Source organism: Micromys minutus, assembly GCF_963924665.1.
Source record: "Micromys minutus genome assembly, chromosome: X".
NCBI lineage: Eukaryota > Metazoa > Chordata > Mammalia > Rodentia > Muridae > Micromys > Micromys minutus.
Genome location: NC_137970.1, coordinates 17,355,905 through 17,427,993, shown reverse-complemented (window position 1 = coordinate 17,427,993; position 72,089 = coordinate 17,355,905). Strand labels below are relative to the sequence as shown.

The following is a 72,089-nucleotide window of genomic DNA, read 5'->3' as shown; positions in this document are numbered from 1 at the left end:
CAATCACCATCAAAATTCCAACACAGCTCTTCACAGACCTTGGAAGAACAATCTTCAGGTTCATATGGTAACACAAAAAACTCAGGATAGCTAAGCCAGTCCTGAACAGTAATAGAATGCTGGAGGTTTCACCATCCTGGGTGTTACTTGTACAACTCTAATAAAAAAAAAACTGCAAAAAATACACACATCGATCAATGGAGTTGAATTGAAGATACACACACCCATGGACATTTGATTTTTGATTAAAAAAAAAAAAAGCCAGAAACACATACTGGAAAAAAGAGATAGCATCTTTAACAAATGGTTCTGGTAAACTGGGTACCTGTATTAGAAGAATCCAAATATATTAATACTTAGCACACTGTAAAAAACTCAACCCCAAATGGATCAAAGACCTCTATATAACCAGATACACTGAACCTGGTAGAAGAGAAAGTAGGGAATAGCCTTGAGCTCATTGTCACAGGAGACAATTTCATGAACAAAACACCATCAACATGGGCACTAAGATCAACAAGTAATGAATGGGACCTTGGAAAGACACCATCGTTCAGACAAAGCACAGACCTACAGAATGGGAACAAATTTTTATCAACTACACACTTGATAAAGGGCCAATATCTAAAGTATATAAAGAACTTTAATTTATGGTTGGAGAGATGGCTCAGCGGTTAAGAGCACTGACTGCTCTTCCAGAGGTCCTGAGTTCAATTCCCAGCAACCACAGGATGTCTGACAGCCATCTGTAATGGGATTTGATTCCTCTCTGGTATGTCTGAAGACAACGACAATGTACCACATTTTTCCAACAGATATAACTCAACAATTTTAAATATGACATCATAGCTCTTGCTCTCTTCCTCTTCCCTTCCCCCTTCCTCCCTCTCTCCCCATTCCTTTCACCTTCTCTCCCCATTCCTTTCACCTTCTTTCCCTATTCCCTTTACCCCATCCCCCATTCCTTTCCCCTTTCCCCTCCCCATTCCCTTTCACCTCTCTCCCCATTTCCTTCCCCCCACTCCATGTACTTATGGCCAGCCTTTACTCCTCTACTTCTCTGTTATTTCTCTCTCTGCCTTCCTCTGCCTCTATTACCCTCTCAATTCCCCTCTCCATGCCCTGAATAAACTCTATTTTCTATTTTTAAAAAAAATGACATTATAAAATTAACAGGTAAATGGGTGGAACTAGGGGAAAAATCCTGAGTGATGTATGCCATAAAAAGAAATACGGTATGTATTCACTTGTAGGCAGATATTAGCTATGAAGTCAATGATAACCATGCAACAATCTATGGAACCACAATGAGTTCAAGTAAGTTATCAAGGGACTATAGGGATAATATCTCTTTAGAAAGGGCAATAGGGTAGTAAAAATAGGTAAAAGGGAAATGGATGCGTAACGATAGGCTGCAGAGGTAGATGAGGGAGAAAATATGGGAAGAGACAACTGAAATTAAGGGGCAGTTGAGTAGTATGGAAACCTAGTGCAGTAGAAACTTCCTACAATATATATGTATATGAAGGTGATCTAAATGAAATTGCCAAATAATGAGGGAGATAGAATTCCAGCTGGGCATCTTGTGTCACTCAGTGAATCTTGCTAAGACTAGAGCTCACTTTCCATAAAATGACAGCAAGGCTCCATTGCTGAAAACAACCCCTGCGTGGAGAGACAGAGCTGGTGCCTACATAGAGCCTTCTTCCCTGTGTTCCAGCATCTTTGGAAGAGGAAGGTTCTCTTAAGGTACCTTGGAGTGAACACTAAGACCAGCTATAAACCCTTTGATCTACAATGGAGTCCTGCCCACAAGCTAGGGCAATAGGGGGGGAAGATAACACTGTCAACCTTGTGGGTCCCGGACACTGACATGGGTCATCAGACTCTGCAGCAGAAACCTTAGCCCTTTGTCATCTCACTGAGCCATTTCTCACTTTTTTTTTCATGTATCTATAGCAGGACAAAGCAAAATGAGTGGGCTTTCACATGCTACTAAAAACAGCACAGATAACTTTTTATTATTACTTTCTTGACTTTTCCCTGAAATATTTTTAATACCAAAGCTAACCACTGGCAGTGTTCTTATCACACTATATACCATTTCTCACATTTTGATGACTTCCTTCTCATTTGTTTATATGTTCCTTTCTTTGTATATACTTTTATATATCCAGTTATTTGAATATCCTAACTAGGAGGCTTTATAGTATGATTTGAGGAATGTATTCATTGTATAGTTATTAGGTTCTGTTATTAATAACTTTTGTGTATTTTAAGATTCAAGTTTTCAGCCTAATTTTCAGTAAAACTTGATTTTTCTATTCTTAACATACCTTTCCTCACTAATGTATGCTCCTTGTGTTGATTAAATAATGATTGTTAACTTCATTGGATTCAGAAGTGTCTAAGAGATTAGTGAAGTACACAACTGTGACCTGTCTATGACAGCATTTCCAGAAAGGATTGAATAAGGGAACAAAGATGTTCTCTGAATGTGGATGGTACCATGGGCTAGAAATGAGCCGGGGATAAGATGAGGAGTAAAGCAGTGGGCTCTAGGCTCAGGTCCTCACTCTCTGTTTCTGTCAGAGAGTTGAGGACCACTCTTCTCAACCACTCCTAACCCTGCTTCTCTTCTTCCTGACTTTTGGAATCAGTTTTTGAGAGAAACTTTTATAAGTTGATGATACTAGCTAGAGAAAGCCTAAAGCTGGGGCTGGAGAGATGGCTCAGTGGTTAAGAGCACTGACTGCTGTTCCAGAGGTCCTGAGTTCAAATCCCAGCTCACAACCATCATGGGATCCCATCACGGGATCAAAAGCTACAGTGTACTCACATAAAACAAATAAATAAATCTTTAAAAAAAAAGAAAGCCTAAAATCAGAGTATAATAGATAACAGAAGTGGGTTCCCAGAAGAGCAGGTGAAGATTGTTTATGAGGCTTCAGAGAGCAAAAAGCCCTGTGTTGGGAACCAGACTGGAGGGCATTGTGGAAGACTGGATTAAAGGCAATGGACTAACATGGTAGAGGAAATGTAAAGCATCCCAGTGTCTGGGCTTTAGAAAGGCTTGAAAAACTTATTGCCTAGAGAAGAGAAGCCTGTGTAGAGCTGGAGCCAAGTGAGTAGTGGTGGCTTTAAAGATTAGGGTCATTAAAATGAACTCAAGTTCTTTGCATTATGGCAATGGGACAGATGTCTTGAGGGGATCTGAGAAATTGGCCAAACCCCACCCTTTTCCCCATTGAGAATGCAAGAAAAAAAAGATTATTTTTCTAATCACTGAAAACACTGTTTTGAGAAGAGATTGCTAGGATAAGACATACCTCCAGAAGGGTTCCCAGAGTTCAGCTACTTCTGCACAAAGATTGGTTTTGGAGGTTGTTGGGGTCACAATAACTCTTTTCCCAAGTTTTTTCACACATGTGTTCTGTTAAAGAACTAAATCCTGCTAGTATTCAAAAGGTCAGCAAGTCAGTGACTTCAGTTTTACTCATCAGTATTGCAAAGTTTCTTGTATCAGGAAGTTGTTTCTTTTTTCAGTTTTTCTTACAGTGGGGTTTATTGTCTTGTATGATGTGTCTCTTTCTCTGTGGAGTTTGATCCACTATTCCTTATACATTTGAAGTAAATGGCTTTACCAAAATATGTGAAATCACCCTGCCAAATTGGATTGGCTGCTGTACGTGTACACATTTACTATATGTATGCTGCTGTGAATTGCTGTCCTCTTGAGAATGACAAGGCAGATGACATGGTGTGAATTGTGTGCTAGACCCCAAACCCGACACTTCCTTATGTACTCTATTTTTATAAGTCATTTAGTACCTAATGTTATATGCCCCTTTGCACTGGCTGTGTGAAATTTGCCCCTGTTGGTAGCCATCTAGACAAGTCTTTTATTTGACCTAATATTGGTTTTGTTTCATAGAGTCTCCGTTGCTTACCCAGGAAGGTGAGGTCATATCATATGTTAAACAAGCAGTAAAAGACAAAGGGATTATTAGCCCTCTGCATATCTTATAATTCAAAGCGATTGCAAATAAGTTAGTGAGTCTCTCCATCAATTCAAGGCTATTGAAGTGTTGGAATGAAAGAAGAGAACATTTTGTTTGAGGCTTTTGAACTCATATTGCAGCGTTCAAAGAGCCTTCAAAATTAAAGATTAAAGTAAGTTCTTAGGAATGTCAAGATTTCTTCGTATAGTTGTTAAAATCAGGTCTCTTTATCTTCCAATATGATTTGAAACATTCATTGTTCAAAATCTAGGTTTCAGGCTGTTTAGAGGTTCCAGTGGTTAAAAACACATGCTACTCTTTTGGAGAACAAAAGTTTGGTTCCCATTATCTATGTGGAGTGGCTCAGAACCATGCACAACTACACACACACACACACACACACACACAGAGAAATAAAATGAATTTTTAAAATATTTTTAAAGAACCCATATTTCTCTTCCAAAGAACATAATGATTTTATATTTATGGAACTTTATATGTCAAACATTAAAATTAGGTATTGATATAGCTAATTAATTAATTAACATTTTTAGATAATTTATATTATTTCCTTTGCTGTAAGTGACTAAATGGGGTAAGTTCCTTATTATTATGAATGAGGAAACAGTATGGCATTGCAAAAATAAGCTGGAGAGTAAAATGACAATAATTTATTCTCAGTGCCTACTATAGTTTGCTACATGCATAGCTTCAAACATACCTATAGTGTGTTAAGAATTTAATTCTGTTGTAGTTTTCTAGCATTTGTTTGTTTGTTTATCTATGTGGTTTTGGAGGTAGTGTTCATAGTGCCTCAGCACATGCATGTGTGGAAGTCTTAGAGCAACTTTGAGGAGTCAGTTCTCTCCTTCCATGATGGGAATATCAGGGGTTAGACTTAGGTCGTCAAACTTGTTGGCAAGTGCCACTGAGCCATCTCCTCAGCCCCAAACCCAGTCAGTTGTGCTGTATAGGCAAAGAGAAAGCATCCAGGGACTTGAACTTCAATCGGATTGCTAGAAAGAGAAACTAATGAAAAGAATAACTGTTTATACATGCTTTTTGGTATCCAATGGGTTTTGTACATTGAGGGCAACTCATTACTGTGTCCTGTTTACTGCTCAACTTCATTAAATTCAAATGGTTCATAAACCAGATATGTCTAAACTATCTGTAAACCACCTTTTTGGCCTTCTAAACATTGGTTATCAAATATGATGTATTGAATTCCCTAAAAGCTATAAACTATAATTACAAATTTAATGTGGCTTTTTGGGAAACAAGTCAAACCATTTGAATAACATATTAAGTGTACACAAATCCAACAATTAAAACTATTTCCTATTCTTACTTATAAGCCTATTATAAAGTACAAAAACAGTGAAATTGATTTACTTCTCTTTATTCTTGCCCTTAGACTTTTCCTCCTTCATTAAATGTGATATTTGTTTTATTTTTGTCTTTTCAGGATTTTACTCAACTACCTAGAAAACATACCTATGACGTACCAAGGTAAAAGAATAAGACAAATTTTCTTTTTTTTTTTAAGACTAATTTTCATGGCTTATTGATATTGAACTGAGTGTGATGGGTTGGGGCCTTTTAATAACAGCATTTCATTTGCTATCACTTACAGCTGCTTCTTTATAAGTTGGTTTTATAAAAACTCAAGCATTCTTTAATTTAGGAATACTTAGTGATCCCCATTCCTGACCTCTTACTATTCCTAGTCTTTTAGCATTATTCAGTTTTATATATTCATTATATACATTTCATTATAGTTTGCATACATGTGTAGATAAGAGATTAGATTTTTTTTGACTATTCTATTCTTTAAAAAGCCTAATGACCTGAGTTCCAGAGGGTAAGAACTAATTCCTGCAATTGTCCTCTGACCTTCATTTAGACACACACACACACACACATACTTGCACACACTCACCTGTGCATGCATACATGTGAATGCGCTGTAGTGAACTGGTTTTTATTAAAAACACAAGCATTCTGTAACAGTAGCACCAGACCTTAGGAAATAATGGACTGCCGAGAGCTCACATGTTGCCAGGGTGTCTGCAATTGGCACAATCTAAATATTTCAGGTTCCATCCCCTGCTTTCTCCAGGCTAGTACCCCACTGTGAAAGGGATCCATTTCTGTGGAGGTGAAAGCAGCATTTCTTCAGTCTTAAAAGATGATTGGGGTCCAGTAAGACAATACAGTGGATAAAGGTGTTTTCTGTTCAAACTTCATGACTTGAGATAGTTCTCTGAAGTGCATATAGAGATGGAAGGAGAGAATCAACAATCAACTCCACAAAGTTGTCCTCTGACCTCTGCAGACACACCATGGCATGCATACCCCAACATCTCTCTCTCTCTCTCTCTCTCTCTCTGTCACACACACACACACACACACATACACACACTAAAATTTAAATGTAAAAAGATGAGTAGATATTAGCTAAACCAAGGTACTTGGGTATACGCCATTATAAGCAAAGTTCTTGATCAAAGAAATATAGGAAGAAGATAGCCTATATATAGTGAAAATCCTAGCAGGTTTGTATTTCTGACATATGAATTTTAAAGCAATGGTGCTAAAAGGATATTTATGTTTTAGGATTCTGTATTGTGATATAGAAACAGTGCAAATTACAATGGTGAGTAAAGCACAGTCTCTGCATAGCTTTGAAAGTAGTTTCACCATTATCTAGCTCTGTGGTTTCCTTTTAGAAATTTTTACTATATAAGGTAAGAATGATCACTTATTTCATAGAGTAATTTTTGCATAGAATTAAATCATGTACCATACTTAGAGCATCAATAAATATGGACTGTTCATACTCTTCTTATTAATCATTATAGTGGTACAATAAAAAGTCATTCTAGAAGCATGTATTCAAAATTTTTAAAGAAAAATTGTATCAGAAAATGGGAATGCATAGGAATCCATGCCCTTTAGTAGCTCCTGTGGACATTTGATAGAACCTTTGAGATATGGCCCTATATAATGGTTTTAGTGACATATTCTTTATAGATGTTTTTTGAAACTGGCCGAATGGCAACACACTATTTGTACTTCTTGCACATGTTCTTAACATGAACCTACGTGAAAGGTAAGTTCTCACATGATCTAGCAAACCTTTGATGGTGTGGTCTTTAGAGTATGACTTAGAAGCCATAGTCTAAGAAGATAAGCTGGAGAAGTAGAGGCCAGATGATTCTTAGAGAAGGATGGAAAATAGCATGAGCAGGAATCCAACAAAGGGCTCCTTCTTGAAGGTACAGTTATTGTTGGGATTCTGTAAACCCCACCCCAGAGTTACTTGGCAGCAGCCAGGTATGCTCCATCCCACAGTTACCTGGCCTTATAAAAGGGGCTGTTTTCCCCCCTCTTCTCTTCTGTTTCTGTTCTTTGCTCTCCTGCTCTCTCACCCCCCTTCCCTTCCTCTCCCCATTCCCTCCCCCCACCTCTCCATGGGCTCATGGACAGCCACTGCTTTGCTACTCCTCTTCTCCTCTTCTCTCTCTGCCCCTACATATCCCTTAGCTCTCCTCCCCATGCCCTGAATAAACTGTTCTATACTATACCTTCATGTGGCTGGTCCCTCAGGGGAAAGGGATTCCCAACATGGGTTCCCCAGAGGTGTCCTCTTAGTCCCCATGCCTCACCACACCTCCATAAAGCATATCCCCCCCCCCCACTCTCTTCATCTTTTTGCTAACATTGGTGCCAAAACCCGGGACATATCTTTTCTTTTTTTTATATACACATCATTGTGCCATGACTCGGACATCTGCTTTCTTTCAGTTACAGTCTATGACTCGGGTTTGTGCCTTGAATACCCGAGTATATTGAATGAAATCACAGTGGTGGGGACTGTGAAAGGCTACGAAAGGGCAATAGATCCAGTTCCCCTGTACTCATTTAGGTATAGAGTTCCAATGGCTCTGTAAATGTCAATTCCTATATCCATGACTTTGGGTTAATGATTTGTACCATGTTCTCTTTCAGACCTGTCAAAATATCATTTGTGACCAACACTGAGAAAAAACTTGGAAAAATCTAAAAGACTTTTTTTTTTCTAATAAAATGAAATTCTTAGTTACTCTTTTGAGCTGTGTCCCAGAAAGCTGCAGCTTCTCTGACCAGTGAAGTACCGGTGTCCTCGTGTCAGCCCTTCCAGCAGGCCTGATAGATTGCTCTGGAGAGGGGACATTTTCATTAAATAACTTTGCAAAGTTCCAGAGAGACTTTATCTATTTGGAAGTTTACCTTCATCTAGCTCTTCAGTATGGATATAAAGGTAAAAAACCGGGACTTCTGGTATAGTCTCCATGGCCAAGTCCCAGGGATGCTGGATTGGGACATGGGGAATGAATTTTTCTTGCCTTGTACCATGGATCAGTGCTCCTTTGCTGAGCAGAGTCTCGCCAAATATAAAATCCAACTGATAAAACCACCTGCACTGCCTCAGGAGAGGAAATCCAGTTCTGATAATGATGGTCCTTCCACTGAACCCAGCTTGTGGATGTGGGTGAATCCCAATATTGTGTGCCCCATCAACAGCAAGGAGGCTCCAAATCTCATTCATAAAGTTCTGCCAAGTGCACCATTCCTACAGAGTGAGTTTGAGTGCCTCGGGACCCAGAGAATGGTACAATCCCTGTCTGTTCTCCACACTGAACATCATCAGCAACAAAGGCTGCCTATTTACTCCACTGAGCCTGACTTCATAGAAGAGGAGACTAAGGAACAGGAATGCACATCCTCTAAGAAATATTCCAAGAAGAACACAGTGTGCCATGGCCCCCACCGGGAGAGAGAGTCCTGGCCACGCCCTCCTCTTAACTACAGCCATCTAGTTGCTCTAGCATTAAAAAGCAGCCCTTCCTGTGGCCTCAATGTGCAACAGATCTACAATTTTACTCGACAACATTTCCCCTATTTCCGGACAGCACCAGAGGGCTGGAAAAACACCATTCGCCACAACCTCTGCTCCCTGACCTGCTTTGAAAAGGTGCCAGTCGACCTTGAAGATGAGCCAGATGGAAAACCTCGCTCTTTCCTCTGGAAGCTCACTGATGAGGGAAACCGATTCTTTCAGGAGGACACCCGTGTCTTGGCCTATGCTCGAAGGGAGAGCATCAAACAGAGCATGCGCCAACCAGAGCTTCTAGACCTCCTCTTTCATCTTTAATGTTTTTCTTATGTGTGTGTGTGTGGTATGTGTAAGTGTGTGTATGCATGCTTGTGTGTGTGTGTGTGTGTGTGTGTGTGTGTGTGTGTGTGTGTGTGTGTGGGCATATATGTGCACATGTGTGTAGAGGCCCAAAGCTGACATCAAAATTTTCCCTCCATTGCTCTTCCACCTCATTCTTTGAGGCAGGATCTTTCATTCAAACCCAGAGCTCATAGATACCGTGAGTCTCACTAACCAGCTTGCTCCCAGGATCCCCTGTCTGTGCATGCATTCCAAGGCTGAGATTGTAGGCAGGTCCTCATGCCCAACCAGTTTGGTTCTGGGGATCTGAATGCAGATCCTCTTGCTTGCATGGCAGGCACTTTAACTGCTGAGCCATCTCCCCAGCCGCCTCTTTCATTTTTGAAAGACAACTGCTTACTTTCTGGAGCATTGCCCTGCTCACCGGGCTGAACTAACCTTTACTCCTCTGCAATCCTCCCCTGTTCGGTTGGCACCAAGCCTGTCTTTAGCCACTGTTAAGTAGTCAGAGGTGACTACAGGGAAAGCAGAGAATAAAAGCAGATGTAGAATGATAGAAAATTACACAACAGCTGCAACTCTTCTACACTTAGAGCAGAGGCAGAAAGTGTTAGGAACTATGGCAAGCCATCTAAGAATAGAAGAGTATGTCTATTGGAGCAAACTGTGAAATATAAAGGATGAGTACAAACTAAACCCAGGATATGGTCAACCTCCACTGCCATGTGAAGGTATATGTATATAAAGAGAACTAGGCTTGGTGTTTAAAATATGGAGACTCAAATAATCCCCTCTACCATTTATTGTTTGCGTCTTCTGAAGTGATCCATTGTATCCACCAGAGCCTCACTTTCTTTCTAGTCCTAGACTTAACAGCTGTGTTCTATTGCTATCTGGTTCCAGCAGTGACAAATGCAGGCAGCTGTTATTTGTTTGAATATCTAAATTCCTTATATTGATTGTGTATTAATCCTAAGCATTTTTTTTTTAATTCTAAGCTTTTTGATGACAATGCATTGGTGCTCATTTGTGGTTTTCACCAAACGTCATTTGAGAAACTGTAAGGTCCATCTTCAGTATTAAAAGATAGAAAGCAAATACAGATTTGTGCAGCATAGATATTTATGTGTGATAAAACAGAGGTGCGAAGTTGCCATGGAAATGGGGAGACATCCTTCCTGGAAACAGGAAAGCATTAAAAATGAAGTGCCTTTTGAGCTAGATTTGAAGAACAAATAGGAATTTGCTGAGCATATAAACTGAGAAGAAACATTATAGGGGAGTCAGTGTGAATTACATTAACCAGGTGTTTGGTGCATTTTAGGAAGACAGCTACACTAGGGTCAAGAACCACTTGAAGAAAGGTAACCAAACTGCTTTTAAGTTATGCTTACGTGTTTAAGGCTATATAGAACTAAGAAACAATTTGTGCATTGCTAAAAAGCACAAACAAAATGCCAACATAATAAATGTTTCAGCCTTTCGCTTTCTTATTGTAAAATTTATTTTTTGTAGGCACTAAGTTCATGAAATGTAAACACAGTCTTTGCCTTTTGTCTTAATTCATTTTTAAATGTATACCAACCCTTAGAAAATAGCTTTTAAGTATGTGACTAGTTGCCAAGCAATTAATGAGAGTATAATATTTATACCATACAAAAGCAGCTAATTTAATATGACTACAAGGGAGACCTTACTTTTTAATGGCTTACTATAGCAGATACAAAACTGTTTAGGTTTAATTGCAAAGGCTACATAATCCAGCAAAATCATTTCCAAAAGTAATTGTAAATGTCACTTCTTTATCATAGTTACTTTGAAAATGTTGAGAAAACTGTCTGGAATTAATAAAATTTTCTACCTAATAGAGTTGATGTTTATTTCTTGGTTTTTACAAAATTAACTCTAAAACTCAGACAACTTTTTTTACATATAAACTTGATTCCTAATGTATCCATTCTGTAATTTTCACAATAGGCATTCTTTATATACACTCTGTACATTTCCTAACAAGGGAAACCTTCATTTTCAAAACACAACTATGCTGTGTGTGTACCGCCTGACCGTTTTGGGCTTTTCATCTCTGGAGTCGTTCTGTTCCTTCCTCCTGCTCTGGTTCCATGAACGAAGCAATACATATTCACAGTACTTTCTCACTCATCTCTGGGATTCAGGGATCACTCACTGAGTTTGTGTTATTAATCCAAGCTCTTTGAAGTTAAACAGAATGGAAAAAAAGATGCACAGTTCTCATTGGATTGTGTTCTAAACAAATGTAATCTATAGTCTTTCTTTCTCTCCAATTAAGAACTACTTGTGTGTGTGGGGGGGGGATTGCACACATGCACGCCCATGTACATGGATGCCCAAGGTTGATATCAGCAATTATCCTCAATCACTTCCTCACCTTATACACTAAGATACAGTCTCTCAGTCAGATCCAGAGATCACAAATTTGGCTAGCCTTGCATGCCTGCTTCCTCTGGGAATCCCCTTTTTCCAGCTTCTGAGGCTGGAGTTATAGGCAAGCTGCTACACCGATCTGACATTTTGGTATGTTTCTGGGGATTCAAACTCTGGGCTTAGCCCTGCCTGTATCAGCAATCGCTTTAACGAATCTGGCTCAGTAAGAGTGACTAAACCAAACCCACTTTATGCCATGCACTGTAGAGTATGTGTGATGTAGCCTAGCAGGGGTGGCACCTTCCTAAACTAGGAGATAGGTTTGCTCAGGGACATGGCAGCTGCATGTAGACCTATGTAATTAATTGCCAAGACTAAATGCAGGTTCCCATGAAATTTTCACCATCTCTCTCCACTATACTGTATTCAGGTGCCCCTTACTGGTAGGGTGACAGAGGATGTCATGGTTCCCACTGCTACCCTGCCCAGAGAAACATGCTAAGGGGGCCTTGAGCCTTGCCATGGCTCTAGCTATAAATGTAACAGCCAGGGGCACAAGGCCAAAGAGCAGCTCTCTTCCTGCTCTTGGGTGGACACCAAGTGGAGGGTTTGCAGCATCTTCCTAAAGGAAGAAGTCATACTGGAACATCTGCCTCCTAAGCAGCTGTGATAACAGCCAGCCTTGTCTTATCAGCTAGGATAACTTTTTCAAGTACATTATCTTACATTACGTCAGAAACTCTAGGAAAATAACGTTCTGAACCCTTTGTGGGAGTTACCAGTTTCTATGAGGTGTTTTTCTCACATGATGAGCATGAATGGGCTCTTTTCCACTCCTGTGGGGTATCTGCAACACCTGTGTTTTTCCCGGTGCAGTATCTTTTCTCCGAACACTTTACATAGATGAGGTGGGGTTTCATACTATGTATCAGCAGAATGTTTCTTCTTATGTATAATTTCCAATCCTTACAATTTTACGTCTCAGGGTCCTCAGACATTCCTGAGAGTACATTAAGTTATTAGGTCAAAAGCCATTCTGCCTTAGGTTATTTTTTCTTTAGAGGAGGTTAACAAAGCTTGTTTGGAATTTGTTCTTCATACAACTAGTGATCGGCATATAAGCAACTACATTCATTGTTCTCAACCTCAGATTACTGTCTGTAAAGTCCAAGTGTGGTCTGATGCTCTTTAGGAAAAAGGGTTCGTTTTGTTGTATTTGGCTCATTGTTCCATGTTACAGTCTGTCACAGTGGGAAGTGACAGTAGCAAGAACTTGATAGAGTAGGTCATATTACATCCATAACTGAAATTTACCTGAATCCAGGATAGTGATTATACCCAGGTAAGAACATGAAAAGGCTCCAGACATATTATAAGCTCTTATACTCAAGGGCCTTATGGGGTGGATGGGTATTTTTTGTTCTCTATGTTACACACATACAAACTTACACATATATTTCAATAAACAGAAATTTTATTAAATTCTTCCGTTCTTCCTTAAGAGAATTTAGAAGTATTGCTCTTTCTAATTTTCAGGAATAGCATGAAAAAGAAGATTATACTTTCTTTTCTTTAACGGTTCGGTAGAGTTTAGCCATGAAGCTGGTCCTGGTTTTCTCTTTTGTAGGTCGTATTCTCCTTTCTTTTTAAGAGATCAGTTCTCTCCCTCCCTCCCTCCCTCCCTCCCTCCCTCCCTCTCTCTCTCTCTCTCTCTGTCTCTCTCTCTCTCTCTCTCTCTCTCTCTCTCTCTCTCTCTCTCTCTCTCTCTCTGTGTGTGTGTGTGTATGTGTGTCTCTGTCTGTCTTTCTCTGTCTCTCTCTCTTTTGTTAGTCCTGTTTGGCTCTTTTCTAATGGGAAACAAAGGATCAGGCATGGGGGAAGGTTGGGGGAAGGGGAGCTGGAATGAGTGAAGGGATGGGGGCTGTGGTTGGAATGTATTGCATTAAAGAGGAATACATAAAAAGAAAAAAAGAAGGATTTACCCATTTTGCCCGTTATTCAGTTTATTGTCCTTAAATTGCTCATAGCAGTCTTGTCTAGGCTTTGAATTTTTGCAGGTGTCAGGTGTAATTATTCCTGTTTTCTTCACAATTTGAGGGTTTGGGGGAGGGGTTTTTAATTAGCCTAGCTTAAGGATCGCCACTTCTACTTATCTTTAAAAAACAATTCAGGGCTGTTGAGGTGGGGGTTTTTTTGGTTTAGCTTATTTCTATATTTCTGAACTTTATTTTGTATTTTTAGCTACTTGAGAAGGAGCACCGGGCTCTTCTGCTTTGTTAATTTGAACACTTTCTTTTTAATGTAGGCATTTTTGTATAAACATCATTTTACTTTTCTCTTGTAATTTCCTCTTTGTTCACTGGATATCCATGAGTACATTGCTTAATTTTCACATATTTATGGATTTTACAACTTTACTCTGTTACTTACCTCTAGTATTATAGCATAGTGTCGGAAAAGAAACAGTAATGATTATAATCTTTAAATTTCTTCTATTTTTGTGATTAATATAACAATATCCTGGAGGCATTTTCCAAGTTGAATAGAGAAAATGTCTATTGCACTCTTTTGTGGAATACTCTAGCTATGTCTATGAAGACCATTCAGTAGAAAGTGTATTTTAAATCTTACTGAGTTTGTCTAGATGCTTGTTTCATTTTGTAAAGTGAGGTATTGAAATTCCATGCTATAATGTACTAGAGTCTTTCACTTTACGGCCAGAATATTTGTTTTATATACCTGGGAAATAGTATATTGGATACATATGAACTTACAACTGTTATATATTCTGGATGAATATCTATATATCTATATATCTATTTATATATCTATATCTATCTATCTATATCTATATATATATGGTAGAATAGCTTTTTTGTCTCAAACTTCAAGTCTAGTTAATCAGATGCTAGTATAGCCATTATATGAAACTTCAAATTTTAAAATAACATTTATTAGGTAGCAGTTATAGGTAAGTCACTATATGGGACAATTTTCTTTCATGGTCTAGTCCAATCCTTAAACCATCTGAGAAAGTTGTTATTAAGAAGATTGTATACTAGAAGAAAATGAGGTTCAGAAAATTTCAATAATTTGTTTAAGACCTATTTTATGAAGATCTCAGTATCCAGAATAGGTTCTATTACATCTTAAACTTCAATATGAAATTGATTAGCCATATATTGTTCAAACATCTGTATTAGTCCTTTTCCTACTGCTCAGATATAATACAGTGACCAAGACACAGCAGGGAAGCATGACAGCAAGCAGCAGGCATGCCAGCTGGACCAGGATGCTAAGAGTTCACATCTTGAACCACAAGCATGAAGCAGAAAGAACAATTAGAAATGGTGCAGGGGTTTTTGTTCGTTTGTTTGTTTGTTTTGTTTTTTTAAATTATATATAAGCACACTGTAGTTGTTTTCAGACACACTAGAAGAGGGCATCAGATCTCATTATAGATGGTTGTGAGCCACCGTGTGGTTGCTGGGACTTAAACTCAGGACCTCTGGAAGAGCAGTCTTAAATTCTAAAAAGCTGCCTTCAGTGGCGTATTTCCTCCAATAAGACCACCACACCACTTAAACGCCAGCCACTTAAACGCCAAACAGCACCTTCAATAGGGAGAACAAAATACATGAGCTTCTGGGGGATATTATTGTTCAAAGCATCACACCATGTCACTAAAACCAATCTCCATTTAGTTCTTTTCTTACTTCTTCTGCTAGGAAGTATTTATATTGTTCCTTGTCCACACAAGCATCCACTGAACATATATGTATATGTTCATGAGGGTATATAGGTTCCTTGATTCCTTATTCTTATCCTTGTTTCCTACTCAACCTTCAAAAACCATGGAAGAAGATTCAGAAGCACCCCTAGTCTGTCCACTCCAAACATGTCATTTAGAGCAAAAACCATACCTCCAAACTAATCCATGTGTTCGTGCCATAATATCTTCCTATTTCCAATCTTAATTGTTCTTTCAATACTGAAAAGAAATCCTTGCGGCATGTTTCCTTATGATGTTCTTTTGCTTATCCATCACATGATTAAAATCTCGGCCAATTTTTTAAAGTCCCATCTGTATTCATTTTCCCAAAATGACCTTGCTTTTCCAATACTGATAGTAGAATACAATAGCTGGAATAGTCCTCATATACATGACTTATCACCAACTTCTAGAGACTGATTCTTGTCCATACCTACTCTTGTCTCCTATTCATGGCTCTATAGAATTTTTGTCTTCTATCTATAAAGAATTTTCCTAACTGTGCTCTGGCTTCCTTCTCCTTTTCTCCAGAAATTTCTCAGCAATCATTTCTTCTCTTTTCATTGACTTTACTCCTAAAAAAGTGTTTAGGCATGCTCATTCTCAAAATACACAGATGTGTCATGGATGAGAGAGAACTGACTAGCTATCATACATTTTCCTCCTTTCTGTTATTAATAAGAAATTCCTTTAAAAAAGAAATTCCTTAATGTGTTGGTTCCTATCTTTATAAAAACATTACTCAATGAATGCCAAGTATATACTCACATTCTGGTCTGGGAACCTAGTGTATAGTAGAACAGTTTTCAAAAGTGTTTGTCCTTACAGCATTAAAATAGAAATTCTGTACTCACAGATCAAATAAACAAGATTGATACTGTGTCAATAAATATTATACCAACTGCTCAGCCCTGAAAACATATAAATAAGTATTATACGGACTGAGCAGGCTATCTTTAGGAGTATATATGTATATACATGTATGTGCATATAACAGCAACCAATGACAAACGAAGCCATGACTTTGAAAGAGCAAAGAGGGTTGGTTATATGAGAGGGTTTGGTGAGAAGAGAGGGAAAGAAGTGTCTACAGTATAATCTCAACAACAAAAGAAAAGGTACAAAGGAACATTATGAAGTAAAAAGCACAGGACAGGAAATAACTACCAAGGATGCAAAAGACTATCATACTCTAATAGAATAGAATGTCGGTCGGTCGGGAAGACCTCTAGAGGATGTTACTTATAAGCTAAGACAATTGAAGCCATTGCAAAATGTCAATGGCAAATTCAGTCTTTTAATGGAGCATCAACCTATGTAGCTCCTTTTCTCAGCCTGTTTTCTTGGTGTCACATTTAAGAGAGTTCCAAGACTAAGAAGCTCTTAGGCCATTGAGGTTGGAACTTGCTGGGTTGAGATTTGAGAGCTGGTTGACAACTCACTTATTTTCCGCATAAAACTCTGTATGAGCAAGTATTACATGGTCATCAGAAAATTTTAAAAATATATTTGCAACTTTTAACAGTTAAGGTGTGAATGTGTTAAACCCCCTGTGTGCTTCCGGTTCTGGCAATACCAACTTATTGAGTTTTCTATGGGAAAGACCATTTAAAGCACTTTAGATGCATTGCTTTTCTAATTACTAGAATTGTCCGAAGGATTAACAGGAAGAAAAGTTACCATAAATGCAAAAATGCACAGGGCCCTAATCATAAGGAGACATGAAAACGGCTAGCTGGCAGGTGCTGAAATTGCAACCTTCTCCTTTAACTCTGTGTAGTGGGTGGGCGGGGCCGCGTCCATCAGTGTCTAGGTGCCCGCAGGCTGCCCTAAGGGCCAATGGCGCGGAAAAGAGAGCCCGGGCCACGTGATGGTGGGTGGCACTCTGGCTTTCCTAAAGCAGTCTCTATGGTATTCTTCCAAGCAAACCCAGGCGCCCCCCCCCCAAAAGGGTAGCAGCACGTGACAGGCCCGGGACTACGGCAGGTTCCCACGTGATCCTGGCCTGCAGTAGCGTGGTTGCGGTGAGGTTCTTGCGCTCCTGAAGGGCGGGCGCGGAAGTAAGAGCATCCTCAGGCGGACTCTGACTGGCAGCGAGGTCGGGAGGAGCCTCCAGGCAGTGACCTCTTTGCTTCTGCAGCTCGGCTCAGCTCATTCCGTTATCTCAGCCTTTGCAGTCTGCACAGAAGCTGATCAAGTTACCTTTGGGTCTTGAGACATTGGAGAGTGAGGCCCAAACTCGGGACCAACTCCTCATCCACCTTGCCCTCCCTCTCCTCCATCTCTTCCTTTGCATGCACCGAATCGCTTGCTCCTTTGGGCTGGCCTGCTCGGCTGTGCCTGGAGACTAAGTTCGGGTTGGTAAAGGTAACTGTGGGAAAAGCGGCCCCCCAGTGGACAAAGGCGGAGGCAGGGATAGAGCAGGCCCCTTGGGCCCCGGGCGCTGAGCATAGGCAGTAGAGGAGGTGAGCCAGAAGAACAGTACTGCGGATTTAGAAGGCACTGTGAAGGACTTGTTGCGCGATGGAAGAATCTGACTCGGAGAAAAAGACGGAGAAAGAGAATGTGGGCCCAAAAGTGGAGCCTCCTCTAGGGGAGCCGGAAGGATCGCTTGGGTGGGTGAAGGGGATTATGTTGCACCTGGGAGGGAGGGCGTGCTAATTGTAAAGAGTGTTGTGAGATGCAACAACCCTTAACCTACAGTACTGAATTGCTTTAATTTACCAATATGGTTGATTGATAACATGCCCTTGATGCGGAAAACAGAATAGAATCTCAGGCTGGAGCTGAGATTCTTGGTTTATGCGTAGTGTTCTAATTGAGACAGTTGTGAGTTGTTTTGTGTTTTCTATAAAGGTTATTTGATGTTATCACCTTGTTGATGATAGAAAAGGAGAGAACAGACGTTTGCTGACCAATGACGTATAATGCGATATGCCTATTTGAGAACTGCGTTATATGTACTTTGTGCCTTTAATGAAGGAAATACAGCTTGGAAGGACGATTGAAGGTCCAAAGATGCTTCTAGATTTGAAAAACACGGAGATGAATTTTAAAAATAGTATTCAAATTTTAAAACATTGTTTGATTTACAAAAGTACCCGGAGTGTTGCTTCAGCTTTATGACAAAATATTAAATCTTGAATTGAAATGGTTTATATTCCTAAATATGTCTTCCTAGGAAGCATCTCCTGAGCAGATGAACGAAACAGGGAACATAAACCCAGCTTTGTAGTTTAGGAAAATGACTTCTGAAACGAGGTCTCATCCATACTTAGCTGTTTTAAAGGATATTCTTCTGCGTCTCTGTTTACTTGTCCCCCCCCCCCCCCCGAGGCTCTTGGATCACGGAAACACTATCTTTTGGTTTATATCTACAGGTGGGCAATGCCAAACGCAGCAATGAAGAAAAAGGTAAGATGTGTTAGGTACATCAGTAACATGAAGGAAAAGGTAAGGAGCTGCAGTTCAGGAAATCTGGCTTTTTCTGGACTATGGCAAGAATCTATGTGGTTCGAGACACTCACCCCTTTATTTACTGTCAGATTTACTTTGTCTAAAATGAATCTCATGGAGTCAAGCCATCTACAAATATTACACAGCCCTCTGTGTGTGCACTGATTCTTTAATCCAAATCAAATGTTACATGCATTTTTTTTCTAGCTGGAATTGGATGCTCTTTGCTTTGCACTTTTATTGGGACTTAGACAGCATCCCTAGGAATGTAACTTGGAAGCATATTTCTTGACCTTTTGGGATTTTGTATCATTTGTGACGTGCTGGCAACAACCTCCATAGGGCAATTAGGAGTTCTCCATGAATAAACTCCCTGTACACCACAAACAAAATTTTTCTTGCCATGAAAGGATGAGAAAGATCCCCCCCCCTTTTTTTAGCCCGATTTTATTTCAAATTTAATTCTGGGCCTCAAGTTTCCTAGGAGGATGTTTTTGATGAATGCCTGAAGTTGCTGTCAACAAGGATGCCTAAAAAAAAAAATGCCAGAAATCTCTACATAATTAGGCGGAAAAAAAGCAGACACAAAGAAAAGCTTAAGGAACTGTGAAAAGAGAAAGGGGGCAAACTGCCATTTCTTAAATGATTCTGCAATGCAAGTGCATTGAAGGATCAGCTTTTATCCCCAGAAATAGATACAGTTATTGCTTAATTAATTTTAATTAATTTAATTAATTAGGGTTTTTTGTAATGGACAAGGAAAACGTCTATATTAATTTTAGACTAGTTAAGCAATTACATTTTCTTTGGTAAAGGTGGATATCTAAATTGTCGAACTGAACAAACCCATGTATGTTTTCATTAAAGCTCCTATTTGTAATCAGACACTTGGATACGATATTAGGATTGGAGGTAGAATAGGTATCTTTTTCATTCGAAAAGGAAAGTTAACAGAACGGTAGCTCATAAATGTTGTGCTTAAAAGGACTCTGAAAGTCATTTTACTCTGTTTCCTTGAAGTGCAAGATTATATGGCTTTGTTCACAGGTGTTTTTCTTGTGTTCAATCCTAAACCAAGACAGATGTCTGTAAGGTCTTGCTCTCCACCAGAGTCCTTGCATTTTTGTTTTGATGAGTGTATTTCAAGCTTTTGTTGCTTGTTGGGCCCTGGAGATAACAAAGGGCACAAAGGATACAAAGGCACTTCCTCTGTCCTCCAAATGTTTGCAGTCTTGTGAGTCTTCTGAGAGTAAGGGAAGGAGGGACTGCAGAGCTGTATGGTCTGCAATGATACAGCAGTACCACTGAGGGGCAGGCAAGATACCTGTCAGCCTAAGCCAGTGGTTTTCAACCTACCCAATGCTGTTACCCTTCAATTACTGTTCCTCATGTTGTGGTGACCCTCAACCACAGCATTATTTTCATTGCTACTTCATAACTGTGATTTTGTACTGTTACAAATCATAATGTAAATATCTGTGTTTTCCACTGGTCTTGCGTGACCCTTGTGAAAGGATTGTTTGACTCCCCAGAGGGGTTGAAATCCACAGGTTGAGGAAAGCTGGCCTAAGGCATTTCAGTCAGAGAGACTTTATAGGGAGGATACTGGGGATTGAACCCAGGTTTCACTTGTATAAGCTAAATACCCTAGTACTGAACTACATCCCCAGCTGCAGAGAAAATTCCCAAGATGATTGTTGAACCACGTTTTGAAGGATAAATAATTCAGTTAAATGTGAGTGGATGCTACAAGTTCCTGGCTAGGAGAATCAAAAGGTCAAGACAGAAGTAAATAAGCTAAGTCAAGAATGGTCTCATGTGTAATTTTAAGTGTCCCGGTTTTGTAGGGCATGGGGAACTTAAAAAGAAGAGGCAGAAATTAATGAAATAAAAATTATAGAAATATGGAGAAAGGTTGAAATCATGGGCTGAAGTGAAAAAAACCTGACCTTAAACAGAGAAGGAAGAACTTTTTAGTTACACTATATGAAATCTGCTTGTTGGATACACACACACACACACACACACACACACACACACACATATATATATACTTAGATTATAAGAGAATGGGGTGGGGTTAGTTTACTATTAAAGTTGTATTTTTCTAATGTAGTTCTAAATAAATAATATGATAATAACAAACTTACCACAGTTGTATTGCTAAAATGCTGTGTAACTCATAGCAGGTAAGTGCTTGGCTTTTGAAATGTTATCACCATTGGCTGGGGAATGGTTTAATTACTGGTCATTGGTACTTGCACATTTGTAAAATGCCAACTACAGAAGAGAAATGGCTCCCTTTACACTAGATTTGCTCTAGACTTGCTAACTTTTTTTCTTACTTTGTCCTTAGGTGCTGTTGATGGGTAAAAGTGGATCTGGTAAGACCAGTATGAGGTCTATTATCTTTGCAAATTATATTGCCAGAGACACACGTCGTCTTGGTGCAACAAGTAAGATGTTTCATCCTATTGTAAAGTGAGGTGACTTGGCTGTTAATAATCTGCATAACACACTTGATTGCAGCAGCTTGAGAATGCACAGGTTGATGAATTTGCTTTGGAGCATGCTTTCCCTTTTTGCGTTTCTCAGAATGTGTGGCCTAATCCCGATTATTATTGCTCACTGTCCTGGGGAACGGCTTTCCTTTCTAGGTTGCTTGCAAAGTGGAATGTTCTCAGCTAACTCCCCGTGCATTCTGCTGTTTCTTAGGCAAGGATAGGGACCCTTTGCCTGCTTATTTTGTGGGGAGAATGCTTGTTTATAACTTTTCACACAAAGTGGAAAATCATAGGTCTTAACTAGAGTACATTAAGATGTAAGATGGTTTTATATAGGAGTTAGTTGTCTTTATTCAAAGGTAAACCTGGGGATAGTAAGGAGAGAGGTATGTCTGTTCTTCACTCGGCTCTTTCTCTTTGTACACTTAGGTCTTCTCCTTGGAGCATGTACTCTGAGTTGGAAAATATCTTACTGACCTTTATGGCTAGAATGTTAATATAGACTTTCTTGGCTACAAGGGCTAAACAATGAATGGAGGATCCTGGGAGTGCCCTACTCTGATGCAGATTGTCATTTTGTTCTGAAGCATCGAAGCATTTCTGAATTCTGCCTTTGTTCTTGGCTTCTGCGTACAGGCGGGCATGGCTCTGCCTAGCCTTCAGATTACAATCTGGGTTGCTAGTATGTTCGGTACTTTTAGCAACAAGTTAGCACTGCTCAGGTGCCCCAATCTGGTTTCAAGAACATTTTATTCCAGACTCTGGGATACAAAAGAGGAGGAACTTTATTTCTATTTGGGGGCTTGGAGGATAGTGAAGACTTGCATAACTAGAACAGTTTTGGTGATCAGAAAACGATTTCCTGGATAAATATCTTTCTATATTTCTTTTTATTATGGTTCTCTTCTGTTCTCTACAAATATTTGAGAACACTCAGTATCTTAATTTATCTTACTCATTCTCTGCCTCCCAAATTTTGTTATCCTTACCTTAAACAGGTCTGGTCCCTCGTATGACATGCTTTTGAAATGTTTCTAAGGCTTTCTTCTTATAAGACTTGAGTGCAGATGTGGTCTCATCAGGGCAGTGTGGACCTACTACATCTCTGATTCTGGGCATTACTTTGCCATTAGCATAATGAAATCCTACCTCCTTGCTTTGGAGCAACCTTCATTTTCTGAATAATAATAAAAGCCACAACTCATCTTTGCATATGTTTTATTGAAGCATACACATCCTCTTGTTTTTGTATAGTTCATATTTTGAACTCATAATGAATCCTTAATTAATGGCTCATGTTTCTTTTTTGAAATCAAAGCCATTGGGTTGCAGTTTTCTTAGCTACTTATTCTCTCATTTGATATGTTAATGGTCCTTCATAACTTTATAAGTTCTATATTTGATGAGTATCTAAGATATTGTCAGAAATGTTGGTCAAGATAGTTTCCTATCTTGTCATACTTGTAGCTGACATGTAGACTCTAAAAGTGTGCTTGTCCAAATGTTTTTCTGTCTTGTGCCTTGATTTTATATATTCAATTTTTTCTCTTCTAGATTAAATATATAGGGCTAGTATCTGTGTGGTTTCAGTAAAGATGCTTATTAAACTACTATAACTTTTTTTGCCCTCTCTCATTTACTCTAGTTTTCAATTATCTTTATTATAATAGACGATGAAAGTATAACTTAAAAATTAATCACATTCAGCCAGTAAGTGTCAGTGTTGGAACAGCAGTTTGTGCTCTTCTTTTTATTATGACAAAGCCTGTCTACATTACATGACTCATCAATTCCTAGAAGACCTTTTCTTTATACTTTAAATTCCATTCACTTTGTTGAAACATCTTTTCTCCTGTTTCTAATTTATCAGCAGAGTTGGTTTATTACCCCGAATCCAGTGAATAATCTCCCAGCAAGAATTTCAGAATTACTGAAACTGCTGTAAATAACTTTTGACATAATCCAGCAGCAGCATTATGAGCATAATGGTGTAAATTATATAATTCTATTCACTAAAATAGGCCATTTATTCAACAAATATATATCTGGAAGTATTTCTTGCTAGATAATGTCAGCGGGCTGGGGTTCCTGCCCCTAAAGATATCTCATGTAGTAAGTTGACTGGTAATACTTGGTTAGTATTTCCTGAATTCCCTAAAATAGAGTAAAAAATATATAATGAAAAATATTGGTCTTAATGTTTTCACATATCACCATTAATGAGTTTGTCACTAATGAAGAAAGGTCTGTGTTTGTTGCTAAATGTAAGCACTAGTTCAGAATACATGTAGTGTATTACTTTGTATTCGTTATCCCTTTTAATGCAGTTACTGATTTGCTTTAAAGGTAGTAAAAAAGAATACTACTTTTAAAATATTTTTTGCCTGTAATGTGTTAATGTTTTCCTGGTTTGTCATTCCTGAAAAAAATGTTAAATTTAAAGCCTCCTGAACTTTGAAAATTTAAGTACAATAATGATATTATTAATTTATTAGTTAATATTAAAAATGTGTTTTTTTGGAAATGGTAAATTTGTCACTAAAATGATTATGAAATATTTTAGTCTCAAACACTGTTGACAGCTCCAAGATTTTCTATCTTCTCAAAATTCTGTTCTCTTGGCTTTTTATTTAATGCCTTATTACCCTGATTTTCTTCCTTTGCATTTAACCACCCCTCTTGGCTTTAAAAAGATGAGTTAATTTTTATAATGTTTTCTTCTTTCTGCCCCATAAGTGAATATTATTCCCCAAAGCTCTATTTTTCTTTATTCTTTTCAGTTGCTCTAATGATAACAGAGCAGGAAGGTTATAGGAGAACCAAAATGGGGACATACAGGAAACATAAAATTTAATAGGGAAGCAGGAAATGGGGCTTATATAAAAATGTCTTATAAGCCAAGAAAAGTTGTCAACCTATGAGAGATTTTTAAACAAAAAGAAATTAGCATGGTCAGAGTTACATTTGTAATTCACAATAATACTTGTGAAAAAGCTTTGAACATGATTTAAGAATAAAATGTTTATTTTTATTCTTCATTGTCAAGCCAAATTTCTAGAGACAACCACCATTAGTAATTCTGGGGTTACTATTCTGGCCTTCTTAGTGTATGCAATCACAGATATAGAAGTCTTTTTGAAGACTTGTATAAATCTCAGCAATCTGGAGGCATCACTGTGTCTGTAATGTGAATACAGGTTGAAGTAATGCAAGGGTAGAAACAGGTGCCACTTATACGCCACTGCTGATGGCTGAAACTCAGAATTTTCATGATTTTGGAAATTTACTGTGAGACGTAAATTTCTATAGTTTTCAAATACTTTCAGGGATGGAAAGGGCTTTATTTGGACTGGGGTAGTGGTAGTAGCTACTGAGCTGGGGGATATGCTTAAGCAAAGGAGTCAGCAGGACTTTCTGAGAAACTTGGAGAGAATTGTGAGGGGTGAGAAGAAGGAAAGGATGAGAGGCTTTATATTAGGCAATTGGCTAAATTCACCGAGATGGAGAACACTGAAGAAGGAGCAGATTTGTCGGGGTGAATCGGATATATTGAGCTGGGATATTTCCAGTACAGACATATAGTATATGAGTCAGAAAAATAGTAGAGAAATCTGCACTAGTGCTGCCTAGTTAGTATCTACATGATAAATGTAATATTATGACAGTTATCTTGCTTTGGGGAAGACTATTTTGAGTCCCTAAGAACCCTAACATTTATGGCACAGAAAGAAGAATAGAAACCCATGAGGGAGAATTTTCCAAAGATTTTGTAACTGTAATGCCAGAGACTAAGAGAAGAGAATTAATTTTTAGGAGAAGAGAGTAGTCAACAGTGCCGTGCTGCAGAAAATAAGACTAAAATGTCCACTGGCTTTGCCATTGGGGCCATTGGTCACTTGATGAGAACTGTTTCTGTAATATGGGAGTAGAAACCAGATTTCTATCCCATATGCCCCATATCAAAAGAGTCACCGAATCCTGTCGCTTCTTTTGTTATTGTCTTTCCCTTTCTCAGTAGCGCTTCTTTCCATTTTTTTTTTAGTACTAGACCGTATACATAGTCTTCAAATTAATAGCAGTTTGAGCACCTACTCTCTCGTAGACTCTGTTGGAAATACAAAGACATGTAAGATATTATTCCTTTTCCAAGGAGGGGGAAGTAAAGGGGACAAAGGAAGTAGTTTGAGCATCTACTATGTGCCAGGCACTTTATGTATGTAGCTCTTTGAATCCTCACAGCAATCCTGCGAGGTCAATTCTATGTTGTTTTTCACAGAAGTAGAAGCTAGTTCTAAAAGCTTTCTTGGCTTGCCTAAGGTCATTCAGAGATAGAACTGTTATATAAACTGAAGTCTGTATGGTTTTCTTTCTCATGATGGCTTATATCTAAACACTATGAGAAGATAAAATTGTAGAAAAGTAGATAGCAGTTAGTTTAGGTAACAACTTAGAGATAGACATAGGAAATATTACTATGTAATTGAGCTAATGACCACGTAAATTATGCAGAATAAAATTGCTAGATACTGAGAAATATTCCTGATAAAATCTTCCATTATTCTTTCTTGAGGTTTTTTAGTGCCTGGCAGAGAGTAGTTGCTTAATAAATGTTTAAATGAGTTCCGAGGGAGAGATAATGGTAGGCGGGATTTTTTTTGTCAGGGAAAGAGGGCTTTTGGAGTAGATGGGAATTAGTTTGGGTTTTAGGATTAACTCTGAAAGGAAGAAGGGGGCTTTGCAGCAAATGACAGAAAAGGCAACTAATAGTGGGAGGGAACAAAAAGCAGAGGTCGCAAACAGACAGCCTGTGTGCTGGATGAGGCCTATGAATACGTTTTCTTTTGCCTGTCCATTTTTTTTTAAAACAATATGGAAGTAATAATCTCCTGTAATAGTTTTCATAATAACCTAGAATTCAGGCTACTATTTAAAATGTTAAAGATTTAGTAAACCTGAGCCAATAATTTTGCATGGACAATAAACAATAGGTGAGTAACAGTCACCTCTGTGAGGTCATGGTAGATGTTTACCCTCATATTTAGCAAGCTTTCAATGGCGTAGGTTTGCTCACATGGCCTGATTTAGCAAGTTTGCGACCCCTGGAAGTAAACTGTATTGGAGACTGGGGAGGTAGGAGGGTTGGGGGACTATGAATAAAAACATACTGGGCTGAAGTGAGAGAATTTGCTAATGTGAATGACTGAGGATTGTAAAAGTAGATTGGAAGCCAACGTGTGAAGGACCTTAAGTACAACCTCCCATTAAATATGGAGGAACTGTTGAGAGTGCTTTGAACGGGGAGTGATATGTTCAAAGTAGTGTTAAGAAGATGAACCTTGTAGTAGTCTAATGGTTGATGTAAAGTCAGTAAGACTTTCTTACAGTATAGGCATGAGGAGATAAGGGCCTTCCTTGATGTTGAGTGATGGGTTATAAAATAAAGACTGGGAATCAGAGACACTACAAAGGACTCAAAGTGAATTAAATGTGTCAGAAGAGTCAGAAAGAAAAATCACTAGGCGCATTAACTGGAGAGTAAGTCAGTACAGGATTTAGTTTTGTTATGTTTTATGTTTGTTTTATGTTTGCTTTCTGTCTTTTAAGTTTTGTTTGGAAGTTGGTGAAAGAATGTGGGTTTGGGAATATCTGTTAAGTGGTGTATGTCACTGTCTTGCGTGTTAAATTTTAACATTAATATTATAATTGGAGATTGTTTCTGCTTTGGGTACTAAAACTACTTAAATTTAAATATTACTTACACAAGAGCCAATTCCCTAGCATAGGGTAGTATAGGCACCCACCTTGCCACTAAACCACATGACTAAGCTAAAATCACCTTCTTGTTATGGCTTTGAGCATTTCACTCCACTTTGGTCCTTCTAAACACCATGGGTTAGTGTTTTGCTTATCTTAAATGTCCTGTTCTTTACTACAAATACTAGACTTGTAACATTTATCTTCCAGTTGATGTAGAACATTCTCATGTTCGATTTCTGGGAAACCTGGTTTTGAACCTGTGGGATTGTGGTGGGTAAGTACTCTGTGCCTACATATTTGTGAAGCTGATGACAATAATGATGTCATCTAGTGTAATCAGCATGGCAAATACATCCAGAAAACTATCATTTGCATAGGTGCACTGGCTAAAACATTTCAGAAGGGTCAATTCATTAATAAAGATCTGTGTTTTGTACAACTTGGAAAATACCTTCTACATTAAACATATTTAAGTAGCTCCAATATAAGCTCCATCTAAATATGTATACTATGGGAAAGATGCCTCTTTTGCAGTGGCATAAATTAGATTTCTTTTTCAGGTTGACTGACACTAGTATTGCATTCTTAGCTATTATTTATTAGGCCAGTCTGTTCTTAGTCATTTTAGTAATTACTTCTAGGTAGTCTTGTCACTGTAGATTGGATTCTGAGCATGTATTTACCATTGTTGGTTTATGACCAGGGCAATCATAAAAATCTAAGCATAAATTTACACTCACTGTGCCTCTGTGTTGAAGCAACAGTGTGTGGTCCAGAGTGATTAAGAGTATAGGTTATTTGTCTGGGGTATATTATTCAAACCCTATGTGCTATGGCTTTGCCTATACAATAGAGCAAAATCACCAACCCATAGGTTGGTTACAATGATTAAGTTAACATACACACACACACACAGACACATATACACTAGAGCATTTTACAAAATAGATGTTGTTGTCTGGTGGGTATGTCCCAGCTCCAAGCATACAAAGAATGCTCAGTGAGTAGTTTTGAAAGAATAATAAGTAGTCTTAACATTTTGGATAAAAATCTTCCAATTCTCTAGTTGACAGATTTACACAAATTTCTTATTTTTAGGTACTAAAATATGAAATTCAGTTTTGTAGATCAAGTATCTATAATTTTGTAGATCAAGTATCTATAATTATAGATCAAGTATCTATCATTCTTCTGAGGTCACATAGCTTATAAGTAGCAAGGTGCAAGATTAGAAATTTGTAAACACCACCCCATATACACCACTAAATGGCACTACTATTTTATTGCTGTCCAGCTGTTGAAATCATTTTGGGAAGTGATAGCCAACCTAGGAGCAATGGGTAACATTCTGCTGAAAAGTCATCATTGGAATCATTTTCATAAATGTAGACTATTTAGTGTTATTCAGCAAATGTTCATTAAGCATGTGCCATCCTTCTTTTAAAAGCTGTGAGACAGTGAAAGCTGACATCAGGGGTGACTCTTGTCTGGTTGTACTACTTATTAATCAGGAACTCTTAAGTATAGCATCGTACCTATGGTTAGTGTTGCAAATGAGAGGAATGTGTTGATAGAGAGCTCCCAAGGTAAGGAGAGGTTTTTTCTTAATATTTATTTATTTTATTTATATGAGTACACTGTAGCTGTCTTTAGAGATGGTTGTGAGCCACCATGTGGTTGCTGGGATTTGAACTCAGGACCTCCAGAAGAGCAGTCAGTGCTCTTAACCGCTGAGCCATCTCTCCAGCCCGAGGGAGAGTTTTTATGAGGATGTATGGATTGGATTGAAATATAAGGGAATAATCTGTAGTTACAGGTGAAAAGTAGCATGGAAGAGTGATCAATACATGTAAAAGACTCATGAGTTAAACTGATAACCACTCAAAGAATCGACAAAAGGTTAAGTGTGTTTATAACCAAAGGAGAGACCAGGCATAGTAAGTATGCAGAGGTGGGTGGATCTTTGTGGGTTTTAGGCTAGCCAGGTGTATGTAGTCTCAACAACAATAACAACAACAAAACCTAAGAAGAAAGGCAGAGGATTTTACAGGATTGCAAGTTAAGACCCTGAAGCAGAGTAAGATAAAGCTCACCACGTTTGGCCGTTATTTGCTCTTTGAATTAAAGTTTAAGGGCTGGAGAGATGGCTCAGTGGTTAAGAGTACTGACTGCTCTTCTACAGGTCCTGAGTTCAATTCCCAGCAACCACATTCTGGCTCCCAACCATCTGTAATGGGATCTGATGCCCTCTTCTGGTGGGTCTGAGGACAGCTACAGTGCACTTATATATAATAAATTAATAAATCTTAAATAAATAAATAGATAAATAAATAAAGTTTAAGACCATATTTCACTCGATCAAGCAACAAAAATTCAAGCAAGAATGACTGAACAGAAGATTAATTTACTATCTGGATTATTTTCCTACCAGACAAGACACCTTCATGGAAAATTATTTCACTAGCCAGCGTGACAACATCTTCCGCAATGTGGAGGTTCTGATTTATGTCTTTGATGTGGAGAGCCGTGAGCTTGAGAAGGACATGCATTACTACCAGTCATGCCTTGAGGCTATTCTGCAGAATTCTCCAGAAGCCAAAATCTTTTGCTTGGTACACAAAATGGATTTGGTACAGGAGGATCAGCGAGACTTGGTAAGAAACTGAAAAAGTGCAGTACCAAATGGTTAGTGTGCTTCGAAGGCTTTCTTTATAAATAGTGAAGGTCAATTTGTGCCATTCTGTATTTCAGACCGAGGTAAGCCTCTGACCACATGCTTTCACTAAGTAACTGTTATCGTGGTAAAAAGAATAGTTAGCTGTCTCTGATGTATTGTCACAGCTAAAAGACCCACTAGGAATAAGATGAGGAGAGGTTGCTGCTGTCACTGGATTCATTTAGGAAACTGATATACACTAGTTCAGGTGCCTACAACATTGTGTTAAGCATTATTCACACGCCCTCACAATTGCACTGTCATAAATAGCTTAGTATGCATGAGTGGAACTCAAAGATGATTTAGGATAGTAGAGTAGGAAATATCAACCTTCATTTCCTCAACAAAAACACACAAATTAACTACCTATAACCCAAAATGTCCCAGGGGTTCCAAATAGAAGAGGTTTAGTAAAATAGGCAAATTCTTACCTATCTATGAGATTCTGGGTCTGGTAAGACATAGTCTACCTTTAGTTTGTTCAGTATAGAGTAAGAGCATTAGATATTAATGTTTAAGATAAAAAAGAAAAAACATGCTTTGTTATAGAGAACTAAGGAAAGGAGTTTTAGATTATACTGGTTGTATAGAATTTAGTTTCACCTTGGCTTGGAGTTTTGTTTGTTTGGGTTTTTGTTTTGTTTTATTTTAGAGACAGGGTTTCTCTAGGTATTGCTGACTGTCCTAAAACTCTCTTTGTAGACCAGGCTTGCCTCAAACTCATAGAGATCTGCCTGCTTCTGCCTCCCAAGTGCTAGGAATAGAGGCATGCACCACCACTGCCCAGCCCATGGCTTGGAGCCTTAAGGAAAGCCTCACAATAATATCACCTCATTTTGGTGATAGCTTTAGTAAGAAAAACATGTTGCACAACACATATACTGTGTCAGATCCCATGGAGCTGGAATTACCTGTGTGCTAATAATCAACAAATGAGCTCCTTTGGAATGTTTTTAGTCACTTCTAATTTCTTTTACTGTTTTTAAATGTTCATATGAATATTGTCAATTATATATTAATATGTACGGTTGAGTTTTCCGGACAAACAAACCTAGTCAAATGTGTTTGTGTATAGAAAGACAGACACATTTCATTTAAGAAATTAGCTGATTCTGGAAGCCACTTCTGGAAGTAGTCTAGGATCTGGAGAGCAGGGAAGATGGACTAGAGATGTGAAAAGAAGAATATGCATAAAGGAAAGGAAAAAAATAAAAGTATCCTAATTTTCAGATAGTGTGTTTCTTTACATAAAGATCCTAAAAACTCCACCAGAAAAGTCCTACAGCTATAAATCCATTCATCAAAGTAGCAGGATACAGAGTTAACAGAAATAAATCAGTAGCCTTCTCATACACAACAGGAAGCATTTATTCCTATATCAATAGATGAGTTGGCATGTTAACTACATTTGGTCTTGTAGTTGCCACTACAGTCAGAAACTTCTTAAGTATGTGATACCCCACTTTCCAATAGCCATGTCTTCTACAGAAACTAACTAGGCAACTTGAATGGAATTGTCTCAGCATCCTTCCTATGCTTGACCTGGCCTTCTCTTTCATTCCAGGGCTTCTCTGATTTTGCAAAGTGGCACAAATCTGGATAGATGCCAGTTAAGGAGCCATGACATTTTATGATTCATGCTAGGCTTTTGATCATTTGACTTAAATTATTTCATTTATGTAGATCAAATAAAAATGTAGTAGATATCCCATCTAGTTCAGTTATAGGAGCACTATGGTCAACTAGCCGACTAGATCAACTAGGTTTCTGTGAGTTGGTACTTTTGCTCTTTTATCCAATCAAATAAGTTTACTCTCCTTGTGTTTGATGATAAAATGTCTCCACATTGCCCGTTACTCTAGTACCCACTTCCCTTTTATTAGGTTTTCCAACTAAGTGGCAGCAATTACCACTATAATTTTGGCCTGTTAGAAGAAAGTGATCAAAGAACTGGGGAAGGGGGTTAGGGTTCCTCTTACAAATTTGTTTCTCATTGACTTTGTGTTCCCAGTATTGATGAATAGATTGTAGAAACAGGCCTTGAACACTGTCATTTCCCTAAGCATTTACACTCCTTTCTGTGTAGTAGTAGATCAATGCAGCTCTGATAGTTTTTAAAAAGACCATTTCTTTTATTTATGAGTGTTCTCCCTATCTGTATGTACATGTATGTATATGTGCATGCCAGAAGAGGGCATCGGATCTCATTACAGATGGTTGTGAGCCACCATGAGGTTGCTGGGATTTGAACTCAGGACCTCTGAAAGAGCAGCCAGTGCTCTTAACCATCTCTCCAGCCCCACAGTTCTGACAATTAGTATAGGTTATTCTTTGATTCATGTCTCAGGCAGGAACTAAGCAAACAGAATGCATCCTTAATCCTTCACCTACAAATCCTCTGCTTACTGTATCTATATCAATAAATTTGGGCTGAGTGAGCGTTAGGCTCCTTCTACCATATTCAACACCATTACTATCTCTTCTCATAGTTATCCCTGTATTTTGGTCTATATTAGAAAAATCATATAGTTCTTATAGAGGGTGTTTATTTCACCTTTAAAAATCATTTAATTCTTGAATCTGTACAGTGCTAGAAGCAGAGGGCTATGGTAGAAATGAATCGAAACTCCTGTAGCTACCTCCAAGGAGGCCATTTTAGAGTTTTTTTTTTTTTTTTTTTTTTTTTTTAAGGAAAAGTTGGATTATTCTTAGATAAGAATGTAGTGACTGCATCTATGGGCAAATAGTTTGAGCATCTAGGCATCCTCACCTTCGTTGAGCGTTTACTCTGAGACCAGTTCCAGTCTCCAGAATCAGGTTCCCACATGGTCAGCACCATGCTTTCCAAGCAGGCACCACATGGAGATGGGAATTCAGTTTGCACTGTAATTTACCTGCTCATGGTTTACTTGGCAGCAATCTCAGGCCTGTGGCTATAAGAAATAAAGGTATCTTTCAGGGCAAAGGAACTTCAGATCATCTATATTATGATTGATCTGGATATTCAAATCTGAGCTCATCCCTAGCATTGTCCATTTCACACAGCAAAATTGGAATCAGCTAACAAATCCGTTATACTCATTTTGACAAAAATATTCATATATGTGGTTGCTAGAACATTGTATGATTCAGGATCTGAATTCCACATCACCCCCAGGGTCTCTTGAATGTTCTCATTACTTCTTGAAACTACATCTTTAATTCTAATCAGATTAGACAACTAATCTCAGTCATATCAAAACCAATTCAGAAAACTCATCCTAAGATTCTACTCTAACTCTTAGACTCTTTCTGCTTCCCCTTCTGAGTACATTGCCTAAGCTTTTGGCATAGGCATATGGATTAATGACATCTCATTTGGGGCTGAGTGTGCCAAAGTATCTCTCACTTTGGGCACCATGTCCAGCAGTAGTGGGTCTCTGTGAACTATAATCTACTGCAGGAATCTTCTCCGATTTATGGGTATAGCAATATGTTTTCATTTTCGGTTTTTGTTTTTTAAAGAGAGGGGACACGTGGAGTCGGGTGGAGACTGGCAAAATGTATTCATATACTTTTATGCTAAAATTCTTGAAATTTATACATTTATCTTTGTTTTTTAAAATAAAATTGTTTAAAAAGAAAGAAAGAAAATTAGAGAATAGGCCAAAATACTAGAGAACTTCAGTGTTGTACATGAAATAAAAAGGCAGTCTAGACATGTCTAGGGAAGAGAGTTGTGCAGCAGATTTTCCAGTATTCTGACTCTCACAATCTTTCTGCCCCCTCTGCTGCAATGCTCCCTGAGCCATAGATCCAGGAGCAGTGTTATAGAACTATCCATTGGGACTGGGCTCCTCTAGATGTGCTGTGTCCAGTTGTGGTTTCTTGTGATAGTCTACATTTTCGGTAAAGAAGTCCTTCTTTGATGAGGGGTACCAATTACATTGTCTGTAGGTATAAAAAGAAGCTTCAAAAAATAGCAGGGTCTAGCAAAGTGGCAGTAGTAGATTTTCTTCTAAGATCCATGACTTCACTACTAGTCCTTGGAAGTTAACTAGGTTTCTAGTATCAGACATGATTTCCCTCTTTTTGGACCCTTAAGTCCAATTAGACAGTAGTTGGCTCTGTAGCACAATGTGGTCATCCCCTAAACCAAAAATGTACAAACATCAAAAATAAACACAGCAGGTTGCATTTATATATTTGTGCTTGTGTGTATAACAATAATAACTAAAGGAAAATACTATCAATTTAAAAAGGAAGGACTTGGAAGGAGGAGGCCTGGGAGGGGCTGGTGTGCGGAAACAGAAGGGGAAACTAATGTAATTACATTTTAATTGAAGATGTAATTTAAAAATTAAAAAAGAATTAGCCTTCATTGTATGTACACACACACTAGCCATCCTCCTACCCAGGGAAACATATCTGAGTACATATTTTATATAGATATTTTCTCTGTATATGTAGGGATGTATACATAGAAATGAATCCTAGCTAGCTAGAGCTCATGTGGATTTTAAATGTGTTGTAAATTAAGTACACTAAACATAAATATGTTCATATATATATATGAGTAATATATGTTATTAAAGAGTATGTCTATAATATTGGAGAACTAAATGTATTTTAAATTGCACAATTTTAATATAGGTATTGACATATTAAAATTATGTAGATTTGGTAGACTGGATATATATTTTTAAGATCTGTATGATAGATTTTACTTTCTAAAATAGTGATCTCTATGAATATTTAGTGAAGGCTGAATAAGCCTAAAGAATCTAATAGTCATTAATACATTTGTAGCTTTGTTTGAGAAATAATAATACTCAAGATTCCTATGAAGACAGAGTAAGAGGTTCTTGTCAAAATATGATAAAATAATTAAATCTCAAAATTGTCAGTGAACAAATAGAGCTGTTATATGCTCATCAGCTTGTTGGATTTTTTAATTCAGATTTTTAAAGAACGAGAAGAAGACTTAAGGCGTTTATCACGTCCATTAGAATGTTCTTGTTTCCGAACATCTATCTGGGATGAAACTCTGTATAAGGTGTGTATGTTTCCTAAGTCTCTACTTTAAGAACATGAATAAAAATTAGAATGATATTAACAAACTAAAATATTTTATACTACTTCATAGCCATCTAGCTTTGTTACACTAAAAAGAAAATAATCTATAACACTTTGTTCGAAGAACATCAAACTTAGCATCAAAAGATTTTGATTTTAATCTTAGAACGGGTTGACATTGTCACCAAGTCACACTGGATTTGCCATGTGGATATGATTAATCTGCTGCTACTCTTCTTTGCCATAGCAAAAAAAAAAGTTTAATATCCACCATGCATTTTGACCCATTGTGGTCTCAGTGATTACTGTAGTTGTATCTAATGTGCAGGTCCTTCCACATGCTAATGGGATAAACTAGTCTGCCTAAATTTTCACAGTCATAGAAAAATGCTTAGTAGAGAAATGGGAGAAGTGAATCTTAACGAGATGTGATATGTACATTGTATGCTATAAGTTCAGCTTTCATGTCAAATCGGAAATGATATGGTTAACAGCCAACCCTCGTTGGTAGCATTGCTGGAATGATCACCACACTGTTTGCAGTCTAGAGGTTAGTCTCTCGGTAGTTCTGGGGATGAGGTTGAAGTTACTTTAGTGATACAAAGGCTCCTGCTTCTGTTTTTCTTGCTTGCCAGTGGTTTAATGATTGACTACTTTTGTGTCCTCATGTGGTCAGACCTTTCTTTCAGACTGCTTCTGGTATTCATTGACAAGTGTGACTCTAGGATCCTTCTCTGTCACTGGTGACTAGAGGTTCAGTGTCAACTCATCTGACAAGTATCTACAACCAGAAGCACAGAGCCCTCACTTGCAAGGAGGGAAACCATTGGACTTCTAAAAACAGCAATTGACTTTTTTTTAACTAATTCATATCCCCCCTCAGTATTATGTTGACCCAGGCTCACTGTAATAACAACATTTTGAGATACCTATCTAGGAAGTGCTGTTCGAGATTACTATGGGCCGAATGCCTCTCAAAGCCTTATTCCCGTAGGACAGGTAACCATGAATAAGGACGGACATGACACTCAGATAAGAACCAGCTGCGGTATGAAGAATGGCAGTACATAACACAGCCAAAGACAATTGGCTAATCACAACACTGCTGTGAGTAACAATGTCTCTGCTGGGGTTAACTTTGGTGCCTTCTCCATGGTAAATTCAGCAGTGACATTAACACCAATCTGGGAGCTTGGAACACTATGCCTAAGTAGTAAGACATTGGAACAGAGACATAGAACTGCTACTGTCTCATATCAATATGTTGCATAGACCCGACTTCAATTCGGATATTACATTTTATCCAAGAAGCATTCATTGTCTATCTATTGGATTCTGTCACATACACAAATGGCTACAATAAGGTCCCCGGCATCTTGTAGGAGACAGAAGAACAAAGGAAACCTGACCAGACAAATTAGGAGTGAGAGTAAAGGACAAAGGAAGGCAAGCAACTAAAGAGAAGACTAGGAGAGGGAAACAGATTTCATCTGCATGTATTAGTCGTACTCCTGGCTGAAGTCTGCTTCAGGCAGTCACGTGATAGGCCGTTTAAAATTCAGGTGAACCAGTCATTTTTACAGATGTCACCAAACATTTGAAAATTACAATGCCAGTTGTTTCTTTTATAATGACATATCTTTGAAGGGAGGGGCTACTTGTCATGATGGTTATGATATTGTCAGAAAATGAACTCTTGCATGTATGTTAAATACAACATTCCCTCTTTTTAAAGCTCTATGCAATGTTGGACTTCAGTATTTGTTGGATGTCTGGATTAGAAGGGTTTTAGCATAATAGATCATATGTTGCAACTTTTTCCCTAAGGCTACAGGATGTTATTAAATTATTGTTTACTCCTGGAAAGACCTTTTCCCAGCATTTCCTGAGTATTTGAACTCTAGAAATTCAACTCAAGGATGTAAATCAAGTACTAGGTTAATTTGCTTATTTCATTTATGCTGTATTTAATGTCTGTATTTTTTTTTACTAACCATTTTTTTTTTTTTTTGCTGTGTCTTGTAGAGTACTAACTCATTTCAAAGACCTGGAACTGGCTACCTGTTAGTAATAGTCAACTGTGCTTCTCTCCTGTTAGGCTTGGTCCAGCATTGTTTATCAGCTGATTCCCAATGTTCAGCAACTGGAAATGAACCTGCGGAATTTTGCTGAAATTATTGAGGCTGATGAAGTACTTCTATTTGAGAGAGCTACCTTTCTGGTAAGGACTTTCTGCTCTTTAGATATATCTCAAACTGCCTTCTTTCAGTCAGAGAACACCATGTTACTACTTTTCCATCCGTGTATATGTTCCTATTTATAAAGCAATACCATACACAGTGGTACGGAAAAATTACTTTGATAAGTAACATTTTAGTAATTAGTAAAATTGAGATTTTTGCCAGTTTGCCTTGTTAGAAATTTTAGATTAGTTTTTTTTTCTTTTTTAAAATTATTTATAATAGAGTACACTGTAGCTGTCTTCAGACACACCAGAAGAGGGCATCAGATCTCATTACAGATGGTTGTGAGCCACCATGTGGTTGCTGGTATTTGAACTCAGGACCTCTGGAAGAGCAGTCAGTGCTCTTAACCACTGAGCCATCTCTCCAGCCCTTCAGATTAGTTCTAGTAATAACTAATCATTTATGATAAATAGCCCCTATTACCCACTGAACTATATTAAGAAATGCGTGACATTTTTCTTTTAAGAAGAAAAAGATTGATAGAGTGTGCTGTACAGCTATGAGTGATGCAGAAACCTATATAATACATAAACATATTTTAAAGAATTATTTTTTAAAAGATTTATCCATTATATATGAGTACACTGTAGCTGTCTTCAGACACGCCAGAAGAGGGCATCAGATCCCATTACAGATGGTTGTGAGCCATCATGTGGTTGCTGGTATTTGAACTCAGTGCCTCTGGAAGAGCAGTTAGTGCTCTTAACCACTGAGTCATCTCTCCAGCCCAGATTATCTTTATATGTATGTGTGTATTTCTTTCTGTCTGTCTGTCTGTGTGTTGGATGCCCATGGAGGCCAGAAGAAAGTATTCAGTTTTCACGGAGCTGGAATTACAGGCAGTTATCAACTGCCTGGCATGGGTACTGGGAATCAAACTTGTGTCCTCTGGAACAGCAGGAATCACTCTTGATCATTGAGCCACCTTTCCAGCCCAATATATACATTGAAAAATAGTATCAATAGCCTCTGAGTGGTGGCAGCACACACCTTTGCCAGGAGAAGCAGCGGATTTCTGAGTTTCAGGCCATCCTGGTTTATAGAGCCCATCACAGGACACCTACACAGAGAAACACTTGTCTTGAAAAACCGTCACCACCAACACCACCAATGATAAAAGAGCAATAAAAGCTAATTTGTCAGATCACATTGTATAAATAGTTAACAGGCTTATTTAATGTAGTGCTGAAAAGCAGCTCCCAGTAAAGAAGTAAGTTTCTGAACTTTACCAGTGATTAGGTAAGTTCAAACAAATGTCCTACTCCTTCTGGGATTGTTTTCTCTTCTCCAAAACAAGAGTAATAATGCTTATATCATCAAGTTATTGTGTGTATAAAAATGAGACAGGGTGGGGCTGGAGAGATGGCTCTGGGGTTAAGAGCACTGACTGCTCTTCCAGAGGCCCTGAGTTTAAATCCCAGCAACCACATGGTGGCTCACAACCATCTGTAATGGGATCTGATGTCCTCTTCTGGTGTGTCTGAAGACAGCTACAGTGTACTTATATAAAACAAACAAATAAATCTTTTAAATGGGACAGGATAGTTGTAAGCAGCCAGCACAAACCTTGGCCTGTCATTAGCAATGGAGAATAAAGAATATATGTGTGTAGTTCCCCCCTCTTTCATTATGAAAACATACTTTTCCTGCTTGAGGGTGGAGCTCAGGCTGAGTCCTAACTGAAGGACCTCTCTTTGTCAGCCCACTGTACAACTTACTTCCTTGGAATTACTACTCAACCTGATTTTTTTCTGGTTAATGTTTATACCCATAGTAAGCAAGCTGTTCTGTTTGTTTTGATACATACATACATACATACATACATACATACACACACACACACACACACACACACACACATCACAAGAAAACCCTGTTTTAGAACTATTCCCTTGCCATACCTACCACACATGGGCATACAGTGAGAGCCCAATGCAGATTCTATTCCTAACAGAGAGCTTTTGTTTCTCTTTTTAAAAACAAAACAAAAAACAAAAAACCAAGCCACTCTGGAAATCAGTCTGGCAGTTCCTCAGAAAATTGGACATAGTACCACCTGAAAACCCAGCTATTCAACTCCTGGGCATATATCCCAAAGATGCTCCAACATATAATGACATATGTTTGACCATGTTCATAGCAGTCCTATTTCTAATAGCCAGAAGCTGGAAAGAGCCCAGATGTCCTTCAGTGGATGAATGGATACAGAAATTGTGGTATATTTACACAATGGAGTACTACTCAGCTATTAGAAACAATGACTTCATGAAATTCCTAGGAAAATGGATGCATCTAGAGAATATCATCCTGAGTGAGGTAACACAGTCACAAAAGAACAGACATAATATGCAGTCACTGATAATTTGATACTAGCCCCAGAAAGCTCTGAATAACCAAGAAACAATTCACAGACCTTAAGAACCTCAAAAAGAAGGAAAGCCATAATGTGGAAACCTCAGTCTTCTTAGAAGGGAGAACGAAACACTTATTGGAGAAGGTACAAGATCAAGTGGGAGAGCTGGGATTGAAGAGTGAATCATTCAGGGGCTGCCTTACTTTGGGATCCACCCCATGTGCAGCCACTGGGCCCAAGCACTATAGCTGATGCTGGAAGGTGCTTGCTGGCAGGAACCAGATAGGGGTGCCTCCTCAGGGGCTCTACCAGAGCCATGCAGCTGAGCATGCTTGCAGCTAACCATCAGACTGAGCACGGGGACTCCAGTGAGGGTGCTGGTGGGGGAATGAAAGAGCTAAAGGGGTTTGCGGCCTCATGGGAAGAACAACATTGTCAACCAACCAGATCCTCCACAGCTCCCATGGACTAGAACACCAACCATCGAGCAAGCATTGAGAGACCTATGGCTCCAGTTGTGTATGAAGAGGAGAATAGCAGTGTCTGGCTTCAATGTGAGAAGAGGTCTTTGATCCAGGGAGAGCACATTTTCCCAATGTAGGGGAAGCCAAGGCACTGAGGTGGAGAGGGTGATTGGGAGGGAGTGCACCTTTGTGAAGACAAGTAGAGGGGGAGGAGAGCAGGGTGGGCAAAGGGGATAGCATTTCAAATGTAAATACAGAGAGTATCTAATAAAAAGTATTTTTTTTAAAGCAAGCTTATGTGTTGATGATTTGTACTAAGTGGGAGTAAACTCAAGCAAGGTACGTCTCTCTAGCATTGGTATAAGAATTGTTATTTTAAATATGTAACATTATATTAGGATTTCTGTGTGAACTTTCCTCTGGCAAGTGATGTGGATTTTTTTTTTTTCTGCCAGAAATGTACAACTTATATTCAGCCTTTGGAGTACTTGTGGTTTCATAAAATTGGAAGGGGTTATTAAAGTATTTTTAGCTGGTGTGGGTGTCTGTCCTGAATATATGCACTTATGATAGTTAATACTTTGGATCATCTAGTAAAAGGTTTTAAATATGATTTCAACAGCTAGTTTGTTATATACGTCTGTAAAATGTTAGGTACTGCTCAAGAGCAGCTCAATAGTTTTATTTCTTTCTATTTTATTTATCCTATTTTAAGTTAAAGACTATTTATGAGGCAGTCTTATAGTAAATTTTAATGATTAAGGTAATTGAGAAAAACAACAAATTCTTCTTGAATTACAGTAAGGTTATGTTCTAGCAAACTCTTAACCTGAAAATGCATTTAAATATGTCTAACCCAAGCAACATAGGGTAACAATGCAAATCCTCTAAATGATCCGATCTTTATTTTTGTAATCCAGGAATTTACCTTTGTAAACGGGAACTCAGGGCGGACTATTGATGTTCAGCTTCACAAGAAAGTATTGTGTAATGTATTCCAAACTTGGGAAAATTCAAACTATGGTTTGCACTAAATATGCTTTGCTTACCAGCATCACCAAAGGCCTCACAGATATCAGTTTTATTTATTTCTCTATTTATTTTTATTAATTTGTTTTGTTCTGTTTTTCGAGTCAGGTATGTACCCTGGATATCTTGGAATTCAGTCTGTAGACCAAGTTGGCCTTTAACTCTGAGATCCTCCTGCCTCGGCCTCCCAAGTGCTAGGATTAAAGGGGCACACCACCAGTGCTCGACTCCAGATGTCTGTTTTAATTAGTAACAGTGATGTGAGTATTTGCATAAATTCAAATCATAATATCCCTTTTCACAGGTGATTTCTCATTACCAGTGTAAAGAACAGCGAGATGCCCACCGATTTGAGAAAATCAGCAACATTATTAAGCAGTTCAAGCTGAGCTGTAGGTAAGAGACCTTCTAAATGAGAACTGTTAGTTTCAGGATAGTATTTATCAGTTTCGAGGTTTAAGGAAACTGTAGTCGACTGTACATCTATGTTTACAATAGCTTGTTTAATCAAATGAAAAGTTGAGGTCTAAGGGAGCCTACTAGTGAGTGAAGTGACCTGCTAATAGATACATAATAGGTGTATATTTTGAATATGAAAAGTAATTGAGCAAGAATATTGTGTTCTTCATGGGAACTTCAGAGAGTAAGTTACTATATTGAGGAATTTAAAAAACAAAAAAGAATCCAAATCCATGGATTATGTAAAGCAAACTGATACAGAAGCATATAAAAATACACAAGTCAGGTATCTGTAAGTGATGTTTGATACCATTTGGGAAATAAAAATAGAATATTGAAGAAGGCTTTGAAAAGGAAAGGGGTACCTGTGACCTGGTGAAGGAGAAAAGCCAGAATTTGGAAAAAGGAAACACCGTTGCTACGAAGGAAAGAGTGTAACACTCAGCAACATCCAAGTAAAATTACTCAAAGTGTTGTCATGAGGTGGGAGTGGGTTGAGGGCAGACATAGAAGAGAAATAAGCTGAGTTGACATAGGAAAAGTTATCTTCAGTAGAATCAGAAAGCAACTAGATGGCTCTAATAATACCAGGGAGAAGCGGTCCCTTCCTGAGCATGCATGTCATAGGAACAGTGGTCTGGAGACAGGCTTTGGAGAGACAACCTGAGACTGGGTACACCATGAGCACTGCGACTCCCAGAGATATCAGGATAAAAATGCAACAAGGAAGTAGGAATCAGAAGCCCCAGAGTGGCTAACCTGAAGAGTGAATAGAAAGCACTCCCCACTGCACTGCTTACATAAGCATACACTGTGGGCAACACAAAAGAGTTATGCTGAACCTGCATGCTGTTATGGATGGACACAAGTATTTTGGGGCAAGGTGTATGGGTCATTACCAAATGAACATCAGCGGTCTGGGTTTAACAGTAAGTACAAGGACATGGCAGAAGTAAATACAAGGATAGACCCTCCTTTCACATTTCCTCAAGAGTCCCAGATTCACAAAGATCCTCACAGAAACTGGAATCAAGAATAATACAAAGATAAGGCTGTAGCTAATAGATGGATTGTTTCACCCTGGGAAACTCCTACAGAAAGCAAGTGCAACAGAGAAATCTCTTACAACAGGGAATAAATACCCATATAAATTGGCTTAGATTGCAGAGGCTAACAGCTGTCTGCCTACAGAATCAGCTAAAAGAGTCAACCAAAGTGGGGAGGAACTGTACTCTCCCCAAAGGAAGAAATACTAACATTATAATAACTGCCTATTATTTTCATGTAATTATTCATTTACATGTTTGTATTTTAGTTGTTTAATGGTTTTCTTTTTAATTTGTATCTTACAAGAATACGTTTTTATAATGGTCTTTCTCCACACTTATTCTTGATTTTTTTTATTATTATTTTTCATACCTGTAGCCCTATAGTTTCTTTTTATTATACTCATTCCCTTTTCCACACTTCTTCCTCTTTTAATTTTTTAGTTATTAATAACCTTAGCTTTAAACAACTAAAATACATTTCCACATAATACCAGAATATTAAACCTTAAAGACATAAATGAAGTACAGAAGGGTTTTTTACAGCAAGCTAACATCAGGATTACTGTCAACCCATTGTTTCTGTTACTGGATTGGCTTCACCTGCTAAGTAATTGTGAGGATTATAAACCCAAGTGAAGGCAACTCACCATGATGACTCACATAAATTAAATAAAACCCATAAGGAAAAGAAACAGTATAACTAGAAGCCACATCCCAAGAGGGACAGAAATAACAAGAAAGCATCAGCAGAGACAGAATGAGCCACTGTGTACATCTGCTCACAATTTCTCTATATTGGAAACCAGAGATGGGAAGACAGCTGAAATGCCACAAAAAGCCTTCTGAATCCTACTTTTTAAGAAATGCCAATATTCATGTAGAGGACTCAAATAAGCAGATGTACAAAGTAAGGAAATCAATTCAGGACCTAGATACTAAAGCTATTAAAGTGGATGGCAAGGTCAGCGGTGTAGAGGGGAAATGCAAAACACATGTAGAAAATATTAACTAAGGAAACTGAGATTCTGAAAAAGAATCAAAGTAAACTTCGGAAAAAATGAAAGAACCTATCAAAAAGCGCAATAGGAAGAATCATTAGCACACAAAATAATACAGAAAAAAAGAATATTAAAAATAGAGTACAAAATGCATATAATACACACACACACACACACACACACACAAATTAGCATGACCAAAACATGGATATGTTCAGGAACCCAGACCTAAGAATATGAGAAAAAAGACAAGCTAAATGTTAGGGCATTGTAGATTTATGTTTAGGCGATATACGATTGGACAGGAAAGAGATAGGTGGGGAAAGTTCTAGGAAGGCGGAAGAGGAAGAGAGGAGGAGGAGACTCCGGGCGGAATGAAGATGGAGGTGGATGTTTATGTTTCTCTCCGCGTATGATGAGGTTATTATTTCTAAAATTTTCTATGGGTTCTTTTATCTCATATAGAAGGGCAGTTTGTATCTTTGTCCATTAAATGTAAGCTTATTGTGTAGAGGGTTTGTGGATTGAGAATTTAATATATAAACCTGCTTGATAAGCTACCGGGCAGTGGAGAAAAGGAACATGCTGGGGCGGTCATATCCACCCGGGACAGAAGCAACAAAGGGGCGGTAGAGCGAACCGTGTCAGGGTTCCTAGAGACTGTATGGAGCGCCAAGCGGAGTGAGCCCACATGATTTTAAGTTTTAAAATTGTAAGGATTCAGCTGAATGTTCAATAAAATTATAACAGAAAAAGTCTGAAATCTAGGAAAAGAAATGGACAGCCAGACTCAAGTAACACTTGCAGCTGCAAGTAGCCATGACCAGAGAAGACCCTCTCCATGACTGATCAGCCATAAATACAAAGCAAAGAAACAAAAATTAAAGGCCGTGAGAAATCAGGATAGAATAAAATGCCTTTTTTTTAAAAATTAAGATTTATTTATTTATTTCATGTATATGAGTGCTCTATTTACATGTACACTGATTACCAGAAGAGGGCATCAGATCCCATTACGGATGGCTGTGAGCCACCATGTGGTTGTTGGGAATTGAACTCAGGACCTCTGGAAGAGCAGCCAGTGCTCTTAAACACTGAGCCATCTCTCCAGCCTCCACATAAAATCTCTTTATCACTAAGCTTAAAAGCTGGAAAAACATGGCATGAAATATTTCAAGCACTGAAACCAAACAACTGACAACTGAATTGGTTATATACAAGAAAGTTGTCTTTTAAAGTTAATGGGAAAATAGTACAAAAAAAAAGGAATACTATACACAGTAAAAAGATAGTCTCAATCAGGAAGTCACAGGAAGACTAAATTCCATGAGAAAAAGATGCAGAAAGAAGAGCTGGGAAGGAGCCCAATCACATCTAAAAAATAGAATAGCCCCATAGGAAATAGTAAAGCTTAAATGCAATGTCCTCAGTTCCTCACTTAACTGATGCATACAATAAACTCACCTTACTGGCAAAAAATCTATAAACATATAGCCAAAGAGTAGAAGTCTACTCAAGCCAGTGGAAGCAGAAAACAGGCTGGCCACAGCCATTCTGATGCTTGATGGGTGTGCTTCAAATGAAATTTAGTCAGAGGAGATAAATTAAGACACTATATAGAGAGCAACTTATCAGGAATTTATAACAATTGTAAATGTATATGCACCAAGTGTTACTATACCTAATTTCATAAAATATACAGAGTATGAAAATTCAGACGGGTCCTTATACTGGCACTACTAATTCATCTTTAGATGGGTCATCCAAACTGACCCAGTAAATGTCAGAGCTATACCAAATCACCAATTAAATGCCTTTTCAGATATCTGCAGAATAGCCAGACCATGGATGCATGGGATATACATTTTTTAGCAGTCCATGAAAATGATTGTACAGCTTGTCATAATGTCTGTATGTAGCTAAAGAAGTTCTAAAAGTGTATAAGCTATAAATGTTCACATTAGAAGTTAGAGACATCTCAAATAACAGTGATGTACCTTGAGGTCTTAAAAAACCCAAGAACTGTTTTTTAAGCTTTTGATCTGACATAGAATTATTTTTGCTGAGCCTGTTCATTTGCATTTAAATTTTTTTCTTTGATTGGATATTTTATGTATTTACATTTCAGATGTTATCGTTTTCCAGGTTTCCCCTCCAGAACCCCCCCCCCTATTCCATCACCCTTCCCCCTGCTCCCTCACCTACCCACTCCTCCCACCTCATCATCCTGGCATTCCCCTACAATGGGTCATTGAGCCTTGACAGGACCAAGGGTCTCTCCTCCCACTGATGCCCGACAAGGCCATCCTCTGCTACATATGCAGTCGGTCCTTCCATGTATATTCTTTGGTTGGTGGTTTAATCCCTAGGAATCTCTGGGGAGTCTGGTTGGTTGATATTGTTCTTCTTATGGAGTTGCATACTCCTTCAGCTTCTTCAGTCCTTTCTCTAACTCTTAGGGACCCCATTCTCAGTCCAGTGGTTGGCTGTGAGCATCTGCCTCTGTATTTGTCAGGCTCTGGAAGAGCCTCTCAGGAGACAGCTATTTAAAAAAAGAAAGATTCAATTATGGTTCCTTTCTTGTTCTTTGACTCTCTGGCTCTCAAGCTCTCTGGCTCTCTTTCTATTTTTCACACACACACACACACACACACACACACACACACACACACACACAAATGAAGGGACACAGATAAGGATACTTTATTCTTTATACCCCAAAATTTGAGACTCTCAATAGTATAAACTTTAAACAGCTCTCTCCCCAATGAGTCTCCTCTTTCTCAGTCCTAAACATTATCCAGTTTCCAAATATACCCACCTTGCTATCATTACAGTAGGACAACTGCCATTTTAATACACAATGACATTGCTATATCATGTAAATAGCCAGAAGTTGGAGATAATGGGCTTCTCCCTAATCTATGCTTGAATGTTGACTGGCTTGATCTTGTGTGAGTCTTACACAGGCAACCTCAGGTGTTGTGAGCTCCTGAATACAGTGGTCCTGTCATTTCTAGAAGATACATTTATACTTACATATTCCTTGACCTCTGGTTCTTACAGTATTTCCATCCCCATACTACATAATAATCTCTGAGCTTTTAAGGAGAGACAGTATAGTATATACGTCACATGTATTGATGCACATGGAGTAGTATATTTTAAAAACTTGTTATCTGTGTACGCAGAAATGTGTGCATGCATGAGCATGTACACACAGATGAAAACTAAGAAAGATTCTTTTTGGGGGTGCTTCTAAGAGTAAAACAACTAGCTTATTTTTTAAAGGATAATTAAAATATGAATAATAAGGCCTATTTTTAAGACAGTGGTTATTCTGATTTATATATATACACACTATATATGCACTATATATATATATATATACACACTATTATATATCATCACAATTTATCATAACAACTTGCTTAGAAAAGCTCTTAAAAAATACAGAACGATTTCTAAGAACCATACACCATTGTAATAGCAAGGTGGATATATTTGGAAACTGGATAATGTTTAGGACTGAGAAAGGGGAACCTTTTTGGGGAGAGAGTTTTTTTAAGTTTATACTATTGAGAGTCCCATTTTTTATTGGATATTCTCTGTATTTACATTTCAAATGCTATCTTCCTTTCCCCACTCTCATCCCCTCTCCCCCTCCCCTTGCTTCCATGAAGGTGTTCTGTCTCCCAATCACCCTCTCTACCTCAGCACCTTGGCATTCCCCTACACTGAGAAAACAAGCCTTCACTAGACCAAAGGCTTCTCCTCTCATTGATGCCAGACAATACTATCTGCTACACATGCAACTGGAGTCATGGGTCTCTCCATGTGAACTCATTGGTTGGTGTTTTAGTTCCTGGAAGCTCTGGAGGATTTGGTTGGTTGATAATGTTGTTTTTACCATGGGGTTGCAGACCCCTTCAGTTCCTTCAGTCCTTTCTCTAGCTCTTTCATTGGGGTGCCCCGTTCAGTCTGATGGTTAGCTGCAAGCATCCTCAACTGTATCTATATGACTCTGGCAGAGCCTCTGTGGGAGCATCCATATCTGGCTTCTGCCAATAAGCACTTCATAGCATCCGCAATAGTGCTTGAGTTTGGTGTCTGCATATGGGGTGGATCCCCAGGTGAGGCCATCTCCAGATGATCTTTTCTTCAATCCCTGCTCCTCTATTTGACCTTGTATTTCCTCCCACGAGTGTTTTGTTCTCCCTTCTAAGAAGGACTAAGGCAACGACATTCTGGCCTTCCTTCTTTTTGAGCTTCATAAATTCTGTAAATTGTTTCTTGAGTATTTCAAGCTTTTTGGGCTAGTATCCACTTATAAGTGAGTTCATACCATGTGTGTTCTTTTGTGACTGTGCACTCAGTATGATACTTTCAAGTTCCATCCATTTGCCTAGGAATTTCATAAAGTCATTGTTTCTAATAGCTGAGTAGTACTCTATTGTGTAAATGTACACAATTTCTGTATCCATTCCTTTGTTGAAGGACACCTGGGTTCTTTCCAGCACCTGGGTATTATAAATAAGGCTGCTATGAACATGGTAGAGCATATGTTCTTATTATATGTTGGAGTGTCTTTTGGGTATATGTCCAAGAGTAGTATAGCTGGGTCGAGAGTCACAAATTTGGGGGTATATAGAATGAAGTATAATTACCTGTATCCCCACATGTTTCTGCGTTTGTGTGTGTGTGTGTGTGTGTGTGTGTGTGTGTGTGTGTAAGAGAGAAAGTGAGAAAGACAGGGAAAGACCCATCTGCCTGAATGTTGGCCATATGTCAAATTGAAAGATTCAACTAAGGTTCCTCTCTTGCTCTCTGACTCTATGTCTCTCTGTCCCTCTGGCTGAGGAGTTGTTGGCAATTAGTCACTATTAGGAGAAGGAGAGTTTGTTTTCTTTAAGAGTATGACTCCTGGAATGTCAAGATCATGCTCCTGTGCATAGATTCATACTCAGAAAATTATGGACAATTAACTATATTGGACTGAATTAATTGTTAGAAACAGAGACATTGAAGTTTAGAGAGTGGTTTGGAGCATGAAGGGTGGACCTTGGAAAAGTAAGGCAGAAGAATAGAGTAGTGGATATGATCAAAACACATTGCATGTATGTATAAAGTTCTAAAAGAATCAATCTGAATATGACATATAAGTCTACTCTTTGTCAAACAGTGATTGACTACAATGATATCTCAAGTGTGGTTATTACACTTCACATGTAAATAGTTTCTGTAAGTTTTATGTAATTTGCCTCATAGCTGGAAGCAATGAATTTTTTAAATGAAAAAGAATGTCAGAATCTGGATTGGGCCCTGAAGACATGACGTCATGGTTAAGAGCACTTGTTGCTCTTGCAGAGAACCCATGTTCAGTTCACATCACCCACATGATGGCTAACACCCATCCATAACTCTGGTTCTTGGGGATCCAATGCCCTTTGCTTACCTCTACAGACTCCAGGTATACATATGGTACACAGACATACATATAGGCAAACCATTCATACATATAAAATAAAACAATAAAAATTTAAATCATTTGATCTGGACAGGTACTGTAGACAGGACTCTCTATGGAAGAAAGGGGTTCTTGTTCTCCTGATTCAAAGGCATTTGAAATGATGAGATCTTTCCTTAATGAAAGCCTTTTAAAATGAAAAACAGATTAAATTTAAAAATTTTAAAAGAAAAAAACAAGAACTGAAAGGTTTCTAGTCAGCCATCCTCTTCCTCTTCCGTGAGGTGGGCCAGCAGTAGACACCAACATGCAGCTCTTCACGAAGAGCCTAACAGACAAGACCATCAGTCTTGAGGATGAGCCCAGTGATACCATGGAGAATGTTGAGCCCAAGATCCAGGACTAGGAAAGCATGCCACATGACCAGCAGAGGCTGATATTTGCTAGCTAGAAACTGGAGCATGGCCACACCATGACTGACTACAACATCCAGAATCCATCTTGCACCTGGTACTGTGCTTGCATTGTGCCATCGTTCAGCAGCTTGTCTGAAGATGATCTGCTGCAAGTGTTACACACACCTGCTCCTTTGTGCAGTTAACTGTTGCAAAAAGTGTGGCCGTACCAACAACCTGTGCCCCAAAAAGAAGGTCAAATAAAGCTGGGGCCATACCTGACTCATGATCCAGGACCAAATAAAATCCCCTTCCATTGACTTTGAAAAAGGAAAAAAGAAAAACAAGAACTAGCCAAACCTAAAAGCAGTAGTGGGCAGAAGTTAATAAAACAGAGACTAAGAGCAAAATATCTTCCCTTATAAAGCTGAACAAGATTGATAAGCCAATAGCTAAACTAAGCAGAAGAAAAAGAAAACATTAAATCAATAGAATCAGAAATATAAATGGGGATGTTCCAGTAGAATCTAATAAAATCCAGGGTATTCTAAGGGAACACATTGAATAATTCTATTCAAAAATAAAGCCCTGCGAAATCTGAAAGACATGGGTATATTCCTAAACATTTATAACCTTCCTAAACTGTCCCATGTGACATAAAAGAAAGGAATACTACCAAATTAATTCTATGAAACCAGATAAGGATGTCCCAAAAATAAGATAGACCAGTTTTCCTGATGAACATGGATACAAAAATTGTCAACAAAATACGTGCAAACTAAATTATAGAACGTGCTATGGTTATATACCTTAACCAAGTTGCTTCCATCTCAGACATCCAGTGTTGGTTCAACATATGTTAATAAGTATAACAAAGTACATAAATGAACATAGGGATAGAACTCACAGGATTATATACCAGGTGCAGAAAATGCTTTTGATAACGTTTAGTAACTTCTCATGATAGAAGCCTGAAAAAACTCAGAATACCAAGAATGTTTCTCAACATAATAAAGGCTATGTATGTCAAACCTATAACAAACATGCTACCAAATGGGGAAAAATTGAAAGCATTTCCTTTAAAGTCAGGAATTATAACAGGGTGCCCACACCTTCCATTTTAGTCAGTATAATGACCAAAACTAAAGACAGAACACTGAAAAAGAAAGAATGACTATAGGAAGGGTTATCTCTATTTGCAAATGACATAATTGTTGTCAACTGAATAATTGTTTAATTAATACTTTCAACAAAGTAACAGGAATCTAAGTCCGCATTTAAAAATCAGTAGTCATTTTATAAAGAGTAGGTTGTGCTTTTATAGTTAAAAATGCATACACATAAGCAAGGGGGAATGCATGGGAGAGTTTAGAGGAAGAAAAGGAAAATGGTGTAATTATAATCTCAAAAAAACTTTTTTAAAAATGAGTAGTTTCTTCATATAACAGTAATGAACTTACTGAGAAAGAAATCAGGAAAGAAGTCACATTTACAGTTGCTTCAAAAGAAATAAATTAACCGGTAAATAAATTAATGAATGAAAAATAAAGTAATCTAAATTAGACTCAACAAAAACATGTTAGGAAGACCTCTAAAATGAAAACTTTAAAAGCACAGAAGGAAGCCTGAAGAAGACACTAGTAGATGGAAAGACCTTTTATGCTCATAGATTGGTCATATTAATATTGTAAAGTAACCATATTACTGAAAGCAATACAAAGGTTGCTCGTTCATTGTCGTTCATTACAGAATTCTAATTACAGTTTTCACAGAACTATAAAAGCCAAGCCTAGAATTCAGATGGAATCATGTAATCCTGAGTAGTCAAAGTGGTCTCAAGCAGAATGATCACAGTTAAGGTATCACAGTACCTGTTCTCAAATTGTACTACAGAGCCATAATGACAAAAACCTCTGATACCAATGCTAAAGCAGATATGTTGATTAATGGCACAATATAGTCCATCGGTTCTCTACCTATGGGTCATGACCCCCTTGATGGGTCAAATAGGTCAGATATCCTGTATATTAGATATTTATATTACAGGTCATAATAGTAGCAAAATTACAGTGGCAACAAAGGTAATTTGTGAGTCCCCACACATGAGAAACTATATTAACAGGACACAGCATTAGGAGGGTTGGGAACAGTGCACTGGTCTACAGAGATACTTACACATCCATCTTATTGATATATATTAACAGGATTTTTATAACATATCCAGCCTTGGTGCTCATCAAGAGATTCATAGCTAAAGAAGACTTTGTGCATATAAGTGGAAATATTATGTTAAGTGAAATTAGCTACTCAAATAAATACCATGTTTTCTCTTATTTGAGAAATCTCCATGTAAATCTGTGTCTCTCTATGCAGGTCATAAAAATAAGAAATAGAACCATTAGAGTATCGGAAGATATCTTACATTTGATTAGGGAGAAGAAAGAGGAATGTGATGCACTGCTTTGGGGATAAATGAACTCACAGCAGTGAGGGGTGAGGGTTCTGGGAGAATAGGGGAAAGTGAGAACAAAGTGTGTGTGTGTGTCTGTGTTTATGTGACAGAGATATGCCATAATGAAACCCATTACTTTGCATGCTAATTATAAGAACTCTTAGAAAATATTTGGTAGCACTTTTTAATACGTGTCAAGATTTAGGCCCATTTTCACTTCTGAGTCTACATCAGGGACTGTTTAAACACATTAAGTTTATCAGTACAGTTTCCACAGAAATTTAAAACGTGGTGAATTAAGATACAGCTATCAAAATAATATAATATGCAACTTATGTTAGTTTTTCCTTTAACCACCATTTCCTTTCTCCCATAGCAAGCTGGCTGCCTCTTTCCAGAGTATGGAAGTGAGGAACTCTAACTTTGCTGCTTTCATTGACATATTCACATCCAACACTTACGTCATGGTCGTGATGTCTGATCCATCCATCCGTAAGTTTATACTTTGCTGACACAGTTTCAAAATTATAGAGTTTTTAAGCAAATGCCATAGAGGTAGGACTTTAGTAGATATTTTTTAATTATTTTATAGTGGGGATAGTTGCACAGTAACACAAAGGTACTTAATCTCACTGAGCTGTACAATTAAAACATGGCAAGCATGGTAAACATCTTATAATACGTAAATAATGTATAATACACATAGTATACATGAATAATATATGCATATATATTTGCATATATAGCAATAGTTAAAGAAATTAGTAATAGTAATAGTAGTAGGAATGTTGAGTAATTTTATTTAATAGGTGTATATTTTGGAGCTGGAAAAGGATTTTTCCTAGGTGCTGTGTTTTTGCTTCATGAGTACTTAAGAAAGCAGATCACTAAGTTGAGTTTTAAAAAAAATGAGAACCCAGATCTGTGAACTTTTAAAAGACTAGCCTTTTAACCTGTAAGTTAGTAAAAGCTGAACCATTTTGTGGATCCCTGCATGTTCTACAGCCACATGTTTCTGTTATGGGTATTAAGGGGCCGTATTTGTTATTTTTATACCGTGGAAGCCATTAGACTAAAGGTTCTTACAGTGTCTCCAAAATATTCTCATGTGTTTAAATTATCTCTCTTCTCCTGGCTTTATCTATATTAGGTTTATGTTTAAAGGTGAGATAAAATATTGAGGTTTATTCTATATCTCAAACCAAAAGATTGGGATTTATATTTAGGATATGTGCAAATCTGCTTTACAAATAGAAAATTTTTGATAGCTTGAGGCTTTCTGCTCCTGTGCTCTGGCACACACTGAAGGATTTGGATCTTTTAATTGATTTGCTTTTACTAGACAGACATTCCTTTGACTGCCCTTCTTACTCTGTTGGGTGTCTCCCCACCCCACCCTCAGCTTCTGCAGCTACTCTGATCAACATCCGCAATGCCAGAAAACACTTTGAAAAGCTGGAGAGAGTGGATGGACCAAAACAGTGTCTTCTCATGCGCTAAACATTGCCGAATACTGTTTCACACAAACAAGTTGAAACACTGTTTCTTAATTTTATTGTATTCCTATATGTAGGCTCTGAAATATTGTGATGCTCACTGCTTCTGTATTTCTTCTCTACTCCCCAGTCTTAACGTTTATCTTTGAATGCTATTTATTCAAATAGCTTGAGGAGTTAGAAGATGAGGTGTCTATGAAGTTGATGTAATGTATACGTAGGCCATATATGTAAGTGTTCTGATAACATGATTCTAATGGTGTTTAAGTGTTCTGATAACCTGCTTTTAATAGTTGTGTATGCCAAAGTCTTTCCCAGCACCTCTTGTATTCATTATCAAATATATACATGTAAGTTTGAAGTATTACTGTTTTCCCAGCATGAATTAAATATATTCCAATATTCCGTAACTCAACCAGGCAAGGTAGCTCGAGCCTGTGATCCCAGCATTTGGGAAGCAGTGGCAAGAGGATTGCTCCAAGTTTGAGGCCAGCCTGTGTACGTACATAGGGAGGTTCAGGGCAGGTATTTATCAAGATCTTGTTCATATATATATATATATATATATATATATATATATATATATATATATATGCACACACACACACACACACACACACACACACACATACCTTAATTTCAATGTAAATAAACTTCTGCTGTTAGGGATTCCAGTGTCTGTGTTTCTTTTTCTTATGTCTTGAACTTTTCACTAAGAGCAAAAAGTTTCATTTACGCTACAAAATAGAACTTGCTTAGTGGGGAAAAGTATAAAATAGAGTTAAAGAATGGAACCAGAGTTTAGCCTCAAGTTCCAGAGAAAAGTTTAAATGTCTGATATCTGTGATATCTGAGTTTTACAGTAGAACGGAAAACACAAGAAGCCACTGAGCAGGATAATTATGTAGCTTCAATGTTTAAAAAGTAATTTGTCTACACTGTATAGACTGACAACAGTTGAAGAAGCTTTATGAGTAATCCAGGCCTGCTCTAGATTGAAGGTCTCCAGTGCTGGTGAGATGGGTCAGCAGGTAAAAAGTCACAGCCAGGCCAGGTGAGCTGAGTTTGATTTCCACAAACTACAAAGTGGAAGGTGAAGATTGTTTCATGCAGGTTGACCTGCGATCTTTATACATATGCCCACATATATAAATGTATGCACAGAGAGAGACTGGATAAATAAAATGTTGAAAGATTAAAAGCAGTTCTAGGAAGCAACAAGAGAATTAATGAATAAAATCTGCATAGAAAGGAAGATTGACGAGCTGAAAAATTTTGAGGTCCAACAGTGATTACTATTTTATTTGTGTATTCAATAACACCAAATAGGATGGGCCTTAAAACATTAATTAGAAGTGCCATTGGGACAGTGGTTCTCCAATGTCAGTGTATACCACAGTCGCTTGGAGATAGCTCATTAAAAAGCATTCTTTGTGCCTAACAGGTAAGAGTACCTGTTGCTTTTATACAAGACTCAGGTTTGGTTCCAGTAGCCGTGTGGTGGTTTTCGACCATCTGTAAATTGAGTGCTGGGGAAGCCAGTACCCATTTTTTAACCACTACCAGAACCAGCCACATGTGGTATATATGTGTGCACATAAACCTAAAAAAAAATCTCAAAACATAGATTGCTGTCCCAGGCCCACCTTGAGAACTCCATTCGGTAGGTCTTGAGTGGGCCTCATGAATCTATATTTCTAACAGGTTTGCAAGTGATGCTGAAGCTGAACCTACTTATCCAGGGACTACATTTTGGAAACCATTGCCTCAGAGAAAAGAAATTAGGTGTGGGAGCAGTTACAACAAAACATGTTCACCAGACATTATATAAGGAAAAAATTCACATTACTGATTCTCAAAATGATCATCAAGTTTGAGATCAAACAGAACTGTTGTAGATTTAAACAAATGAATAATTTGGAAGCTTCTGTTTTATAGGTAATATATTACAAATGAAAGTAGTCATTACTATAAGAAGAGTATGGATACTGATTCTTACTGAACCTGACTTTTTTTTTCACTTTCTATCAGTTTACCGGCTCTTATAAAGTGTGAAGGGTTAGCCAGGTTTCCAAATGAAAACAGTTAGTACTTAAGTATGAAGTTGTGTGTTATAAAAAATTATTTTGATCTTTATGAGGACTCTGTGAGATGAGTACTCTTCTGACTTCCATTTTGCAAGTTAGAAAACTGTTTAATATCATTTAAACACAGTTATATACTATTGGAGAAGCTATGGGTTAGACTCCAGTAATCTAATCCACAACTCATTCACATACCTGAAGTTATATGGTCTTCCTGAACTTCATTCTCCCTTAATGGTAGAAAGTTATGAGGTGCCCTCCTGTGCATGTAATTTGTCTATTAGCCTACCTCTGTGTATGTTCTATAAAAATAGTAACGCAGACACATATCTTTCTCACGCCATTTTCCCTGGGGCTTTGCTGAATGGATTAAGAAACCCTCACACTCCTCCACTGTTGGTGGGGTTGTAAGCTGGTACAACCACTCTGGAAATCAGTCTGGCGGTTCCTCAGAAAATTGAACATAGTGCTACCTGAAGACCCAGCTATTCCACTTCTGGGCATATACTCCAGTGACACTCCAACATACAACAAAGATACATGTACCACAATGTTCATTGCAGCTCTATTTATAATAGCCAGAAGCTGGAAAGAACCCAGATGTCCTTCAGTAGATGAATGGATACAAAAATTGTGGTACATTTACACAATGGAATACTACTCAGCCACCAGAAACAATGACTTAACCAAATTCTTAAGAAAATGGCTGCATCTAGAGAATATCATCCTGAGTGAGATAACCCAGTCACAAAAGAACAGACATAATATGCAGTCACTGATAATTGGATACTAACCCCAGAAAGCTCTGAATACCCCAGAAACAACTCACAGGCTATATGAAGTTTAAGAAAAACAAAGACCAAAAAGTGAAAGCTTCAGTTCTTCTTAGGAAAAATAAATAAATGTATAGCACCCTATCAGAATGTGGCACACCTGGACCTGAAATCATTAATAATCCAAGAGCTAAGAATATAGCCTTGTGGCAATTTTTGGTATTCAAAGATCATTATGCTTAATTTATACACACCAAAAAAAAACTGACTGTTTCCATGTTATATTCTCTTCTACATGTACTTTATGCTTATAGGAACTAGTGGGATTTCAGTGCATGCTATCAAACCTCTAAAAGATCTGAGTACTGACAAAAATATATTCATATAGTGCTATGCCAAAATGCCTTTAAAAATCTGTACATATATCCCTCTTTTTTAAAAATAATGTTGTAAGAGAAAAAAAAAAAAAGAAAGAAACCCTCACAGGGTCTGGAGAGATGGCTCAGTGGTTAAGAGCACTGGCTGCTCTTCCAGAGGTCCTGAGTTCAATTCCCAGCGACCACATGGTGGCTCACAACCATCTGTAATTGGATCTGATGCCCTCTTCTGGCATGTAAATTTACATGCAGATAAAGCAGTTAAATAAAAATACATCTTTATTAAGAAAGAAAGAAAGAAAGAAAGAAAGAGAAAGAAACTCCTACAGTAGAAGATGAAAAATGCTCAACAGGTAACGAAAATGAAAAATTTTGGATCTGAAAAAGATTTAGGTAATGCCTAAGCAATTTTGCTATTTGTAAGTTTTCCCTTATCTGCTCCTGTGAAGGAGTATAGTCTCCACTTTCCTGGGGCCCTTTTAAAAGAGGAGAAGCAAAATGCATCCATTTTAGGTCTCCAAAGACAATGCTTTACAAAATACAGCTTATGATTTCCTACTGAAACTGGAGGCTTCTCTTTAAAGCACGAACACTAACTCCTCACTAACAAAATTACAGGCCTTATAACTGTAGTCAGAAGATATTTTGTCCACAATATATTATGGTCCAAATAATATCTTCAGAGCCAAGACAAACCCAGAAAACCTGTGGTCTCACATTTGAATAAGGGAAATGAAAAATTACCAGTTAAGTATGCTATACTGGGGAGACATATCTACCATGAAGAAAATGAAAACTATATTGGAGGAAGGCATTGAGGTAGGCAGAATAATTACTTCCTCCCAATATGTTCCATAGAATGCAGAAGTGAAAGTGACATATACAATTAAAGCTACTGATCAGCTGTTCTTAAATAAGATTTTCTTAGGTGATTGATTTATCACAACATGCAAGGGCCTTTTAAATGTCTATGAAGAAAGGTAGGATAATCAGTATCAAGAGTGACTGAGAAAGACTGAAATCACTGTTGTGGGGTTTAAAAATGGAAGTGGGTAACCGCAAATCAAGAAATGTGCGGAACCACTTAGAAAATGACAGTTCTCCCCAACTGGCTTAAGGAGGAAATACCCATGTTCACACCCGGAGTTTAGACCTGTGAAACACATCCTACTTCTGACCTCCAGAACTATAATAAATTTCTGTTATTTCAAGCCACCAAATTCCTGATAGTCTGTTAAAGCAACAAATGAAAATGTATTTGGGGGCTGGAGAGATGGCTCAGTGGTTAAGAGCACTGACTGCTCTTCCAGAGGTCCTGAGTTCAATTCCCAGCAACCACATGGTGGCTCACAACCATCTGTAATAAGATCTGGTGCCCTCTTCTGGTATGTCTGAAGACAGCTATGGGTACTTATATATAATAAAGAAAGAAATCTTTTTAAAAAAAATGTGTTTGGGGTTATCAAGAGAAAAAGAGGTTTGTGTGTGTGTGTGTGTGTGTGTGTGTGTGTGTGTGTGTGTGTGTGTGTGTGTGTAAATGTAAAGGTTGGCTTATAACTCCATAACCATATGGAGATCTGAAACATTCTCGAGGTCTATAGTTGGCAAACAATAGACACACAGAACAGCCAGTGATGTCTCAGTCTGAGTTCACATGCCATCAGGACCTTGGTCTGGACTCTATTTGTCTTCTGGCCCTTGTGATCTCCATTAAAAGTATTCTGAGGAGACATACAGAATATACTGTCAAAGATAGACACAGTTGGTTTAGAGTATACAGTTATGGGATGAGAGCAAACAATGGGCAAGATGACAACAGCCTTGGTAGGTACTTTACGCAGACTGAATATTATTTCTAAAAGATTTCTAGAATAAGCAGCATTTCCTGCAGGACTTTGTATTGGCCTCTTGGGGTCTTAGGCATGTCTTAGTCACTTTTCCATTGCTGTGATAAAACATCTTGCCAAGGCAACTTATAGCAAAAAGCATTTGCTTGACCTTTAGGGTTCAGAAGGTTAAGGCTATCATGGTAGGCAGCGGCTAGTATGGGCAGACAAGCAGCAGACATGCTGGTTTAAATAGCACCTGTGAGCTCACTTGACTATCATTTCCCAGGAATCAGAGGGTACAGGAGTGAGGGTGGATGCGCAGGGTCATTTGAAGCCTCAGAGTATCTTCTATTATTTCCCAAACAATTCCACCAATTAGAGATCAAGTATTCAAACATATTGGGCTGGAGAGATGGCTCAGTGGTTAAGAACACTCACTGCTCTCCCAGAGGTCCTGAGTTCAATTCCCAGCAACCACATGGTGGCTCACAACCATCTGTAATGGGATCTGATGTCCTCTTCTGGTGTGTCTGAAGACAGCTACAGTGTACTCATATGCATAAAATAAATTTTTTAAAGTATTCAAACATGAGCCTTTAAGGGCCAACCTCGTTCAAACCACCACAGGTTGTCTTACAAAAGAGGAAATAATACATTCTTTATCAGCTTTCTCATAAGGTTTAGAGGTCCTGGCACCAAGTATAAATAGTTACCTGTTTAACTTTTCATGCAGTTAAAGTGTCATGTTTCCTCCTAGGGCCTGAGATATGACTCAGGTCCAATTTTTCTAACATCTATTAAAATTCATTTTTTTTGGATTTTTTCCAAGCAGTTACCTATGAAGAAGGTGTTCAACCTAAACGTACACCAAGCCCTTAATATCTAACCAGGTATCTAACGCAGAAGCTAGAAAAACAGCAGAACTAAAGAGGTGAGTTCCAGTCCAGATGCTAGTCCAGGAACGTCAGTGTTAGTTAAAAATAGGAAATAAAAATGACTGGTCTGCCAGAAGAACCATTCTATTTTTATTTCTCATCTTCATTGGATGAGGATAACCCACAGTAGAAAGCCAATCGACTTTACTTAGTCTACCAACTTAAATGTTACCTTAATAAAACAACAACAACAAAAAACAAAACCAGGGCTGTGGACGCGATGCATTTGTACAATTTATGATTCAGTCAAGTTGACAGAAACAAATAACAATGACTGATTTTATTCCAGAAAGCAAGAATAACCTCCGTGATGAAACGGTACTCGAATAAAGAAGTAAAGAAAATTAATGAGCCATATCATTAGGGAAACATAGTGCAAGCACAGAAAATAAGTATAAAGTCTGTGGTTTAGACGGATTCTTGAAATATTAGAGGGGCAGAAGCAAGGTCAATAGTATTGAGAAATAGATGAGGTGGTATGAGATATTTTTTTAAATTGTAGACAAGCAGCTAAAGGGACTTCCTGAGGAAGCCTGGACCTGAGTTCAATCCCATGTAAAGGGAAAGGGGGAGAATTGACTACATAAAGTTGTCCTCTGACCTCCATGTGTGAACCAGTTTATGTGTGTCCACAAGCACACAGGATGAAATCTAAAACATAGGAAGGAGGTGAGGCAGAAGACCATCAGGTCCTTTAGGGGACTGAGAATTCTGATGTGAGAAAGCCACTAGAGAGTTTTTAGGCTACAGACTAACATGTTTTCAGAAACTGATTACTGATAGAAAATAGACTGTTTGGAGATATGAGTGAGTGGAATGTGGGCTTTTATGGGAACAAGATGTTAGTATTTTATGCCAGAATAGTGAAAATTAGAGAGATTCTGGCTAGTTGCTTACAGCCAAAAGGAATTCTTAATGAGGTGTGTCCAACAAGAGTAAGGTCTAAGCCAGGGTTTTCAGCTTAAGCAACTAGATTAATAGAAGTACTGAGTAACTGTGGGAGAATCCCAGCTTAGAAAGGGAGTCAGGCATGAGCAGAGCCATAGCTGCATATTCGGGTACACCATTTTTAACTGGTGAGATGGAGATGGAGCCTGGACATTTTCATTTACTGTAGATACTATAGGAGCCAACTAAACAGCATAGATTAAATGAATTAGGAAGATATTTAAAATGTATTTAAACCATTAGCTCTTACAGAAAGGAAATGACGTATTGAGCATATTCTAATAGATGGTTGAAAGATCTTGCTATGCCCTTGGAAGGAAAATAATCAAGCAAAAAGAACAAGCTTGGGCTGGATAGATGGCTCAGCAGTTAAGAGCACTGACTGCTCTTCCAGTAGTCCTGAGTTCAATTCCTAGCTACCACATGGTGGCTCACAACCATCTGTAATGGGATCTGATGCCCTCTTCTGGTGTGTCTGAAAAAAGATACAGTGTGCTTATATTAAGTAAATAAATCTTTTTTTTTTTTAAAAAAAGAACCATCATATATTATTATGTAATAAATTTTGTGAGCTATAATAATATTTTATAAAATAAATAAATTTAAAAAAGAGCAAGCTTCTGTCTTCCGTGTCCTTTATATATAGAACACGGACGAAGGTATAGCCCAGATTAAAGCTGGATCTTCCTACATCAAAAGATTTGGATTAAAGATGTATCCCTTTACTTCAAAAATACTGATTAGAAGTGGTTCTTCACACATCAAATGATTTAAGAAAAAAAGTTCCTCACAGAAGTACCCAAATTTTTAACAACCAAGAATAGCCACCAAAGTCCACTCCTTGTCAACTCAGTACACCATTCTATCTCCTTATACCATGCTTTATGTCCAAATGAAAACAGCAACGGGGTCATAATTACACATAATGTGATATAATTATCCCTTATACAATTGCAAACAATATAAATTTTAGAACAGATGGCAATGTCCCTTGGGGGATATTCTTTTAATATCTTAAACTTAAATATGATAAGCTCTGATATTCTTTTAGTTAACGTCTAAAGACGGGGCCATCCTATTCATTTTAAGCTTCCATAACCGGCGGAGAAAGTCACTGCTAGTTTGGTGGACAATGAAGGATTCGTTTTTTCAGTCAAAGCTGAAAAGGCATTGTCTTAGGGGGTGTGGATTGGGGTTCATCTTCTGCTGAGCATGAAGAGACTACTGCCCCAGGTGAGATAAACCCTTGAGAATCTGAGGGTTCCAAGTTCTCAGCTTCAGTAGGGTCCTCCCAGCACACATCCCCATCTGAAGGTACAAGAAACCATTCTTTACCAATGAATGCCCTTACTTTAACTGTTCTCAGCTTCAGTAGGGTCCTCCCAGCACACATCCCCATCTGAAGGTACAAGAAACCATTCTTTACCAATGAATGCCCTTACTTTAACTGTTCTCAGCTTCAGTAGGGTCCTCCCAGCACACATCCCCATCTAAGGTACAAGATACCATTCTTTACCAATGAATGCCCTTACTTTAACTGCCAACACCTTCCAGGGTTGGGACTTGAATTTTCACTGTAATTCAGCCAAGCTTGTACTGAGGACCTCATTTTGACTTCCCACAACTCAAGCTCTGTGGGTGCTGGAGAAAAGATTCTCTTCCAGCACACACTCTGAAACTTTTAGACTGTTTGAGCATCTGTAACAGGTCAGTTTTTATCACTGAGTTCATTGTTGTCCATCACCGTATCCAGAGATGCTAGACTGCTGGTTGGTTAATTTTTATCACGGAGCATATTCCTTCCCATTGTCAATTTATCCACAGATGCTAGGAGCAACCAACCAGCATCATCATTTTCCTTCTTTTTCCACAAATTGTCAAAAGTTTTATATACAGAGTCACCAAATCCATTACTTGTCACAATTGGTGACTCTGGATAAGCAAATGCCCTTGACTTGTTAAGTTTATAAAATAGTTCACACTCTGAGTTTTCAGTTCTCTCTGCTTCAGTAACTGGAGAAGTTTCAGTAACTATAGGTGTTAGCAACCTGGAAAGTGTTTTCAGATACTTTAAAAACTCCTTATACTTCTGTTGCTCTAGAACCGTGATTTTCCACTTGTGAGTTGTGGCTCCTTTGTGGGGTTGCATATCAGATATCCTTGTATATCAGATGTTTATATTATAATCCTCATATATATATATATATGTAGCAAATTTACAGTTATGAAGCTTTAACTAAAATACTTTTATGGTTTGGGGTCATCACATCATGAAGAACTGTATTAAAGAGTCACAGCATTTGGAAGGTTCTAGAACCATTTCTCGTACCAAAATCTATATTTATTGGGGTTCTCTAAAGGAGCAGAACCAAAATAATAAATTTCTTTGCATGTAAAGAAAGGGGATTTAGTAGCCTGGCTTTCAGGTTATGGTCTAGGCCATCCAACAATGCCTGGCTATAAACAGAAAGTCCAAGAATCCAGTTGAGTCTACAAGGTTGGATGTCTTCATTGTACTCTGGAATGCCAAAGGAATCAGCTTTAATGCCAGTGAAGGACTGGATTTGCCAACCAGAGTAAAAGCAATAAGACAAAAAGAGCATGCTTCCTTCTTCATGTCCTTACATAGGCTTCCATCCCATGGTGTGGAAATGATTTTATTAAGAAAAACTTTCCTCACAGGTGTATTAAACCACTTGGTTTTTAGTGAATTCCAAATGCAGTCAAGTTAACAACCCAAATCAGCCATCATCCAATCTGAACATCTCTTAAGTTTTACACTGAAACATTTCTTATAGTTTAGATAGCCAACAATTGCTTCCTTCAGGCCCACAGCCTCCATACAGTCACTCCATGAGTTTCAACTGCATCTCATGACTCTTTCCTCCAACGACAATTTGATGAAACTGATGGCCTGTCGCTTCTGGGATTAGGCTACAAAACTTTCATTTGCTCTCTTTCTTGCATGATTACCTAGACAAACTGACTTAGCACGGCCTTTGACCAGTAGCCAGAGGAAAAATGAGACTTTATTACGCTTCTAAGCTTTATTGAGTCCTTCTATCAATCACGTAGTGTGGTTGGGGAAGCAAAGTTTCCTCCAGCACAGCCTTTACAAAGCACCCCAGTCCCCATCACTTTTTTGAGTACCGGCTTCAAGGAGACCTTGAGGTAGAGACATAGTTAATGTTCCACCTGGCTTGCACCCCTATAAAAACTAGGAAAAGATAGTTAGCTCATTAAGTCCATAAGTCTTGACACAGTTCTTGCCCAACAATGTTACAAATCAAATAGGTAAATTAAAGGTGTATTGGATTTAGTTCTGTTGTATTAGGGAACCTCCTTTCTAGTTAGAGTGAAATTATACAGCAATCTATAAAGATAATTTAGTAGAAAGATGTGCAATGCTTTATTAGCCGTTAAAATTCAATTTAGGATAGCACTGTGCACCTTTCAAAATACAAAACAAAAGTTTAGGTTTATACTTGCATATAGCTCAGTGTTCCTTTCTTTGAAAAAAAAAGTTATTAATCCTTTGGGAATTTTATGCATGAAGTTTTATTATCCTTATTCTTTTTCTAAATCTACCCCCACCACTGTACCCCCTCCACTTTTAGTAGTTTCTTGACTCCAATCTGTCCTCTCCATATACTTCCTGGGCATATGGTCCACTGGAGCATGGTTAACTTAGGGACCCCAACCTTATAGGACACCGACTCTCCCAGCAGCTACTGTCAATAGCTCCTCAGCTATGTGTGGAGGCTTGTGATCCCCTCCTCCCTCTATATTAAAATGTTAATTAGATGGGCTTGGGAGATGGCTCAGTGGTTCAGAGCACTGACTGCTCTTCCAGACGTCCTGAGTTCAATTCCCAGCAACCACATGGTGGCTGACAACCATCTGTAATGGGATCTGATGCCCTCTTCTGGTGTGTCTGAAGATAGCTATATATAATAAATAAATCTTTTAAAATGTTAATTAGTGTGATCCTAATACAGGCAACCACAGCTGCTGTGAGTTCCTGAGTGCCACAGTCCTGTCATGGCCAGAAGATACTGTTTAGCTTCTGTCCTCCCTCACATCTGGCTCTTAGGATCCTTTTGGTCTCCATTTCTGTGATGGTCGCTGAGCTGGGGGATGGGGTAATATGAATGTTCCATCTGTGGGAGAGCATTCCACTAACACCTATTCTGTGTACTCTGACCATTTGTGAGTTTCTCTGTTAACCACCATCCTTTCAACCCTGTCCTTTTTGATAAGTATAGTGGCAGAAACGTGACAAGATGTTTCCAACATTTTGATATGATTCCTTTTATTTGAAAAAAATAAATAACCCAAGGAAATGGTCAGAGTATATTTAAGGAATTTCATTTTTAAAGAAAAATATTCTGTGTTGCACATAATAGTGAGTAGTGGGAACATTTCAGATACGTAATGTTTTTGAAGATGTAATGCAATAGAATGTCATATTGTCTAGAATATGACTGCCTCCAAAGACCCAGTTTTGTTCATGCTTTGCTTGCTCCCACTCTCCCCTCCCTCCCTGCAGAGGGGTGTGTGTGTGTGTGTGTGTGTGTGTGTGTGTGTGTGTGTGTGTGTGTGTGTGTGCTTGGTATATCCATTTGTATGTGCAGGTGAGCTTGTGAGCATGTGTAGAGGACAAAGTTCAGCTTCAAGTATCATTTTCCACCACTCCACCTTATTAAACACAGTATGTGTCACTGTCTAGGCAGCAAGCCACCCAGTTTTGCCTGTCTCTTCAGAACTCAAACTTATAGGCACGGCACAACTCTTGGCTTTCACATTAGTACTGGGGTTCTGAATTCAAGCCCTCATCTCTTACAACACCACTTAACCTACTGAGCCAACTGCAAAGCTGTCTATACTTCTTTCTAAAATATCACCTTATGATTTCAAGATGATCACTTATACTATAGCTACCACATCCATTGTCCATGCAACAGAATGTTTTCTACTTTCAGGAAATCTTTCTGTGTCTTTATCTGTCTTTGTCTTTCTATGTGTCTCCGTGTCTTTTCTGTCTTTCCCTTTTCTCTCTTCCCCCCCACCCCGTCTCTTTCACACACACATACCATTCCCACTACATTGGCCAGAATATAATCATCAGATTAAGAAGTGTCAACTTCTCGGGTTGGAGAGATGGCTCAGCGGTTAAGAGCACTGACTGTTCTTCCAGAGGTCCTAAGTTCAATTCCCAGCAACCACATGGTGGCTCACAGCCATCTGTAATGAGATCTGATGCCCTCTTCTGGTGTGTCTGAAGACAGCTACAGTGTTTTCATATAAAATAAATAAATAAATCTTAAAAAAAGAAAAATAATTTTTAAAAAAGTGTCAACTTCTTATTAAGTAAACTTCATCCCCAAATGAAATAACGTGTTTTTCACTAAAGAAATTGGAGAGTGCATGTTGGAATAATAATTTTTAAAAACAGTCAATTTTGCTATAAGCTTATATATTTGAAGTGAATATACATAGACCACCATTAAAGGAGGCCTTAACAATCTTAAATCTGTAGAAAGAAAATGTTCATTTGGGTGCCTCACTGTTTTTGCCTTTATTACAGTAAGCAGAGAGATGGGAGAAAGGATATTTTGTTTTCAGTTTTTAGTGGGAAGATAGTTTCTCTTGAACAATTGAAATGTACACCCGAATGAAATGACTAATTACTAAGGCTTTCAGGATTTCTCATCATGAGTTGCTGAAACATACACTGAAAAAGATGAGCAGGTAACTTGAGGAGGTATAAAAGCATGCTGTTTATTTTCTATAAAATTACTTATGGATACTAAGAAGAAAATGCACATTTGAGGGCACAGTGAAGTAGCTATGTCATTAAATATCTGTTTATCTTGTCCTTGAGTAGATTTGGCTTTAGGACATAGGAGGAGAGCTAGGTATGCGGAGGACACTAATGCTGCATCAGTGAAGCAGAGGGGCCCCATAGCAGGCATGGTAGCTCTTCTAGCAGGATCACATATACCACATGGCTTCCACTTAAATGGCTTGATCCAAGGTACTGCAGAGTGGAAAGTAATCCAATAGAAGCCCACATATGATCGGGGGGACTCATGACTTTAGGAGACTATGTGAGCGAACCTACAAGGTTGACTGGCTGTCACTGGTGATGCCCAGAACTCGCTGCACTCCTGACCACAATGCTCACAAGTATTGGAGCTTCTTCACTGTATGTCCTTGAGGACAGATACCAGAGGAAGGGACTTTTTGTGACTATCAATTTCATGTTACAGAATGGGCTCAATGCAATGTGCAGTGGCCTTTTGTTTTTAGAAAGAATTGAAAAAAAACCTACATTCATAGTTACTTTGCTATTGCTATGACAAGGATCATAAACAAAATGAATAGGAAAGGGTGTATTGCAGGTCAAATTTCCACAGGGCACTTAAGAAGCTGGAGGCAGGAGTTGATGCAGAGGTCATGGAACAATTCTGCATAGTGGCTTGCTAAGTCTACTTTCTTATAACACCTAGGACTACCAGCCCAGGATGGTACTGCCCCAGTGAACCATGTACTCCCACAACATCCATCAAAGGAATGTACCACAGGCTTACCCACAGGCCAGTCTGGTGGGGGCATTTTCCCAGTTAAAGTTCCCTCTTCCCAGATGATTCTAGCCTGTGTCAAGTTGACATAAAGCAGCTAGCATGACCTCCTTTTATGCCATTTTTCCCTCTGAAAATCACCTTGAGCTACAGATGAGACAATGAACTAGATCAAACAAACTAAATCGAAGTAAAAGAGAAAACACTAGAAAGACACTATACCAATAACTGTCACAAGACCTTTACTAAAGAATTTTTGTAGGTAGATTTTTAAAATCAGCAGTTATAGGTTTATCTGAAAATTCCCATAGAGAATGGTTATGTTAGAACTTCCTGTATATATCCTGGACTCCCTTTATGTTTCACTACCACTGTGAGTCACATTTGTTAGAATCGATGAGTTGATCACAATCAACTGATATTCAATGTTTTTTGTGGTTTATGAGCTTTGACAGTTATATAAGGACAGTATCATACAGGATGGGTTCTTCTTACTAACCCTTCCATGGCATTCACTCCTTCTTCCTTACCTCCTACCCAGTTCCTTTAAAATAAAAATGTTCTTTAATTGATTTCATACTGTAGAATAACATTTCCTTTTGTGGGTCTAGACAGCAGGGTCTCCTGCATAGCCATCAGTCAAAAAAAAAAAAATCCCCCTTTTCTCCCTGGAGCACACACTTCCCATCTTTGGGAAAAAGACTTACATAGATTCCACATACTTCCTCAAAAGCCATCTTACCTCTCCTCATCTTTTTTAAAATTAAATATATTATTTTTACTTATTCACTTTACATCCTGCTCACTACCTCTCTCCCAGTCACCTCCCACAATCCTTCCCCCATCCCCATCCTCATCCCACTTCCCTTCTCCTCTGAACAGGTGGGGGTCCTTTCCACCTGGCACTTCAAGTCGCAGCGAGGCTAGGTGCCACCTCTCCCACTGAGGCCAGACAAGGCATCACAGCTAGAGGACCATATCCCACAAATAGGCAACTGCTTTTGGGACAGCCCCTGCTCCAGTTGTTTCGGACCTACATGAAGACCAAGCTGCACATCTGCTGCATATGTACAGAGAGGCCTAGGTCCAGCCTGAGTGTTTTCTTTGGTTGGTGGTTCAGACTCTGTTGGTCTTCCTGTAGAGTTCCTGTCCCCTTTTGGCCTACAATCCTTCCTCCTATCCTTCCATAAGAGTCCCCAAGTTCCAATTGCTGTTTGGTGGCTGTTGGTGTTTGTAACTGTCTGAGTTGGCTGCTGGATGGAGCTTCTCAGAGGAAAACACGCTCCTGTCTGCAAGAATGATACTCTCAGAGTATCATTCATAGTGTCAGGGACTGGTACTTGCCCATCTCTTCTTTTTATAGCCAAAATTTGTTAGGTTCCCATTTACTTCTTGGCCTATTCCAATCTGCCTTCTCTTCTGGTCATTCTACCAAAACAGCACTTATTAACATCACCTTCACCAACCATGTTAGGAAAGCCAATAGGAGAGTTCTCTATTCATCTTACTTGACTATGAAGACAGTGCTTAGCACTGTTTATTACTCACTTTGTGGGGGAACACTCGTTTTTTTGTTTGTTTGTTTGTTTTTTAATTTCTTCTGATAGCACAATTGTCCCCACCTTTTTGACTATTGTCTACAGCATCTGTGCTAGCTAGTTACTTCTCAAGTTAACAAAAGCCACAGCCATCTGAGATGAGAACACCTCTACTGAGAATTAAGACTGGCCTGTGGGCAAACCAATGTTGTGTTTTCTGGAGGAATAATTGGTGTGAGGAGTACCACACCTGGGCTAGTGATCCTGGGTTCTATGAGAAAGCAGGCTGAGCAAGCCATGATGAGCAAGCCAGTAAGTGACATTCCTCCATGGCCTCTGCATCAGCTCCTGCCTCCAGGTTCCTGGCTTGAGTTTCTGCCCTGACTTCCTTTGATAATGGACTGTAATGTCAAAGTGTAAAGGAAATAAACCCTGTGCTCTTCATGTTACTTCTGTTCACTGTATATTCTATATAGACAAAGTCAAAGGCTTTAAATTCCATTGTATTGACACCTTCCAACTTGCTTTTATGATCTGCCTGTGTGATTGTGTCATGAGTACAAATGCTCACATAACATCTCTACTAGAATTATCTAGACACCCTCCCAATTCACCAAGAACAAGCACTATCACCCACCCTCAGAAGATCTTAAAGGCAGGGGGCCATACAGGTCTTCTTTAAGATTTATTTTGTTTGAGTACACTGTTGCTGTCTTCAGACACACCAGAAGAGGGCATCAGATCCCATTACAGAGTTTGTGAGCCACCATGTGGTTGCTAGAATTTGAACTCAGGACCTCTGGGAGAGCAGTCAGTGCTTTTAACTGCTGAGCCATCTCTCCAGCCTCATATTTAGAGTCTTACAATCCTTAATTATTTGTCCATAGTCTATTTAGAGGCAGTATTTTGCTACTTTAAGTAAAAGGGAGAAATGGAACCACCATACAGGTTACTTTACTTTTGAAGTTTTCACTCGTAATATTTCTGACACTAGATAGGTAGATTTTCTTACTTTTTTCATCGCAATTACCAAATTCCTGGCAAGATACAACTTAATGAAGGAAAGGGTTATTTTGTCTCACCGTTCAGTGATGCCATCCTGAGGCAGGTCTGACAGCAGGGTCAGTTCCTGTCTGCAGCAACAAAAAGCTGCCATGCTCACATCCTGGTAAATCAGGAAGGCTCAGTTGGCTTCTCCTTTTCCCCTTTTTATTTGGGTCAGATCTTCAGTCCATGGATGGATGGTGCCATACATGTTCATAGCAAGTTTTTTCCACCTTTATTAATCTTTTCTGGAAAAGCCCTCATAGGCACTGAAGGGTATGCTTTGTTGGCACCCTGGATGTTTAATTAACTTGCCAGTTGAAGTTAACCATCCTAATATCTGGATTTATAGGACTAGAAAATAATAGTGTTGGCTATCAACTTGATCGAAACTGGAATCTACTAAGAAACATGGCTCTTGTTTATTCCAGATTGGGCATCACTTTCTAGTAGTGACTCAGATATAAAAAGGTTCAGCGAAAAGTAATGTTGCTGTTGCTTGTCCGTCTTTGCTCCTTGATGGTCAGTGCATCTACTTTGTTGCTGTTGCTGCTGCTACCACCTTCACTGATATCAGAACCCATCTTCTTCAGCCTTCTAACATAAACTGAAGACTAGCACTCACCAAGAATCCTCCAGGCTTCAGCACCAGATTGGGACTGCTAAGACATCCAGCCTTGTGGACTGAGCAACTACAGGATTCTCTATCTCTCCAGCATCCAGACAGCCACTGTTGGACTAACTGCCCCGTATCATGTAAGCCAATTTAATAAATCTCTGTTCACAATATATACTCACTCTATTGGTTCTGTTCCTCTAGAGCAGTGGTTCTCAACCTTCTTAATACAGTTCCTCATGTTGTACTGACCCCCAACCATAGAATTATTTTGTTGCTACTTCATAACTGTAATTTTGATTCCCTTATGAATCCCAATGTAAATATCTCATATGTAGGATATCTGATATTCAACCCAAAAAGAGACTGTGACTTGCAGATTGAGAGCTGCTGCTTTAGAGAATCCTTCCTAACATAGAGATTCAGATTCATACTTGTCAAATAATTTAATCAGTGTAACTGATTAAAATCTATCTTTGGCTGTATATGCCCCATAGGTACAAGAACCATGTTATGTTGCCTACTGTTACACATTTAGGGTTACCACAATGCCTGGAATATAGGAGACTTTCAATAAATATTTATTGTAAAAAAAATATCTGAATGAGTCATCTGTGTCTCCTGGTATGATACTATGTACTCATCTAGTTGGGTTTTTCCCTTATTCTTTACTTGGATATGTTTGTCCCCTTAGTTTGAAAAAGTAAAATTAGGCAAACCTGGCTTGAGTGTAATAATACCAAGCATGTTTTCAGACTAAGTTAACTATGAGAGACGTAAACAGAAACCTTTTTCATTTTTAAAAAAGATTTATTTATTTTATGTAGATGAATGTTCGATCTTCCCAGAAAAAGAAATCTGATCCCAGTACAGATGGTTGTGAGCCACCATGTGGCTGATAGGATTTGAACTTAGGACCTCTGGAAGATCAGACAGTGCTCTTAACCACTGAGCCATCTCTCCAGCTCCCAGAATCTTTTCTTTTTTCCCAAATGAGCCATCTTTCTTTTAAACAAGTTGCCAGTCTTCATTTTGATCCTTTCCTGTTCCTACTGCTCTGTCAAATAATTTCAAATGTTTTTGTATTTTCAAAATCAGAACTAAAAATATAGTAGATGCAAGTGAAACATTTGAATATGTAATGTTTGCAAGGTTACCAAGAGCATGTACTTTATGCTGTGCTCATGTGAGACTTGGTAGGGTGACTGGAATTGCATTACTTCTCAGGCAGAGGTTACAATTAGACAGGAGCTATGACCCGCTGGCTCCTTGTATCCCCTCTGCCAGCCAGAACAGAACTTAGTTAAACAGGAAAGTACCAGAATCTCTCCATGATTATTAGAGTTTCAGAGCATTGACTTCTCAGGTCAATGACACATGGCTCTGCATCTGCACATTTTCCCTTTGGTTCTGTGCTGTTATACTGCGTGCACACACACACACACACACACACACACACACACACACACACACACAAAAGAGAAGTGCTTATGACCCAAACACTTATAAATTGTGAATCTTTAGATTCTAACCAAATGCTTTGTGCTTCCCCCCAGCATTGCCAGGGAGGCTCTTTCTGAGAAATAAAAATGGGAAACTGGCATGGCCATTCACTCAGGGAAACAAAGCAAACTCAGTTGTATTCCACTGAGGCCCAAGGAATCATGCCTTTAAATCCCAGCTTTGTTACTGATGTGTGCTGGTGTGATGGCTATTCTTGATTGTGAACTTGACTACATCTGAGTCTAACCACATTCCCTATGGCTGTGTCTACTGTGAGGGATTTTTGCTTAATTAAGTCATTTGAAGTGTGAAGAACCTCTTTTAGTCTGGATCTTCTGAGATGGGAAGATCCACTTTTCATCTAGGCCACATCTGATGGAAACCTTTATAAGGACATGGAAGGAAGCGTGCTCTGTTTGCTTAATTGCTCTGGCCTCAAGAGCAAATCCATTCCTTCACTGCTATTATAACCCATTTCTTTGGCATTCCAGAGAAGACTGAAGACCAGCTGAGACATCCAGTCTCATGAACTGAGCAACTACTAGATTCTTGGAGCCTATAA

General features: G+C 38.4%; 2 protein-coding genes across 3 annotated transcripts; both read left to right on the top strand.

Moving 5' to 3' along the window:
• Positions 1 to 8,295: 8,295 nt before the first annotated feature.
• On the top strand, positions 8,296 to 9,201 carry FOXR2 (forkhead box R2; the record flags this gene model as incomplete). Its single annotated transcript, XM_080910689.1, has 1 exon — positions 8,296 to 9,201. One exon carries the CDS (start codon positions 8,296 to 8,298, stop codon positions 9,199 to 9,201), a length of 906 nt encoding a protein of 301 aa, XP_080766815.1.
• Positions 9,202 to 17,923: 8,722 nt separating this feature from the next.
• On the top strand, positions 17,924 to 53,300 carry RRAGB (Ras related GTP binding B; the record flags this gene model as incomplete). 2 transcript variants are annotated; one of them, XM_080909718.1, is made up of 11 exons in its annotated part: positions 17,924 to 18,015; positions 18,781 to 18,814; positions 21,213 to 21,312; positions 25,403 to 25,486; positions 27,325 to 27,391; positions 29,549 to 29,771; positions 34,773 to 34,868; positions 36,987 to 37,109; positions 41,285 to 41,376; positions 52,177 to 52,292; positions 53,203 to 53,300. In XM_080909718.1, 11 exons carry the CDS (start codon positions 17,924 to 17,926, stop codon positions 53,298 to 53,300), a joined length of 1,125 nt encoding a protein of 374 aa, XP_080765844.1. The 2 variants fall into 2 exon arrangements, with proteins under 2 accessions (XP_080765844.1, XP_080765845.1); XM_080909719.1 differs by lacking the exon at positions 25,403 to 25,486.
• Positions 53,301 to 72,089: the final 18,789 nt, after the last annotated feature.